Source organism: Primulina eburnea, chromosome 3 (genome assembly GCF_022965805.1).
Source record: "Primulina eburnea isolate SZY01 chromosome 3, ASM2296580v1, whole genome shotgun sequence".
Taxonomy (NCBI): Eukaryota; Viridiplantae; Streptophyta; class Magnoliopsida; order Lamiales; family Gesneriaceae; genus Primulina; species Primulina eburnea.
In genome coordinates this window covers 45239934-45312022 of record NC_133103.1, presented here as the reverse complement: position 1 = coordinate 45312022, position 72089 = coordinate 45239934, and the positions used below count along the sequence as shown (strand labels likewise).

The 72089-nt window shown below is 37.3% G+C and overlaps 2 protein-coding genes across 2 annotated transcripts; one reads left to right on the top strand and one right to left on the bottom strand.

Annotated features, from left to right (window-relative positions):
• The first annotated feature begins 61617 nt into the window (after nt 1-61617).
• LOC140827628 (branched-chain-amino-acid aminotransferase 2, chloroplastic) lies at nt 61618-67344 on the top strand. The gene is made up of 10 exons (XM_073190383.1): nt 61618-61879; nt 62586-62650; nt 63630-63807; nt 64285-64461; nt 64542-64673; nt 64773-64871; nt 65238-65354; nt 65691-65786; nt 66733-66845; nt 67117-67344. Exons 1-10 carry the CDS (start codon nt 61811-61813, stop codon nt 67229-67231), a joined length of 1161 nt encoding a protein of 386 aa, XP_073046484.1. The 5' UTR covers nt 61618-61810; the 3' UTR covers nt 67232-67344.
• A 43-nt stretch (nt 67345-67387) lies between these two features.
• Nucleotides 67388-70402, bottom strand: LOC140827630 (probable pectin methylesterase CGR3). Its single transcript, XM_073190384.1, has 6 exons — nt 70084-70402; nt 69881-69920; nt 69660-69698; nt 68817-69191; nt 68162-68217; nt 67388-67927 (listed from the first exon to the last, which is right to left on the bottom strand). The coding sequence occupies exons 1-6, from the start codon at nt 70213-70215 to the stop codon at nt 67775-67777; spliced, it is 795 nt and encodes a 264-aa protein (XP_073046485.1). The 5' UTR covers nt 70216-70402; the 3' UTR covers nt 67388-67774.
• Between the last annotated feature and the right edge of the window lie 1687 nt (nt 70403-72089).

The window sequence follows — 72089 nt, the reverse complement described above, 5'->3', positions numbered from 1 at the left end:
AATTAACAAATGAAAAAAATGATAATGATAATTACATAAATAAATTTGATACCCTTATAAATATAACCCGATCTGAATCATATCTACCTGACATGAGCTTCATATAAGTCAATCTATAAAAATAATGGGCCGGAAAATAATATGGTACAACCCAAAAGATAAGTCCAATACTATGCCCAGAGGTAGAACTACTCGCTGCTCGTTATAAGTATCTTTGACTAATATTAACGAGCACTCGAACTAAGTGGTCACCGACCTGAACTCAGATAGGCATGATGGTGAGTAAAGCCTTATCTATATGGACTCTGGAATAATTCTGCGGGGATAAGGAAAGAATCTCAAGAAATTCGGGATATGACATCCAAATTCGCAACAAATATGATGTCTTAGGAAACTTTCCCTATCAGAGTCCCCCTAATATAAAAACTTATCTGACTAGAGTCCTTGCCATACAAGGTACGTATTCTCAACTCTAAAAATGCCAGGTAGCCTCTATAACTTTATTAATTCACTCATTGCTTACACAACATAATATTTTATCTCAAACACTTAAGTTTGCTCTTAGAACTAACTTAAGTATCAGAGGGGCTACACTAGAAACACTTTTGGCGCCCTTTTACGTTTTTTTTGTCCACATATGATTCAGATCGGCCAATTCCCGATCATGAAGTTATGCTCGGATTGGTCTGCATCAACCGGCAACCAAGAGTAATTTTTTCTCAGTAGACCGAACTCTAGATATGTTAACTTTTTGTATCATCAATTGGCATCGTCTGTGTGAACTTGAACAAACATAGATAATATGGTAAGAGGAAGAGGAAGAAGTGGCAGAGGCCGTGGGATAAATCAAGAAAATTATTGTGAATCTAGTATTAAACGTGAGAAAAATATAGAGAACAAACCTCCTCCACCTCGTACTCTTTTTTATTTCACACAGCTTACCCAGTTGATCACTGCCACCGTTGAGCAAGTGTTGGCGTAGACACAAGGAAATCAGCCACTGATCCACCTCTAGAAACCTCTCCGAGTCAAAACGAAGTCATTGAAGAGATGAGGAGATTGCGGGAGGAGATGGGATGTATATGCGAGACTACATGAGGCTCTTTTCCAGCTCCACCCTGAGTTTTCACTTTCTCACCTCATGTCCTAGCATCTGAGCTCTCTCAGCACTTTAGGTTTTCGAATATCGAGCAATATAATGGGAAGGGAGATCCAGATGATTTGAGAACGGTGTTTTGTTGAATCAGTACTACGAACCTATCAAGCGTTGGTTCTTCCTCAACACCCTGGTAGGAGCAGCACCACAGTGGTTCAACACGATTGAGTCGGGAAGTATCATGACATTCCAAGACTTTAGTAGGATTTTCTTGCACAGATTTTCTAGTAGCAAGAAGCAACCGCTGAATACTTTAAGCATATTTAGCATGAGAAAACAAGAATATGAGAGTATATGTGCCTACCTTCAAAGATTCAACGTAAAGTGGTAGATAGGGATGTAATCGAGTCGAGCCGAGCCGAACTCTTGAATGTTTGAGCTTGGTTCGTTTATAATCATACCGAGCTCGAGCTTTATTTAATGAACATATGCATGGCTCACGAGCTTATTCAAGCCTTTATCGAACCCAAACAAGCTTAATAAATATGAATTATATATTTAAATTTTCATTAAATTAATTAAAAAGTGAATTATATATTTAAAGAAAAATATATTATTCTTATTAAAATTTATAAATTTATTATAATAAATAAATTTAATAGATTTTTTTATATATTTCATAAATAATATGCAAAATCAATAAATCAAATATCAAAACTATTATTTTTCATCGAAAAGATTACTTATTAACTTATCAACGAACATGTTCATGAGCTAACGAGCCGAATACTGTAATGCTTGAGTTTGGTTTGTTTATCTTAAAGAGCTTCATTAAACGATCTCAAACGAGCTTTTATCGAATCGAGCTTCGAATAGCTCACAAACAGTTTGATTCGTTTACATCCCCAGTGGTAGAGGTACCCTTTGGGACACTGGATTTCCTAATCAACACTTTTGAAATCGACCACCAGTTTTGAAATACTACTTTTAAAGTAAGAAAAATAAATTAATTGGAGTATGTACAAATGATTCCGGTTGAACAGCCCAAGAAAGCCCCGAACACTAAGGTAGGCCTGAATCAATAGCTCCATAGCTCGGCCTGATCGAGCGATCGAGCCAGCTTGCTACCCTGCTCGGGCAATCTGCTACATATACCCGTTTGAGATGAATAAATATCAGGCTCTAGAAATCTATGAATAGAAAAACCTTATTCAGAGGTCGCGAGGAAGTGATAAAAGCCTCTGAGGACCACAATTTAATAGGGTCGATGATTTCGATAAAGAATACGGTAATACAATCGATGAATTCAGACACTTTACTGAGAAAATCGAATGAGTGATCCAATGGAACTCAGGCATTAAAGGCATCCTAGCCTGGTCTATAGAAGATAATAGGCCTCCTAAATGAGCTATATAGAAGAGAGGAATAACTATAACCGGAGAAGGAGAAAACTTGAATTTGCAAGGCAGAGACCCTTGGGCCCGGCCCAAAACAATCTTAGAGCGTAAACCTGAGATCAATTTCCTCTTCGCAGTGGGAAGGGGTCATAAAATGATTTTTGGAGGACCTACTGATGAGGACTCCAACATAGCAAGGAATCCCAGTAGTCGAAAAAATGTATAACTTGGAAATCAATGATAGAAAGGTCTGGATCAAACCAATAATATTGTTGGAACTTTTCAAGTTCGTAATCTTGATTTTGATGTTAACAAAATTTTTTATTGTGTTTCTAACATATTTACTCGAGTGTGAAGTTGTTAACACAAGAAGCAACTGAAACCAAATTCTGCACCAACTGAATTTCTGGCGAGCTTCGGTTTTTTGATGATATCTCCCAGCTGGATGATTCAAATGACATTCCGCCAATTGGACTGATCATAAAACGCAATTTGGAACAAGTAGTATCTCATGTCAGTTCGGAAAATCGGATGTTATCTATGTAAAACTGATCATAACTAATCATAACTGATCGCACGAAGATAACAATCAGTTGGGTATGAGCAGTTGCGGTATTTTGGTCATATCTATCAGCTCGGTTATTGAACTGAAGCGATTCGGTATGCGTTGGAAATATAAGACGATGATCTACAAATCATCTTCAAAAGTTAAAGTCTGAATCGAAGCTTAAGATGCTGATAAATGATGATGAAGTTATTGGTTCTGCACAAACTGAAATCAGCTAGGTTGATTTCAGCACATCAACTGAACTGAACCGAACAAGTTGAACTGAACCAGACCAGCTGAAGACCAGTTGAGTCAGATCAGTTGAACTGAACCGATTGAACTGAAAGACCAGTTGAGATGACCAAAGCTGACCAGTCGAGAAAATGCCCAACAAGACGAATTTGGCCGTTGCAATTTCAGAAACAGTACAGAAACTTTTCAAACGGTCATATTCTTGTGTCTAACATATATATTATTGTTGGAGCTTATAAATACAACATATTGAAGATCAAACAAGGGCTTTTGAAGGGGATTCAAAGCATGGGCAGTTAGCATGAAGAAATTAGCTGGTTGAGAGCACAAGCCCTTGTGTAAGGATACATTTGAGATGTACACTGTAAGTGATAAATTCCTCACACACAATCACTCACACAGATACAAGAGAGTTGAACTTCAAAGTTTAGTTGAGTGAGTCTTGCACAAAGACAATAAATTTGTGTATGTAGTCTTTTCATATTAGACATTAAACAATACGCTGATTGTGAGGTGCTGCCTACAATCTTGAGTGCTAGGAGTTCAGTTAAGGCAGTAGGTAAGTCCTAGCTGAGTGGGTTTGTACAAAGTGTTGTATAAATCAAAGTCTTCTAGTGAATATCCTTCCCAAGGGGAAGAAGAGGTGACGTAGGAGCATTTGAAGTCTCTGAACATCCATAAACAAATTCATGTCTATTTGTTTATTGCATTTATTTATCATTTTCATTGTTTTAAGGATGCATTGTTGAAGCATTTTATGTGTTCTTCAAATACCAAAATATAGCATACCAAGTGTTTAATAAAATGCTTCAACTGAAATATTTTTACTCATTCAACTTGCATATATTTTAAATGGTTTACAAAATATTTAATCGGTTTCTACGAAGGATTATTTCGAGTATTTTCCGCTTGGTTTGAACACCAAACTCGATTTAATTCATCGGTGTTCAATATTTCAAGAACCGATCTATTGTAGTTCAACGATTACCCCCCAAATCAATCCCAACAAATATAATTCTGGCCAGAAGATATGCGAGGAGTGCCTGATTTACACAATGACGCTCTGGTTATCCGAGCAATGATAGCCAATTATGAAGTAGCTCGGATATTCATAGACTCTAGCAATTCAATGAATGCATTATTCAAGAAGTTCATGGATCAAATGGAGCTGGGCGAATATAAAGCAGATCCAGTGGTAAACCCATATTCAGATTCATGGGACATGTGATTAATAACTTCGGAATGATAAATCTAACCCTCTCCATGGGCGAAGGAAGTACGAGAAAGACCTTAATAGTCAATTTTATTGTGTTTGAAGCTCTCTCAAATTACAATATCATATTATGCAAACCCGACATGTCCACTTTCATGGAAAGAGCCTCAGCTCTTCGCCAAAAATTTATGTTTCTCGCGGGAAGCACTGTGGGAGAACTCAATGGTAATAAAAAAAAAAATAGCTAGGAAATGTTGTGTCGAAGAATTCCGAATAGGAAAAAAGGCAGCAAGGACCTACCTGTCAGACCAAGAGAAACCACAAGGGCATGATCATATAAATCTGATTGAGGACGATGCCCAAGTAATTACTGAAGAAGTATGAAAGAAAGTGATTATATCTGCTCCATCTGGTGAAATCTGGATAGAAAATACCATGGCTGAACCATTAAAACCTGAATACTAGAGTGCTTACGAAATATAAATATTTTTTTGCATGGTCAGCTTCTGATCTCACTGGTGTCAGATCGGAAGTTGTGGAGCATCGCTTGAATATCTTAGTCGATTCTCAACTAGTGATACAAAAGAAGAGACATTTAAACTAAAATTACTTTAAGTAAATAACACATAAATAAAAATCTTGAGTTGTCTCCCAAATAACGCCTGATTTTTTGTCGGCGGCTTGACCCTCAGAACCACTTATCAAAGAGTCGTTGTCACCCAAAGTAAGTCTCATATGATACCACATCTGGGTCTGTGTTCCATATGCCCTCAAGTATGGCTTGATATAAACTTTGTAAACTCGTCACCTCGACAAGACACGGCTTTGAATAATAGGCACGAGATAAGAGAATTAGTGTTTTCACATCTTTATTAGATAATTTTTTAAACAACTCTTCTGGCTGAGGCTCGACATCTATCACAGGTTCTAACATCACTAGATTTTTGTTTTGCTCCAAAATACTCTCACAACTTTGGTTATTTGAGTCATCATCATCATCAAACCAAACTAGATTGATCACCATTTGAGTGTTTCGCATCACTTCACATTCTTTGAGACTCTCGAAAACTGATGTTGCGAGATCTTCTTCAAACGATATTTCTTCAACCACTTTTCTCTATTGAATCTGATCCTCTATCGATTCCCCAATCAATGTTGTGTCTTCGTCCACCATAACCTCGAGTTGATCCATAATTAATTCTGATCTATCTTCATCCTTGTGGGGACCCGGACGCTAATTCATTTCTTAATCGTTTTTGGAAATAATATAATCAATTATAATAAACAGGGTCTAATTTTTTTAAAAAATATAAATGAGTAACGTAATGTAAATCACTCTGAGATACATATTAAACATAAACGTACAAGTCTTGTGCTGTCTACAATAAATCAACTAGGTTCAACTACATATCAGTGCTGAATCATAATCTACTTCTGAGCCCGGATCTCCAGGCTAATCTTGAATCTCTCATCTTCTTCATGACCCTGATCATGTCCCATCTGTTGTCATGCACATATACAAACACGGAAACAGCCGGATAACCCCAGTGAGAATTATATTCCCAGTATAAACCAAGTATACATGCATTTCATATAAACAGATATAACAGCATGAAACAGATATTCATAACATGTATCACAATCAGAAACATGAATTAATATCATATTGTAAATCATACTCTGAACATGTACCACAATCAGGAAATTGAATCGAAATCAACTAGTAAATCACACTCTATGACTCTTAAACTCGGACTCGACTCATTCCTAATCTAGGGATCCTGATCTGAATAAGAATGTAACACCCACCTACTCTTCCGATCGCGGTGGTGGTAAGTTCTCATTCACGAATTTGGCCTTCTCTCTATCGAATCTCGGCGATAGGAGTCGCTCCTCTCCTAAGCAACATCGATATGACCAAACGTCCGGTGTCTTGGCATCTCCGCCAATGACTAGGCATATCCGCCCTAGCATATCCTGCCACTGACTAGGCATATCCTGCCCAAGACTCGTCACAAACACATGCTAGACCATAAATCAATAACCTAAGCATAACAATTCATTAATTGCAAATATCAATGCAATAAAATAAAGTATGTGATTTTGGGAAACTCGAGTTAAATCAAACTCGAGTTGTGCAATCCCGAATCAACATTGATTTATACCTTTCTCTTCTCGGTCTGACGAAGTCGAAGTCTCCAATTCAAATCTGTCCATATCAATCTGGTAATGACAAAGGTCGAGGAGTATAATATCAATACACCAATCAAATCAATACTGGATATAATCAGGACACAATCAAATTATGTTTCAACGGCATAACTGTACAATCTCGAAATACCGGCAATAAAATATCAGTAAATACCGATCAACAATTCATCTGATCCAAATCTGAATAATATCAATATACCCAGCAATACAATATCAATCAGATATAAATCCCAACATCTCATAATCGATAACAACACAATTTTGATATCAAATCGGTCTAATCACAATCAAACCACTCTGAAAATTCATAACAATTTCATACGGTATCTGTTCTTTGATCCGGTTTCGATTATATGATGTCTACTATGTCAAGAACAGCATATATGAACCATATCTAATTCTGGTAGTATCATAATTTCAAATAATAACAAAACGTAACAACACTTACGTCGAGGTGAATCCTGCGTCGAAAGAAACACAGTACTAAGGTCGGATTACAAATCAGACGGACGGATTTTGCATATCCTTCAAATTCTCTTACGTACGGAACTTGGAGTTTTTTCCTTCGTTTCTTCGTTTTCTTCCTTTTTGAATGCTGGGGAAGGAATATATTATATATCTCATGCATGAAAGACTAGGTGTCTCATCCTAAAGGCAGCACGTCTCGCGCATATGCGCGTCCTCCATCGACGCATATGCGCGAGACACTAAGTCTCGGCGTGTAGCATCACGGCAACTCGCACATATGCGCGCCTCACCTCCGCGCATATGCGCGAGGTTCTCTGGACATGGCATTAAGCTTCCGCACAGCTCGCGCATATGCGCGCACACTTCTCGCACATATGCGCAAGGTCTTCTGCCACTGTCGCGCATATGCGCGGCTCCTTATCGCGCATATGCGCGAGGTGTTCTGTCCTCGCACATAATTCAAGTCATCTTCCGTCTTTCCCAGACTGATCTATTCCATCTATAATCACATCTCATTTATCCACAAATCATATCAGATTACAATAATCAAAATCTCGGGCCTTACAATCCTCGTCTTGATAATCGAACGGTTGGCCCATAAAGTCTGGGTAACTAATTTCGAGAATGTATTGATGGTTCCAACTCTGCAGTTAAGGATACAAATGCAGATGGTAGTCAAAATTTGTCGTATCACTTAACAAATATATCATCTCATCATCATCTAAGCTAAATATGGGACTACCGTTTGTCAGGGTTCTATTGATCACCCATCTTTGTGCTTTTGCACCCAAACCGTTGAAGAAAATTTGTTCCAAAAAATATTTAGAGCAATCATGATACCTAAAAATGTTTGCTAAACTATTGAATCTCTTACATGCAGAGTATAATGGTTATTGAATCTGTCACATATTGAGTATAATGGCTCTTCGTGTTGTTGGACAAAACTTGTGAATACGTTTTGATAGAACATCTCTAATTATTGCACAATAAAAATTCATGCAAAGATGTAGTAGAAAACAGGAAATCAAGCAGAAATGAAGTATAATAAATACTTAAAAAAAGTAACTAAAAAATAAGTAAAATAAAATTTTTCCAATTTCAATCCCTGGCAACGGCGCCAAAAACTTGATTAAGATTTTCTTGAACATAAATACCCAATAAAAATAAAATTAAAGATTATGCTCAAATAAATCGTAAGTGTATGAGTCAAGTTAAAATATAGTGTACGAAATACTAGTATGTTTCCCACGGAGAATGATTAGACAAATTTAACTTCAACACAATTCTTTAGTTAACTAAAACGAAAATTAGATTAATTAATAAATTAAACTGAAAGTCAAATAAAATAATTTACTTACATGATATAAATAATATAAATCAAATTATTAAACAAAAAATTGTTAGGATCTTGGTTAACCTATCCCTAAGTCTCTTATAATAATTGAATTTCAATTATTAGGTAATGTTTTTGATGAAATTCTCTAGTCTATCAATATACTCTGTCGAGCTATAATGATTTAATTAACAAAATGTAGTGACAAGCGCCATTTTGTTATTTAACAATTGCAATTGCATTAACGAATCGTGCAATCCTCTAACTTTCGACCTATTGGACTATGACTATCAATATGTATATAACCTCATATGTCTATGCAATTGTAGATCTATGAATCATATCATGTTATAAAATCTCCTATTGGTGTCAAATATAACACATAAAATATCTTCGAAATTGATCATACTTCAAAATTGCAAGAAAATCAAGAACATAATCAAGTATACTTAAACAAAATTCAATATTCAAAAAAAATTAACGACATAGATATTTGGGGATAGGATCCTCTTAAACCCAACTAAAGAAAATAGAAAAAAAAGCACTTATTAAATCTGGTTCTTCGGTTGAGTTCTCTTACTTTACTTCGTCTCCTTGCTTCCGGATCCATTCATGCTCCTCCAAGGAACAATCCTCCTAATCCACCTCTATCTCGTGTATTATAGTTACTATCAGTTATTTTTGTCAAAAAATCAACCACAAAAGGAAATAAATCGTCCCGTGTATTTTTCCATATTGCATCGCACTGGGCTGGGCTAGGCTGGGCTGAAACATCTGCCTTAGCGCTACATGCTCGCCTTCTTTGTCAAGTGCGCGCGGGTGATTTCACCAGCCCTAGCGCTCGGCCCTCACAGCTCACTCTCTTGCATGCTGGGACAGGTACAAACTGAAAGAGATCGATTTTAGGGTGTTCAAATGCGCAACGGAAGTTCAAAATTCTTTTGTAGGCAATAAAACCGAAATTTTAAGAAAAATTTGAACACCTTTGTACTATTGTGTAACATATACTAAAACACCAAAATGTCATACATAGGGTGTTTAGAAAATTTTACCTATCAATCTCTTGAGATTGATGTTGGCTCCAACCAAGTTGTAAACAACTTGGCTCTTGAAAGGATGACATTCAACAAGTTTCCCTTGAGCACACATTGCTCAAAAATTAAGCCCACCACCAACTAGCTAGAACCACTCTAATTTTGCACTAGAAAAATTAGAGCATTTTTCTTTGAGAAGTGTACTGTTTCTTCAACTATTGAAGAAGCAAAAATGGAGAGAATCTTGGCAAAAATTTCGTCCAACATGGTCCAAGGGAGAGAAGTGAGACTTTTCTTGGTTTTGCAAAAAAGTTGAGGTGTCCCAAAAGCATGTCATGCCTTGGACATGGAAAAAGTTGTCTCCCAACTCTTCACCTCCCCATGCACATTCTATTTGGGCTTATAACAATTACAAGGCCCATGGACTTTATTTAAATGTCTCAAACACATTTGAGTTCATTTAAAACTTTACTTGATTTTACTCAAGCCCACTAGTTTAATAATTATTTCTAATTGGGCTCTACAAGTTCCAATGTTGTATAATTAATCCAACACTTGAATTAATTTAATTATTTGGACTCTACTAGGTCCACTAGTGTTTAATTAATTCAACACTTGAATTAATTTAATTTAGTCCATAATAATGATTATGAAAATCACAATTTTCAAATGCATTACTTGTTTGGCCAACTTTTAATTTAGGAACACTTCCTCAAATTAAAAGTTACATTCTCTCATAGAAGTCATACTTCTATTTTTTTTCTTTACGCCTATAAACTCCTTTATAAGCCGTTCAACACATTGAACTATTTTACTTCTCAACGGGATCTAGAAAGTTAGTACTTGTGTGGCCCTCAATGGTTCATTGATACAACTAGTCGTGGGTTCACATCTCCATGTGATTCGGACTAAACATGTCCTTATATGAGCATACCCCAATTTCTCCATTCTTACTTATGAACCCCTTGATAACAAGAACGTCAGAACTCAAGTCTGATAGTACCCAACCAATCATGTTAAACGCCTAGCAGCATTGCTTACATGATTCCCTAGGTATCAAATGATAGTGCCTGCAAGAACCATTCAATTATGGTTAGCGTACAGTACGGTCCCTTCAACTCATATATCCCGATCGATTCGACAACCATTGATATATCGAGAGTTGTCAATGAATCGATACTATGCGTCATGTTGTAGTTGCATCGATGGTGTAATCTATGAAACCCCTTTCATAATTACCATCATACTCTGATCAGAGATTTCAACCTACATACACATGAGAACACATAGGATATCCACACCCGAAGGTAAGCGGTGAATCCTCGACTACAATGCATCGACTCCTATATGTTTTGATAGAACACCCAACCTTGCCACCGGATGACCCCATGAGAGTCGGTAAACAAGTCAAAGTGTAATTCTAGCACATAGAGTCTCAATATTGTCCCGGGTCATAAGGACTAATGGTGTACAACCATAAACTAGGACGTTTCCACTCGATAAGTGAGAACCACTTGGAAAGTCCTTTATGGAGGGTTGTTCAGTGCACTCTACTAGGAACACCTATCTGCATGCTCGGACATCACAATGTCCCCTACCAATGAAACATGGTACTCACATCGCAGATACTAGTCTCGAACTCGAGCGGCCTATATCCTTCTTAGCGGCGGCTGAATCGACTATGAACTGTTTAGAATATACAGTATTCCAACTATGAGTTTCATGATACTCATCATATGAGCATCTCATATTCTTTCTACTATTTGTATATTCAAGGGCTTTATCTATGCAACTAGCATGGGTATACAGATAAAGATGTGCCAAAATAATAATTTCAAATATTATTAAAATAAAGACTGTTTATACGTAGAGTTTCATTGTCAGTACAAGAAAAACGCCCAGCGACAACACCTCTACGACAACGGTTTTTTTGAAAAACCGTTGTCGTATAGTTTTTAACAACGGTTTTAATGAAAACCGTTGTCGTAGGTGAGTTTTGACAACGGTTTTCAAAAAACAGTTGTCTTTTAGGGTGTCAACGACAACGGTTTTCTAAAACCCGTTGTCTTTCAGCGTTTTTTTAGGGCAAAAGACAACGGTTTATGAACTGTTGTCTTTTGGCATGTTTTTTTAGACAATCGACAACGGTTTTTGAAAACCGTTGTCTTTTTGGGTGTCAAAGACAACGGTTTTTAGAAAACCATTGTCTTTCAGCGTTATTTTAGGGCAAAAGACAACGGTTTTACGGACTGTTGTCTTTTCGCGTGTTTTTTGGACAATCAACAACGGTTTGTGAAAACCGTTGTCGATTGATGTTTTTTTTTTGAAAAACAACAACAGTTTTTAAAAACTGTTGTCTATTAGTGTGTTTTTTTGGACAAAAGACAACGGTTTTTTTAAAAAAAAATTGCCCCATTTAGAGATGGCTTTTCTAAACCGTCGCTAAATATAGCGTTGGTTTTCATAACCCGTCGCGAATTTGAAAACCGTCGCTACACACTAGCGACGGTTTTCAAGACATTCGTCGCATGTTTAAAATTAGCGACCAATTTAGAACATCCGTCGCTCACTATAGCGACGGTTTGACGTTAATCGTTGCTACTTTTATCGATGGTTGCCACTGTCCGTCGCTAATTTGAAATTAGCGACGGTTTAACAAAATATCGCTCAAACCATCTATAAATATCTCCATTTTCATTCCATTTTCCCCCACAATACTTAAATTTTTTTTCCTCTTACACAATTTTATCACTTCACACAACACTTAAATTTTTTTCACTACTTCATAATATTTAAAATGTTTCTCTCTTACACAATTTTATCACTTTACACAACACTTAAAATTTTCTCACTATTTCATAACACATAAAATTTTTATCACTTTACACAATACTTAAAATTTTTCTCACTACTTCAAAACACATAAAATTTTTCTCACTTCTTCATAACACTTAAAATTTATCTTTATTACACGATTTTATTTCGATTGTCAGTTTCTTTTAGATTTATTAAATTATTAAACGAATTTTTTTTATTTTTCGAAACATTTTAGCGACGGAAATTATGATACAAGACCGTCGCTAATGTTTGCGACGGTTATGATATAAAGACCGTCGCTATGTTAGCGACAGTTTTCGTAACCGTCGCTAATTAGCGCCGGTTGTTCTCCCCGTCGCTAATTGGCGACGGTTTTGTATAAAATCGTCGCTAAAATTATTAGGGACGGTTTTTAAAACCGTCGCAAATTCTACCTACCACAACAGATAAAAACCGTTGTCATTGAACGGACTTTTAACAACACCCTCAGTTACAACAGTTTTAAAATGGCCTACGACAACGGATAAAATCCGTTGTCGTTTTGCGTTTTTGTAGTAGTATGTGAACCGTCGGCCAACACTTGGCTCGACGTGCACCTACTCTAACAATCTCCCACTTGCACTAGAGCCAACTACCCATATGCTTCAAACCCATCGATTCGCGATTCATCTCGAATAATGGTCCAGGTAAAGGCTTAGTTAGCGGATCAGCAACATTATCTGCGGAGCCGACTTTGTCAATCGAGACATATCCTCTTTCCACAATCTCTCAGAGGATGTGGTACTTTCTCCATACGTGTTTGGATTTCTGATGAGACCTTGGCTCCTTCGCCTGAGCAACGGCTCCCGTGTTATCACAAAACACCGGGATCAGAGCAACTCCATTAGGAATGACGCCCAACTCTTGGACGAAATTCCTTATCCAAACAGCCTCCTTTGCTGCATCCGAAGCAGCAATGTATTCGGCCTCAGTGGTGGAATCCGCAGTACTGTCTTGCTTGGAACTCTTCCAAGAGACAGCAGCACCATTGAGCATGAATACAAACCCAGAGGTTGACTTCGAGTCATCGATATCGCTTTGGAACTAGAGTCGGTATAGCCTTCCAATTTCAGTTCTCCACCCCCATAGACCAAGAACAACTTATTGGTCCTTCTCAAATACTTGAGGATGTCTTTCACAGCTTTCCAGTGTGGAAGACCAGGGTTCGATTGATATCTACTCACTACACTTAGTGCGAAAGCCACGTCAGGACGTGTAGATATCATTCCATACATGATGCTACCAATCGCAGATGCATAAGGAATGCTTATCATCGCCGCTATCTCTGCATCAGTCCTGGGAGACATAGACTTGGATATGGACACGCCATGACACATTGGTAGATGTCCGCTCTTGGACTCATCCATCGAGAACCGCTTCACGATGGTATCAATGTATGTGGACTGGGTGAGACCAAGCAATCTTTTTGATCTATCTCTATAGATCTGTATTCCCAATACAAAAGATGTTTCACTCAAGTCCTGCATCGAGAACTTACTCGCTAACCATATCTTAGTTGATTGCAACATCCCTACATCATTCCCAATGAGTAGAATGTCATCAACATAAAGCACAAGGAATGTCACAGCACTTTCACTGACCTTCTTATACACACAGGGTTCCTCAGGATTCTTAGCAAGACCAAACTCTTTGATTGTACTATCGAATCTGAGGTTCCAACTCCTAGATGCCTGCCTGCTTTAGACCATAAATAGATCTTTGAAGTTTGCATACCATATGCTCACTTCCGATAGATGTGAACCCTTCGTGTTGAGACATGTAAATGTCTTCCTTAATATCCCCATTAAGAAAGGTTGTCTTAACATCCATCTGCCATATCTCATAGTCATACCATGCAGCTATGGCTAGCAAAACCCTTATAGACTTGAACATTGCAACTGGAGAAAAGGTTTCCTCAAAGTCAACTCCTTGTCTTTGAGTATATCCTTTTGCCACCAATCGCGCTTTGAAGGTCAATACCTTCTCATCCGTCCCAAGTTTCCTCTTGTAAATTCATTTACACCCTATGGGAACAATTCCCTCAGGTGGATCCACGAGATTCCACACTTGGTTCGAATGCATGGAATTCATCTCAGATTCCATTGCTTCAAGCCACTTGGATGAATCGGCATCAGATAATGCTTTCTTGAAGGTCCTTGGATCACATCCATGGATAGGCTCATCATGGCCCTCTTCAAGAAGCAGACCATACCTCATAGGTGGTCTCGAGACTCTCTCGGATCTTCTAGGAGCTTGTATCTCCTCTCTTGGCTCTTCGGGTGTGGGTTCTATAATTGTGGGTGTCTCTCGAACCTCTTCGAGTTCTATCATCTCCCCTTTTACTATCTAATAGAAATTCCTTTTCAAAAAAGGTTGCATTCCTAGAAACAAACACCTTTGTTTCTTTGGGATGATAGAAGTAGTATCCAACCGAATTCATTGGATATCCTACAAAGTATCATAAAATGGATCGACTATCCAATTTATCTCCCACTAGCTGCTTCACATAAGCAGGACACCCCCATATTCTAAGATAAGAATACTTGAGAGGCTTACCAATCCATATCTCATATGGTGTCTTATCAACTGCCTTTGAATGAACATTGTTCAACAACAGTGCCGCTGTCTCAAGCGCATATCCCCAAAAGGATGGCGGCAACTCCGTGAACCCCCATCATAGACCGAACCATGTCCATCAAAGTCCGGTTACGACGCTCCGAAACACCATTCAACTGAGGTGTAGCGGGCGGAGTCCACTGCGAGAGAATCCCATTTTCCCTAAGATACTCTTGGAACTCGGCACTCAAGTACTCACCACCTCAATCCGATCGAAGTGACTTGATGCTTCGTCCCAACTGTTTCTCTACTTCACTTCTGAATTCTTTGAACCTTTCAAAGGCTTCAGACTTGTATTTCATCAAATACCCATACCTCGAAAAGTCATCGGTAAAGGTGATGAAGTAGGCATGTCCATGCTTAGTGGTGATGCTAAGCGGACCGCACACATCGGTATGGATCAAATCCAATAACCCTTTGGCTCGCTCCACATGGCCCTTAAATGGAATCTTGGTCATCTTTCCTTTTAGATATGATTCACAAGTCGTGAGAGCATTAATATCAAACATATCAAACATACCCACTCCCACTAGCTTGTTCATCCTTCTTAGGGAAATATGTCCTAATCGAGCATGCCATAATTATGCCGAATTTAGAGTATCTTGTTTTTGCTTGTTTGTTGTTGTTATAGCTTGGACATTGTTCAATGTAATATCTTTCAATTTTAAGTTATAGAGATCGTTTTCAAGTTCTCCAGTACCAATTAAACATTCATTCTTGTAAATGTTGCAAAAATCTTTGCTAAATAAACAAGAATATCCATTTTTATCAAGTATAGAAATGGAAATAATGTTTTTTTCACCAAATCAGGTACAAACAAAACATCTCTTAAAATCAACTTAAAATCATTGTTCACCAATAAGTAAACATTTCCCACGGCCTTGGCAGCAACTCTTGCTCCATTGCCCAACCTCAAGAAGGTCTCACCTTCCCTAAGTCTCCTACTTCTTCCCATCATCTGTAACTCATTACAGAGATGTGAGTCACAACAGGTATCCAATACCCAAGAAGTAGAGTTAATTGAAATGTTTACTTCAATATAGAACATACCGTTTCCAGTTCTATTCTGGGCAAGATATTCCCTGCAATTACGCCTCCAATGTCCAGGCTTCTTGCAGTGATGACTTATGTCAACAGTCTTGTCAGCCGTTACTGGTATGGCTGCCACAGCGGGACTCGGAGATTGCCTCTTCAAGGGCACGTTCTTCTTGGGACGTTGGAAAGAACGCTTCTTTCCCTTCACACGTGGACCAATCTTCGTACCAGATGAAGAATCCACATGAAGAACCGACTTCTCATCTTTCATAAAGTCTGCATATAACACTCGGCTTTCAAGTCATGGTCACACCATTCCTTGTAAGTCTGCAATTCCTCAGGAGTGCAGTCAGTCGGAGCCTCAACAGGGGGCGACTCAGTCAATGTATATGCTATTCTTTCCGAATTCAAGACAATTTTAGGTTTCTCAGCCAATTGAGGTAGTTAGGTCCGGTTAATACGTGTTTGTCGAGTATTGCAGATAACAGGTTGCGTATCGAAGACATTGTCAATTTGTACTGAAAAGTAAGAACAGATAAAGTTGATGACTGTTTTAAAATATTTAGTAAGATATAAAGTATGGACTTTTACTTTATAAAGGTTTACTCCCACTGTTTTGACATCTTTCACTACCTTCTAGTGAAAATGGGAAACTCCTTTCCTCAGTAGGTACGTAAGGTCCAATTAGCGAATTATGATCCCGAATAATATCCGCCAATCACAATTCCTAAAAGGTAGTTTCCAATTGCATCTCCATTCAACCCTCTACGTAAACTTTTGTCTCACGCTTGATTAGGACCCAATAATATGACGTCGTTCATCTTTACGTGTCAAACCTTACTCATCGATGTTGAACCTTAATGGACGGTCGCCATGAGTTCCCTCAATAATATGAGCCGAAATCATGGGAGTTCCACGTAATTCACATCATCATGTCAATGGATGTCACAGCTTTCCGGCACCCAGGGCCCCCCCAATAATATGAGCCGAGCCCCGAGCACATGTAGCGTTCATCATGCACTCATTTTCGATGGAAGACATGGAAATTATAAACAAATTTATAATTCTCCTTTTCGGGCTTGATATTAATTTTGAATCTTATTCAAAATGAGGGTTTTTAATTTTGAAAGGTCTCATCATTAATTTTATTTAAAATCTCGCCATGTTTGATCGTATATTTGTCGGATTCATGCAACTTTGTTATTATCATAATAATAACACACATACTCATTATTTATAACATATCATGCATATATTATAAACAGTAAACAAAACAAGGATGATCAATCGCCCCAAAACTAATGGCCCGTGTGAGCTAAACACGGGCCTAGGTCCAATCCTAAGGAAATGCATGGGATGCAAATGCAACTATTACATAAGTCTTCAATATTTACATGTCTTCGATCTTCATAATCATCAAGGCCACCATCTTCCAATCTTGATCTTCCACTATACTAATATTTACAAATAAATATCCATGGCAAATAGGGATACATCTCATGGGGGGTGGGAACGGGCCATAAACCAAGCCCACTTTATATTTGATAATTATTACAATCATTCAACAAAAAATATCCTAGCATACACCTAGCAAATTGGGCTTGGGCTTTTGATCATCCTTCATGCATAATATCACATATCATACACCATCAATTAATTATCACAATAATTAATTGATCCAAAATTATATATCTTGAGCCAATCACTAACCGCCGCGATTATAAACTAAATTAACAAAGTATACAAACACCTTTGTCTAATTTCCAATTAATTTATTTATAACTGAATTTCTTGTAAATCACCATTTACTGTAAATAATTAAAGTCCAACTTCAATTATTTATTTCATGAGAAAATATTTGCAACTTTTGTAAATTTAAACTTAAGGGCCCAAAAAATCATTTTTCACCAAAAGCATTTTGGCCCATTTAAATTTCATAAATATGTTAGCTATCCAATGGCCCAACAACTCAAGGTCCACGACACTTTGATATTTCAAAACACCTTTTGAAAACCCTAGTTGTCATCGCCGTCGCCGGATTCTGGCCAACATGCAAAAATATTTTTTTTTATTTAAAAGTTGGGGCTATTGGCTGCCCGAAATGGGCAGCAAAAAGCTGCCGAAATGTGCCCCAAAAATGGCCTTGATTTTGTTGCAAAATTACTTCTCATGCGGTTAGAAATTGACCTCAATATAATATTATGTATATGTTACAAAAACTAGTACCCTTAGCTCATGATACCACTTGAAAGAGATCGATTTTAGGGTGTTCAAATGCGTAACGGAAGTTCAAAATTCTTTTGTAGGCAATAAAACCGAAATTTTAAGAAAAATTTGAACACCTTTGTACCAGTGTGTAACATATACTAAAATACCAAAATGTCATACATAGGGTGTTTAGAAAATTTTACCTATCAATCTCTTGAGATTGATGTTGGCTCCAACCAAGTTGTACACAACTTGGCTCTTGAAAGGTTGACCTTCTACAAGCTTCTCTTGAGCACACCTTGCTCAAAAATTAAACCCACCACCAACTAGCTAGAACCACTCTAATTTTGCACTAGAAAAATTAGAGCATTTTTGTTTGAGAAGTGTACTGTTTCTTCAGCTATTGAAGAAGCAAAAATGGAGAGAATATTGGCAAAAATTTCGTCCAACATGGTCCAAGGGAGAGAAGGGAGACTTTTCTTGGTTTTGCAAAAAAGTTGAGGTGTCCCAAAAGCATGCCATGCCTTGGACATGGAAAAAGTTGTCTCCCAACTCTTCACCTCCCCATGCACATTCTATTTGAGCTTATAACAATTATAAGGCCCATGGACTTTATTTAAATGTCTCAAACACATTTGAGTCCATTTAAAACTTTATTTGATTTTACTCAAGCCCACTAGTTTAATAATTATTTCTAATTGGGCTCTACAAGGTCCAATGTTGTATAATTAATCCAACACTTGAATTATTTAATTATTTGGACTCTACTAGGTCCACTAGTGTTTAATTAATTCAACACTTGAATTAATTTAATTTAGTCCATAATAATGATTATGAAAATCACAATTTTCAAATACATTACTTGTTTGGCCAACTTTTAATTTAGGAACACTTCCTCAAATTAAAAGTTACATTCTCTCATAAAAGTCATACTTCTATTTTTTTCTTTACGCCTATAAACTCCTTTATAAGCCGTTCAACACATTGAACTATTTTACTTCTCAACGGGATCTAGAAAGCTAGTACTTGTGTGGCCCTCAATGGTTCATTGATATAACTAGTCGTGGGTTCACATCTCCATGTGATTCGGACTAAACATGTCCTTATATGAGCATACCCCAATTTCTCCATTCTTACTTATGAACCCCTTGATAACAAGAACGTCAGAACTCAAGTCTGATAGTACCCAACCAATCATGTTAAACGCCTAGCAGCATCGCTTACATGATTCCCTAGGTATCAAATGATAGTGCCTACAAGAACCATTCAATTATGGTTAGCGTACAGTACGGTCTCTTCAACTCATATATCCCGACCGATTCGACAACCATTGGTATATCGAGAGTTGTCAATGAATCGATACTATGTGTCATGTTGTAGTTGCATCGATGGTGTAATCTATGAAACCCCTTTCATAATTACCACCATATTCTGATCAGAGATTTCAACCTACATACAGATGAGAACACATAGGATATCCATACCCGAAGGTAAGCGGTGAATCCCCGACTACAATGCATCGACTCCTATATGTTTCGACAGATCACTCAACCTTGCCACCTGATGACCCCATGAGAGTCGGTAAACAAGTCAAAGTGTAATTCTATGTAATTCTAGAACATAGAGTCTCAATGTTGTCCCGGGTCATAAGGACTAATGGTGTACAACCATAAACTAGGACGTTTCCACTCGATAAGTGAGAACCACTTGGAAAGTCTTTTATGGAGGGTTGTTCAGTGCACTCTACCAGGAGAACCTATCTGCATGCTCGGACATCACATTGTCCCCTACCAATAAAACATGGTACTCACATCGCAGATACTAGTCTCGAACTCGAGCGGCTTATATCCTTCTTAGCGGCGGCTGAATCTACTAGGAACTATTTAGAATATACAGTATTCCAAATATGAGTTTCATGATATTCATCATATGAGCATCTCATATTCTTTCTACTATTCGTATATTCAAGGGCTTTATCCATGCAACTAGCATGGGTATACAGATAAAGATGTACCAAAATAATAATTTCAAATATTATTAAAATAAAGACTGTTTATACATAGAGTTTCATTGTGAACACTCGGCCAACACTTGGCTCGACGTGCACCTAATCTAACACAAACTCCCTCCCTAGCGTGCCATGCTCGCACTGTTGCCAATAATTTCCGTACCACCAAGCGAGATCGAGACCAGCCCCTTGTATAGGGTTCCAAACCTGCGCTTTTTTTAGCAAGTCCACCTACATATCAACCGAAAAATGTGAGGGGCAAACAATATGCATAAATTATTACTAAAACAAAAAATGCAGACTTGATACCCTAAATTTAAGCGATAATGAATTAAAATTAACATAATAAAATATGCAAAAACGACAGTTATCACTTACCATAAGGAAACCAAGGGATATATATTTATCCAGCTCCTGATCGGATAACTGTCGAACATTCTTAGGTCGGTATCCGAAATCAACTTTTGTATCAGGTCGAGTGCCATTGCACCTGATGAGTTGAGCAGTAGACAGTCCTTGAGACAGTATAAGGGAGTCAGAACTCAGGGTGAAGGTGAGCGGGATGGTGAGTCAACGACCTCAACACCAGGCCTCTTCTCGACGGCCTAATCCTTCTTTGAGGAGTCTTCGAGCTAATTCACATCATCAAGAGAGAGGTCTCCGACGGCCAATGCCACATTCTTTGGAGGTTCGTCGATTTTTTATTTTGGTCCTCCAAAGTCATGAGGCATGACTGAGGCACATGAAAAGAGACGTAAAAAGGTGGTTTGGTTGCCCTTTGTGAGAAGAAGGGTTACCCGCAAAAAATTGATGCTCGGTTAATAAAAAACTGACTCGGGCCTACCTTTTTTATATGTACAAACCTAACTAGAAGACCCATGGTAATCCTAATGTAAAAATATTTTTAAATAACCTCTAAGGATGAGAGGATGGAAAAGCAGTTAAGGGGAAGTTGGCTCAAACAAACATCATAATATTTACAAACGCCTAAGATTAGTTGCGGGACGGAGAACCTAAGACCCAAATCTACTTGGGTTTTGTGAAAATTGTGATAATTCAAGGATGATTTATGAGCTCGGTCACCCACTATGGGCATGGCCAGTTCAAAGATGGTGGGCATGCCGTACGTCTCCCTAAGTTCATCGACCAATGCATGATCGAGGTGAGAACTTTTCAACTTGTAGCATTTCCGCTCGACCCCCTTAATTGAGCCTCTAGAGCTCTAGCTTCCTTAAGAAGCCTCTCGTGGACACTCAAGGGCACTTGCTAGGGGACTTCTAGAGATCGAGATAATGGGGGGCATCAGAAAAAATTAGTTAACTCACTAATGGCTCGGGGATCGAGACTAGCCGTCTTATTAAGAAAATATAATGTATTACTAAGGGAGAATATAAAGGTTCCGACACTACAAGAAAAAAGGTGAAAGACAACGGTTTTTAATCGTTGTCGTACGTTAAAAACAACTGTTGTTAAAGCCACTGTTGTTAAATGGTGCGCTCGAAGACAACGGTGAAAAACCGTTGTCGTAGACATCAAAGACGACGGTGAAAAACTGTTGTCGTGGGTCTTGTAAAACCGTTGTTAAAGGCACTGTGATTAAAAGAGTGCGCTCAAAGACAACGGTGAAAAACCGTTGTCTTAGACGTCTAAAGACGACGGTGAAAAACCGTTGTCGTAGCATTGAAAAATCATTGTAAAACAAAACTTTTGCGACGGGTTTTCTAAACAATTCCGTCGCTATTAGCAACGGTTTTATTGTCCGTCGCTGAATAGCGACGGTTTTCTTATGATTTCCGTCGCTATTTTTTTCGTAAAATTAAAAAAAAAAATTACGGTAATAATTTGATAAACCTAACAAAAAGAACCAACCATATTACTAAATTAATATATTTATAACCTTTAACTGAAAATTTAAGTTTTAGGAAAATCGTAGACAAAACTTGGAGGAAAAAAAAATTAGAGAAGTGAACTAAGGAAATGAGTTTGGGGTGTGAAGAAAATAACAAAGTGCGCGGATATTTATAGACACTTATGCGACGGTATTTGACTATACCGTCGCTAATAGCGACGGGTGTCGCATAAACCGTCGCTACTTTAGATCGGCGACGGTATCACAAAACTCGTCGCTAAATTTAGCGACGAATAGGCGGTAATTGTCTGTCGCTAAATTACATCGGCGACGGTGTGTTTTAAACCGTCGCGAAATATAGCGACGAAATAAGAAAACTGGCGCTAAATATCGCGACAGGTTGTTAAAACCGTCGCTAAATTTAAATTTAGCGACGGTACTTTATAAAACTGTCGCTAAATATCAACCGATTTTTTTTAAAAAAATTAGAAACTACGACAATGTTTTTTTCAAAAACCGTTGTCTTTAACCAAATAAAACACTAAGAAACGACAAAGTTTTAAAAAACCGTTGTCGTAGTTGAAAAAACATCCGAAAGACAACGGTTGACCCTTGACAGAATCTTATATAGACAACGGTTTTTGAAAAAAAATGTTGTCGTAGCCCAAAAAAACCATCCAAAAGACAACGATTTTTAAAAACTGTTGTTGTAGTCTAAAAAAACCGCTTATAGACAACGGTTGTTAAAACCGTTGTTGTAGCAAAAAAAAATCTCTTAGACAACAGTTTTTAAAAACCGTTGTTGTAACAAAAAAAAATTGCTCATAGACAACGGTTTTTAAAAACCGTTGTCGTAGACACATCAAAGACAACGGTTTTTAAAAACCGTTCTCGTAGACACATAAAAGACAACGGTTTTTTAAAAACCGTTGTCTATAAGCGGGGTTTTTTAGGCTACGACAACGGTTTTTGTTAAAACCGTTGTTAAAAGAAAAAACACAACGGTTTTAATAAAAACTGTTGTCGTATGAATGTTGTTGATTGGAGTTTTTCTTGTAGTGCGAGTACAAAATGTGTTCTGGTCGGGAGTAAGTGGACAGTTCAGTAGCGTAACTACAAGGTGGTGAAAGCATGAAAAGGACAAGAAGGGGCCACTTATTTATGTGAGAACCGAGTAATCAAGACCGCATGATAAAAAACAATCAGATAGTGTAGATTTGTTCAGGAAACCTGTGCATCACCTCGGGAATTTGAATACACGTAAAATCATGTCGTCCATGTGGGCATCTAACGATTGAGAATAAAAGTCACACGGATCTAGGTTTTGATTCACACAGGTCTTAATCTTAACTGTCCATTACCCCAGTTTAAACAGCTCAACTAGGCACGAACAAACACAAAATACAAGTCTGGATGAAACACAAATCACTCATATTTCAATCCCAACCACACATTTCAACGGCTCGGATGCCATCTGAATCAATGTCTTTAAAAATATGCTCTTTAAATCCGGGTTGGATCCAAACACTTGGTCTAATCTTCAAGCTTCTTTTAGCCAAATAGGGAGATAATATTGACACCCCCAAAAATCTAAACCGACCCAAAGTACATCTACTCGAACTGAGGCACATATAAGTCCATATATAAAGATAATGGGCTCAAAAGTAATATATTCCAGCCCAAAAATTAAGTCCAATACTATGCTCGGAGGTGGAACTACCCTTGGTAAATTTTCTTTTGAATGATATTGAACACACAGTCGAACTCAGCGGTCGCCAACCTGAACTCAAATATATATGGCGGTGAATAGTCCTATCTATACAAAACCCTCGAGTAAATCTTCAGGATAAGGAAAGAATCCCAAGAAATTCGTGACATGACATTCAAATTGAAAAATTAGTAAATATAATATGAGTACGGGGATGTGTATGTCTATCTGTTGGTATTGTTTCATGTCAATTATAAATTAGTTTTACACTTTCTCTATTGATGATCATGTCCCTACCAGAGACAATATTACCTGTTAAGATCTGATGTCACTCTTTTACTGCCCACCTAGCCAACCAGATTAGGCGACGCAATATCAACAGCTTGACACAAGAGAACTTTCTAGGAGGTCACACATCTCTGTACTACTCTCGCGCATTCTAGCTATTATACACTTGAATAAATATCTTGCAAACACAATATTAAGATTAAATGCTTACCATTAAGACAAAAGTCATAGTTGTTAGCAAAAACGCAACTTTATTTCTTTTATACTCGTATCAGCACAGAGTGCACATATTTGGGTGTTAATGGGTCGGGTTGTTAGGCCATGAGTCTAGGGAGGTGTTGTCTTTCAGCTGGTGTTGTCTCATATGTCTTAGAAATCTGTCTAACCCTTTTCTTACAACCGACTATTTTCCTCAGCAGAGACATTATTACTTATTAAGATTTGATGTCACTCTTTTACAACTCACATATCAAATCATATCAAGTGGCGCAATGTCAACAGTTTGGTGCACGAGAACTTGCAATGAGGTCACTCATCCTAGTACTACTCTCGCTCATGCATGCTTAAACCAACATTTTCTCCAAAGACTATAGAAATATGTTTTTTGGAAGATTTGAACTCATGACCTCGCTCTGATACCAGTTGTTAGGATCAAGCGCTTACCACTAGGCCAAAACCTATAGTTGTTAGCAAGACGTAAAGTAATTTCCTTATACTTGTAGCAGCATAGTGCACCTACTCGGATGCTAATGGGTCAGACTGTTAAGCTCATGAGTCCGGGGAGGTGCGTGTCTAACTTCTGGTGCTATCTCATATCCCTTGAAGATTAGTTTTATCATTTCCCTACCGCTGGTCCTTGTCCCTAGTAGAGAATATTACTTATTAAGATCTGATGTCATTATTTTGCATCTCATCTAACCAATTAGATCAAGCGGCGCAACATCAGCAGCTTGACGCACGATAACTTTCCAGGAGGTCACCTATCTCATCACTACTCTCACTCATTAATGCATAACCCAACACACAATAAAAAGTTTTGATATCATAAAAATCAATATCATAAAAATCAAGATTGTTTATGTTTTTAGACTCAAAAATCTTGCTTTTTTGTCTCAAAATATGGATGATAACAAGAATGGTTTTAATTTAACACAATTTTCTCCTTTTGTGAGAATAAAAAAAGGTTTTTCTAACTAAAAAAACAAACCAAGCACAAAGTTTATCTTCCCTCGAGATTCAAATTCAATCTCCTCTTAAAATTATAATTATCTCCCCCCTATATTTTTGAAAATTTTGAATTAAAAAAATGAAGAAATAACCAAAAGAATGCACAATAATAACGCTAACATTGAATTTCAACTCAATTTAAATGTCATTTATGAAACATATTCAACACATAAATACATAAAATTAAGTAGTTAAGTTTCAACAAGAATACACAATTTAATCTCAAAAGTTTCAAGCAACACAAAATCATGATAAATTTACCAACCCAAATACTCATTAAACATTTAAGATATTCTCTTCTTATTCACTAAATACAATAATAATTGAAAGGAAATTGCTAAGCATGCGAACATACAAAACAATGCTAACACTAAGTAGAATATAATATGGACAACAAATTCAAGTATTTCTTGCAAAATAATATGAAATTTTTAAAACGAGTTTACTGAGTTTTATTCATGGTGTGTGAAACGTTGAGTAATCGTTTTCTCATGTCCAAATCGCAACGGAAGTTTCAAAATTTTATTTTAAAAATCAAAATATTTTGACACTTGTATGTTATAAATTAAATAAACATACATATAATGTTTAGTAATATATCTTTATTGAATAATTTTCAATTGGCTCCAACTACTTCGGTATAAACGGACGTAGATCTTGTTGTAAATCCCTACGAACTTTTTTCAAAATCCTTTCTTTGATCAATAGAAATTTAGAAGAAGTTTTGCGCACAGATTAATTAAAACAAGAGGCAGCTAAAACCCTTGAAATTATTCAAGGTGGTGGACGAAAATTTTGGAGGAGATGGGAGGTGCAATTTCGAAAATACGCAATGATATGGAGGATAGGTTTTGTGCCTCTTTACTTAATTATCAAACCATGACTTAATTTTCATAAAAGTAGATTTAAGTTCCATAATTAACGTTAATGGTCTTGATTAATTAATTGGACTAGTTCAACTAGTTTAATTAATTAATTCAAAGTTCATTAAGAACTTTAATTATTTAATATGTTGGACTTGTACTCCTACTAACCTATTAAACATATATCTCACTATTTAATTTAATATCTAATAACTCAACTTTTGAGATTTATAAATTAAATTCTCAAATTTTATAAATTCAACTCCTTAAATTTATTCTCTCCAATTTTTAAATATCATAAATTCAACTTCTTAAATTTACGATCTCATAAATTCAACTCCTTAAATTTATTTTCTCAGCGAGAATAAATGATCTAGTGCTTGTGTGAGCTTCAATGGTTCAGGATTACAACTAACCGTGGATTCACAACTCCTTGTGATTCAAGACATTTTCCTTTATTCTGGCTTGCCCTAATTCACCCATATTCTATGTACTAACCTTTGATAATGAGAATATCAGAAACTAATTTCTGATTAACTCATCGAATTATGGTAAGAGGGTCTACTAGCATCACCCCATAATCCCTAGGTATCACTAATAGTCCCTGTAAGAATAAGTCGGTTATGATTAACGTACAATACGGTCTTTTATCTCATATATCCCGATCGAATCTACAACAATTGGCTCATCAAGTGTTGCATATTATATTCGATAGTTATGTGATACAATCATGAAATATTCATAGTGACATCGCATGCACAACTAGAGAACTCCTTCCCTAATGTACATCTCACACTAACCAGAGATTTCATGCAATAAAATTTCGTTAGATCACATAGGATATCAACACATGTGGGTGAGCTGTGAATTCCCGACTACAATGCACTGGTTCCTACACGTTTCGCAATTGCACCCCCTCGCCACTTTGTGACCCTCGCGGTGTCGGTGAACGAGTCAAAGCACAATCCTAGCATGTAGAGCCTCAGTGTTGTTTCGGGTCGTAAGGACAAATCGTGTACAATCACAATCACATACTTTTCTTCTCTATGAATGATAACCACTTGGAAAATCCGAGGGATGGTTGTTCGTACAATCACTGTATGATTACTCATCTGCATGATTGGACATCTCTATGCCCTTACCATGAAACAAGTGCACAACATGACATATGATAGTCTCAAGCTCAAGCGGCCTTTATCCTTGTTTTTAGGTGGCTGAATCGACTATGAACAAATTCAGAATATACAGTGTTTATAACAAATGAGTTTCAAGATCAAATTATGATTCATTTGTATTAAAGTATAATCAAAGACTATCTATGCTGATTGCATGTGTATACCGATAAAGTAAAATAAAATCACAAAAATTAAATTGTATTAAAATAAAGATTGTTTATTACATTTGAGTCAATAAATTCCATAACCAACTGTTGTTTCGCTGGACATGTAGTATCCCGATGCCTAAATTGAGTAATTATTGGATTAATTATATTCTGCGAGTTCGGAAGGAACGAACCAGGATCGGACCGTCCGAAGAGGTTCGGATCGTCCGAAGTGGGTTCGGATGGACCGTTCGGTTCGGTGTCAGACCGAGTCTTGTCAACAGTAGACCGTGTCAGGGTTCGGATCGTCCGAAGAGGTTCGGATCGTCCGAAGACAGGTGGCTGGACACGTGGAAGACATGCAGAGTTCGGAACGTCCGAAGTGGATCGGATCGTCCGAAGTGCACAGGATCGGATCTTCCGAAGTGGATCGGATCGTCCGATCGTCGTCTATAAATAGAGGCGCGAGACTTCACTTTTCAATTACCAATTCCGAGAGTTCCAGAGCGTTTTAGTCGTTTCTGATGGGTTTCTAGCTTTTCCCGAGGTTCGGGCACTAGCAGGGAGCTACTGGCTTTGTAGCGGAGCTGTGCTCTAGTTGGGAGCTAGCGGCATCAGTGGGCTGACTACGGACGCAGGTATGGTTCTAGGTTCCCTTGAGATTTGGAAGTATCTATTAGTCTAGTTAAGGCTTTTAGATGTGGTTTAGTGATATGGTATCACTTGGATTGTAGGCTTGATTCTAGGGCTGATTACTAGGATCTACTGGTTTGAGGTACGGAAGTACTATCCGAGATATCCTGGTTGAGTATGCTTTACTATGTGTTGCATGTTTATGTGTTGCATTATTATCTGACATATGATGCATGGTTTATTATGCGGCATTTGCATAATCATGTTGGGCCTGTTTATCTTTTGAGATAGCCTGTTCAGAGGGTGCTCAGCCCTCGGTTGTTGTGGATGGTTGGACCCCGTTGGCCGACGGTGGTCAGGATACCGGTATATCCACAGGTTTATGGTATGGGAGCCACCTCCTGGTGCGACGGCGCAGAGTGCTACATACCTTGACGTCATTTGCCTGAGCAGTTTTTCGTTATACCCAGACCCTGGTATCCAGTACATTTTGCATACATGCATGTCATAGTCTTGTATACTCATTCTTTCGGTACTGAGCGTTTTATGCTCACGTCCTCGGTTTATCTCTGTTTTGGACACCCTATTCGATGGGGCAGGTCTCAGGTTGGACGGTCCAGGAGGGAGAGGACAGGGAGCTAGCAGGGGTTGACCTGTAGTTGCTGGTATTTTATTCTTGGGATTTAGTTTGATTTGGTTGTTTTAGTATTCGTACTTACTGATTCGATCGGGCTGTATATGTTGTTTTTCCGCTGTTTATCTGATTCAGTTTTATTAAGTTAATTGCATGCTTAAGTTCTGATTAGTAGGTGATTCTGGAACGGGTCACTACATTTATGGTATCAGAGCATGCATTAAGATTTTGGGATTTAGAACTGTTCTTTTGGGTCTAATCTCTGGTGACTTTTTGTAGAGATGTCTGGTTTTGACGACGATGCTAGTAGTCATGGCAGCGTGGGACGCTGGGGAGACCGCGACGATCGGGAGCGACGTCGAGAGCATCGGGAACGTCGTCCACACCGACGAGATGAGCCTCGGAGTTTCAGTATGCATAGGTTCTTGCAGATGGGGCCGAAACCTCTTTCGGGCGGCGAGACTCCGGATGTTGCGGAGAACTGGCTTGAGAGGATGGAGAGCTGTTTCAAGTCTTTCCAGTGCTCGGCGGAGCAGCAGATGGATACCCTTGATTTCTTGCTGGAGGGCGGTGCACGTAAGTGGTGGAGGTCTACCTCTGCACCGATAGTTCAGCGACAGGGCCGAGTTCTTTGGGCCGATTTTCGAGCTGCTTTCATGCTGCTTTACTTTCCGCCAGCTCTTCTGCAGACCAAGGCGATTGAGTTGATCAATCTGAAGCAGGGGAGTTTGTCTGTTGATGAGTATCAGCAGAAGTTCTTTGAGTTGCTCCCATATGTTCCGCACGTCAGTGACAATGCGGTGGCCAAGTATAATCATTTTCTTCAGGGCCTCAATCAGGAGATTTATGATCGGGTCGTGGTCTGTGATGATCCGACGTCGTATGAGGGCCTTGTGAACCGTTGTCGCCAGGCAGAGGGCAGTTTGCTGAGGGGTCGAGCCATGCAGTCTGCTCGTCCTACTAGTTCTTTGGGTCCCCGTGCCCAATCATTTAAGAAGGCTGGATCTACTTCTTCTTCCTCTGGATCTGGAGGAGTTCACCATTTTGGGAAGAAGAAGGGCCCGTGTCAGCATTGCGGGAAGGACCATCCGACAGAGCGTTGTCGCAGAGTTGCGGGTGCTTGTTTCAGGTGCGGTGAGATGGGCCACATGAAGAGAGATTGTCCACAGATGGGTGGAGGATCAGGATCTGGTTCTCAGGCTTCAGTTCATCAGAGGCCACAGCAGGGACAGTCTACTCAGGGCTCTAACCTCCGACCGCGTACTCAAGGGCAGGTCTTTGCTCTTAACCAGGATCAGGCTGCTGAGGAGAACGAGAGAGTTATTGCAGGTATTTGTAATTTATGTGGATTACCTGCTTACGTTCTCATTGATACTGGTGCATCGCATTCATTTATATCTGCGAGGTTTGCTAAGCGTCATGCTTTACCTTTCACTTCTTTGGACATTGTGGTATCTGTTTCCACACCGATGGGTCATTCGGTGTTAGCTAAACGTCTAGTGATGGGTTGTCCTCTAGAGATTGAGGGTAATATCTTAACTGCTAATTTGATGATTCTTGCGATGGAGGATTTTGATTGCATTCTGGGAATAGATGTGCTGACTGTGTATAGAGCTACTGTGGACTGTTACCAGAAGTTCGTGCAGTTTCGTCCAGTGGAGGGCGACAGTTGGTTTTTCTATGGAGAGGGAGCGCGATCCCCGATGCCTGTGGTTTCTGCTCTGAAAGCCTGTCGTGCCTTAGAGTCGGGCGGAGAAGGCTACCTTATCTATGCTATTGATTCGTCCGCAGACAGTGTCGGGGTCAGTGACATTCCAGTGGTTTGCGATTTTCCGGATGTTTTTCCCGAGGAGATTCCTGGTTTTCCTCCAGTTCGGGAAGTGGATTTCAGCATTGATTTAGTGCCAGGCACGGCACCAATCTCCAGAGCTCCTTATCGTTTAGCTCCATCAGAGATGCAAGAATTGAAACAGCAGTTGCAGGATCTTCTTGACAAGGGGTATATTCGACCCAGTGTGTCCCCGTGGGGAGCACCAGTTCTTTTTGTCAAAAAGAAGGATGGTTCTATGCGGCTCTGCATAGATTATCGGCAGTTGAATCGTGCTACGATAAAGAATAAGTATCCGTTGCCACGGATTGATGATTTATTTGATCAACTGCAAGGTACCTCTGTGTATTCCAAGATCGATTTAAGGTCTGGTTATCATCAACTTCGAGTTCATCAGGGAGATATATCAAAGACTGCATTCAGGACCCGGTATGGGCATTATGAGTTTCTGGTTATGCCTTTTGGGGTGACGAATGCACCAGCAGTTTTTATGGATCTGATGAATCGGGTATTTCGAGACTTCTTGGATAAATTTGTTGTGGTGTTCATAGATGATATCTTAATCTATTCGCGTGATCAGCGAGAACACGTACAACACTTGAGAATTATTTTACAGATACTTCGCGAGAATCAGCTTTATGCGAAGTTGAGTAAATGCGAGTTTTGGATTGACAGGGTTGTATTCCTTGGTCATGTTATTTCTAGCGAGGGAGTTTCAGTTGACCCGAGCAAGGTGGAGGCGGTATTGAACTGGTCGCGTCCGACGACAGTAGCCGAGATCCGCAGTTTTCTGGGATTGGCTGGGTATTATCGCCGCTTCATTGTCAACTTCTCTCAGATTGCTAAGCCACTTACTCAGCTCACTCGGAAAGATGTTTCATTTGAGTGGACATCAGAGTGCGAAGAGAGTTTCTTGGAGCTTCGCAGACGGTTGACATCTGCGCCTGTTTTGGCCTTACCGGCTGGATCTGGTGGTTTTAGTGTTTACACCGACGCCTCTTTGCAGGGTCTAGGGTGTGTTTTGATGCAGAATGAGCATGTGATTGCTTATGCGTCGAGGCAGTTGAAGCCTCATGAGGAGAACTATCCTGTTCATGATCTGGAATTAGCAGCGATCGTTTTTGCTTTGAAAATCTGGCGCCATTATCTGTATGGTGAGCGATTTGAGATTTTCACCGATCATAAGAGTTTGAAGTATCTGTTCACTCAGGCAGAGTTGAACATGCGTCAGCGTCGCTGGATGGATCTACTCAAGGATTATGATTGTGAGATCAAGTATCATCCAGGATCTGCGAATCTCACGGCTGATGCTCTTAGTCGCAAGGTGAGATTGTCTGCTCTTCAGACTTGTGCTGTATCTGGGATTATTCAGGATTTCTGTTCGATGGGATTCAATTATAAGCATCGGAAGGGATCAGAGAGTATCCGTGTGGCTACTATTTTGTCTGAACCAGTGTTGTACTCTCGGATTAGAGATGCTCAGATGTCTGATTCTAAGGTTCAGAAATTAGCTCGGTTGGCTGATGGAGATAATACTTCTGGTTTCCACTATCAGTCTCAGGGTCTTTTGTGCTTATCTGGTCGTGTTGTTGTACCGGAGGATGACACTTTGAGGGAGGAGATTTTGTCCCAGGCTCATCGTAGCAAGTTGAGTGTTCATCCGGGGAGCAACAAGATGTATAAAGATTTAAGGACTCGATTTTGGTGGAAAGGTATGAAACGCAATGTTTATCAGTATGTCTCCAAGTGCCTGGTCTGTCAGCAGGTAAAGGCAGAGTATCGACGACCTGGAGGTTTGTTGCAGAATCTTCCTATTCCGGAGTGGAAGTGGGAGCATATCACGATGGACTTCGTGACTCACTTGCCTATGTCTGTGGGGAATAGAGATGCTATCTGGGTTGTAGTAGATCGGCTTACCAAGTCTGCCCATTTTCTTCCGTATAACAGAGATTTCACTTTCGATCGGATGGCACGGTTGTACATTCAGGAGATTGTACGGTTTCATGGTGTGCCTGTGAGTATCGTTAGTGACAGAGATCCTCGATTTACGTCTAGATTTTGGGGTAGCTTTCAGCAAGCTTTGGGCACTACTTTGAGTTTGAGTACTGCGTATCACCCAGAGACTGACGGACAGTCAGAGAGGACTATTCGTACGCTTGAGGATATGTTGAGGTCTTGTGTGATGGATTTCGGGCCAGCTTGGCAGGATCATTTGCCACTGATAGAGTTTGCATACAACAACAGCTTTCATAGGAGTATTGGTATGTCTCCGTTTGAAGCGTTGTATGGTCGACGTTGTCGTACTCCTCTGTTCTGGGAGGAAGTCGGAGAACGACAGGTCGAGGGTCCAGAATTGATTCAGCAGGCCAAGGATAAAGTTCTTGTGATCAAGCAGCGGATTAAGACTGCTCAGGATCGACAAGCGAGTTATGCGAACACCAAGCGCAGGCCTCTTCATTTTGATGCAGGCGAGAAAGTGTTTCTCAAGGTATCACCTTTTCGGAGGATTCTGAGATTTGGACTCAAGGGTAAGCTATCTCCGAGATTCATTGGTCCTTTTGAGATCTTGGAATGTGTGGGAGATTTGGCCTACAGATTAGCCTTGCCACCGTATCTGTCTAGTGTTCACAATGTGTTTCATGTGTCCTTGTTGAGACGATACGTAGCGGATGAGTCCCATGTTTTGCATCCGACAGAAGTTCAGTTGAATCCGGATTTGTCTTTTGTAGAAAGACCGGTTTCGATCTTAGACCGGAAGGATAAGGTACTGCGGAATAAGACTATTCCTCTTGTCTTAGTGCAGTGGCAGCGCCGAGGTACTGAAGAAGCTACTTGGGAACTAGAGAGTCGCATGCGGTCAGAGCATCCTGAGTTGTTCTAGTTGTAGCATTTTCAGTTATGATTGTAATTTCAGTTGGGCTTTCAATTTGTAATTCATTCTTGAGATGAATGTATTGATTGTTCAGAATTGTTATTCTTCAGACTCGATTTCGCGGACGAAATCCTTTTTAGAGGGGGAGAATGTAGTATCCCGATGCCTAAATTGAGTAATTATTGGATTAATTATATTCTGCGAGTTCGGAAGGAACGAACCAGGATCGGACCGTCCGAAGAGGTTCGGATCGTCCGAAGTGGGTTCGGATGGACCGTTCGGTTCGGTGTCAGACCGAGTCTTGTCAACAGTAGACCGTGTCAGGGTTCGGATCGTCCGAAGAGGTTCGGATCGTCCGAAGACAGGTGGCTGGACACGTGGAAGACATGCAGAGTTCGGAACGTCCGAAGTGGATCGGATCGTCCGAAGTGCACAGGATCGGATCTTCCGAAGTGGATCGGATCGTCCGATCGTCGTCTATAAATAGAGGCGCGAGACTTCACTTTTCAATTACCAATTCCGAGAGTTCCAGAGCGTTTTAGTCGTTTCTGATGGGTTTCTAGCTTTTCCCGAGGTTCGGGCACTAGCAGGGAGCTACTGGCTTTGTAGCGGAGCTGTGCTCTAGTTGGGAGCTAGCGGCATCAGTGGGCTGACTACGGACGCAGGTATGGTTCTAGGTTCCCTTGAGATTTGGAAGTATCTATTAGTCTAGTTAAGGCTTTTAGATGTGGTTTAGTGATATGGTATCACTTGGATTGTAGGCTTGATTCTAGGGCTGATTACTAGGATCTACTGGTTTGAGGTACGGAAGTACTATCCGAGATATCCTGGTTGAGTATGCTTTACTATGTGTTGCATGTTTATGTGTTGCATTATTATCTGACATATGATGCATGGTTTATTATGCGGCATTTGCATAATCATGTTGGGCCTGTTTATCTTTTGAGATAGCCTGTTCAGAGGGTGCTCAGCCCTCGGTTGTTGTGGATGGTTGGACCCCGTTGGCCGACGGTGGTCAGGATACCGGTATATCCACAGGTTTATGGTATGGGAGCCACCTCCTGGTGCGACGGCGCAGAGTGCTACATACCTTGACGTCATTTGCCTGAGCAGTTTTTCGTTATACCCAGACCCTGGTATCCAGTACATTTTGCATACATGCATGTCATAGTCTTGTATACTCATTCTTTCGGTACTGAGCGTTTTATGCTCACGTCCTCGGTTTATCTCTGTTTTGGACACCCTATTCGATGGGGCAGGTCTCAGGTTGGACGGTCCAGGAGGGAGAGGACAGGGAGCTAGCAGGGGTTGACCTGTAGTTGCTGGTATTTTATTCTTGGGATTTAGTTTGATTTGGTTGTTTTAGTATTCGTACTTACTGATTCGATCGGGCTGTATATGTTGTTTTTCCGCTGTTTATCTGATTCAGTTTTATTAAGTTAATTGCATGCTTAAGTTCTGATTAGTAGGTGATTCTGGAACGGGTCACTACAGGACAGCTACCCAAATTTGCATTCATTTTCCTCTTCGAATGATGAGGATCACATCCTTGAGCCTCGTGACAAAAACATCAACTTTGTCCATACTCCATACCATGTTTTCTTCTGCAGCACACACGGTCTGACTTTAACAAATAAACTGATTTTCCTCGTACATGACCAGGCTACAAATTTTATACCTCTTGGATTCTCTACAAACCTTGTATGTAATTCAAAAAGTGGTTCGTCATTTGGATAGTCGAGCAAGGAGTGATGTTATTTTTCAAAAAGTTGCTACAAATAGCAAGAATTTCTCAAATATGCTTACTGTTAGAAAATATCTCCAAAGGATATTTTAAAATAAAATCAGTTTCAAACTCTCTTTCAAGAACAACCCTTTTGATATCATATTTTAGGAACAAAAATATGTTTAAAGGAGGCTGAATAAATAATTTAAACTGTTTATTCACTTCCTGTAAACATATTTCAATGCTAAAAATTATAACTGAAAATATGATATATATATATATATATATATATATATATATATATATATATATATATATATATATGCAAAAAATTATCAAGAAAACAAAATACTTGTTAAGATGTCATGATAATTTGATAATAATGTTTAAAATAATTATACCAATTATTTGGTCTTATTTTTTTCTGTTTAAACTTAAAAGAATAATTTTAATTCATACTGTAATTGAAACTGTTAAAACTGGAATCAGAACCGTATCCAAGTAGTTTTATTTTGAATTTGTGTTTAATTAAAACTGGAAACATCGATTCTAGATACCATGGTTGGACTTATCGACACAAAGTATCTAATTGTAATAGTATAATAATGTTTTTTCTAACATATTGCTTGGTAGCTGGGTGTGGTCCCGTGAAGTATGTTGATTGTCCGACAAAATTTTTTTAAAAAAAAATTATCTACTTTATTTGCTTCATTTAAATTTCACTTATGTCAAAAAATTATTCATATATTATTTAGTATATAAGATAATATTACAATATTCTTAGGTAATTATAGGAATGCATATTGCTACTTCAAAATATGTTAATGAAATAAACAATCAATCAAACTCATTAGGTGAAGCTTGCAATAAATATTCGAAATTAGACAAATGAAGGACATTATTCTATAAGTAGAAAACATGGAAATAATAAAAAAAATTTGGTAAAATATTAAAACTCATAAATTTTTCTTACCTACTATTAATTAAGCAATTGATAAACAATTGTATATTTTAAAAATAACCCACATATTCAAACAAAATAACATGATCCAACAACAAAAAAGACAATAGAGCAAAAAAAAAAAGATTTAAAATGAAGATTATGATCAAGATATATCATTGGAAAAAAGAGATACAAACGATTGATATTAAAAAAGTTAAATCCATTCCAAAAAAATGAAGGTTGTTAGGCTCATGAGCCCGGGAAGGTGCGTGCCTATATGTTGGTGATATCTCATATCCTTTATATATCAATCTTACCATTTTTCTACCACTGAACATATCTCGAACGAAGACAATATTGCATATTAAGATTTATTTTCACTCTTTTACAGCATACCTAGCCATCCAGATCAAGTAGCGTAACGACATCAGCATCTTGACACATTAGAACTAAGCAGGAGGTCACTCACCTCAATGTTGTTCACACTCATGTATGCTTAACTCAACACAAGATATTAATGTAATATTAGTAACTCATTTTAAACTTAACTTCTCAACAATACCCACTTTCTTTTCCTCATATCCACAGTCCATGTCTTTTTTCCTCCAACTATTCCCATTTTCTCTGCATTATCTCACTCTATTGTTCAATAACCATAGCACGTTTTACATTATGTTCTCGTTTCTAAACAAATACGTAAACAGCAAGTCGAGGCAATAATTTTCCTTTCTCCGCAAGAAAAAATTGCCCGTATAAAGTTTTATATGTTGTAGGCAATCGTCCCCAAAATACAATTACTTCAAGTCGAAACTTTGCAGCACTACAAAATCTCGAGATCAGCGAACAAAAATATGCAGTAGCTTTCAAATATAAATCGAAAGTAGGTGCAGCAATATGGCATGAAGAGTAGCGTAAATTGCAAGAAGATTTAGAAAATGTTGAGAGGAATTATTTATAAATGATCATCGGGTGTGTAGAAGAGACACATTTTTTCAGAATGGATGTGTAGAAGAGTCACAACTCTCTGCGAGGAGTCAAGGAACACAATGGTGCAAAAGACAGCCTTGAGTAGATGCATTTGTTTCCAAGAGTCACAAATACTGATTGGAGCTTTCAGAAACAGCGCAGTGCATGCAGCCGCGCGACAACACGCGTGGTCGTGCGTATCGTTCTGTCCACGCACAACAAGGCACGTGCACCCGCACGAGAAGCCGCGCGCCTTGTTCTGTTTGATGGGCTTTGAACCTAGCAGGAAGCAAGCATTAGCACGGGATGTGGCGCACCCGCGTGCCTAGCTTTTCCTGAATGCATCATCTTGCGCGCACTGTAGCACGTTCCTGGCGCGAGTGCTACTGACCAAATAAATTTGATCCAAAAAGATTAATATTGGTGAAAGACCGCACCGCACCAGGCTGCACGTGTGTCTGTTTCATCGAGAAACAGCCTATTAGCTTCTTCCCCCGTCTAAAAACTTTTGGTACCCCTTAGGGCTCAAAACCTTAGCTCAACTTGGAGTTTATTAGGGAGAATTGACTTAGTTTTTTTCTCAATGTGGGACAACTCACAATCCCTTTTTTCATTCACCACTCCTTACTCTTTCTCTTCTTTTCTCTTCTTCATTTATCCAATAATCCCCCACATAAATGAAATTAATACATATATGCAAATTTACTTGAAAGCTCTTATGAATTATTATTGCATTAGGATAGGTAGTTTTTGACTTTGAACATTTCTTAGTAATATACTATAGGATTTACTAGTTGAGTAGTGACATGATGTCTTGAACTAGTCAACTGTTTATGTAAATCAAGTCAATAGTATTTACACAATAGTAATTCTAACATATTCTTGTTCTCATGTTGTGTCCATTTCGGGCCTGAACCATATATTAGATTCATAAGTGTTTTTAATTGAAGTGGTCATTACTTCTTACTTATATAGGTGATCTCCTGACTAGAGTATCCTTCCATACCCTACCTCTTAGGTATAGGAATCATTAAAAGAAAACTTAACCTCACAATGTGTTGCAGGTCTTTTCTACTTGGATTTTGTAGGAATGAGCATTTACTAATTCTTAGTACTCAAACTAATATTTATAACTTAGTTCTCCCATTGAACCAGAGTCATGGGATCTCCAATTCACAAGGTTGGATTACCGCTAAAAATATTTTATTTTGTGGGTTTTCAGCCCATTCCTCTTAACAGTTTGTACATTTGATATCTATTTATTCCTTTAGTAAATGGATCTGCTAGGCTTTCCTTTGATTTCACATATTCAACAGAAATAACCCTTTTCGAGATCAATTGTCTTATGGTATTATGTCTTCGTCGAATGTGTCGAGACTTACCATTGTACATACTGATATGTGCTCTTCCTATCGGCGATTGACTATCACAATGAATGTTAATGGAAGGCACTGGCTTATTCCAGCAAGGAATATCTTCTAGGAAGTTTCTCAGCCATTCGGCTTCTTCCCCAACTTTTTCTAAGGCAATGAACTTGGATTCCATAGGGGATCGAGCTATACATGTTTGCTTAGAAGATTTTCATGACACCGCTCCTCCACCTATTGTGAATACATATTCACTAGTGGACTTGGAGTCTTTTGTGTGAGATATCTAATTAGAATCACAGTATCCTTCTAAAACTACAGGATATTTTGTATATATCAAATCAAAGTTCAATGTATATTTTAAATATTCAAGCATTATTGTTAAGGCTTTCCAATTATCCTTATTTGGATTACTTGAGAACCTAATTAACTTGTTTACTGTATATGCAAGATCTGGACGAGTACAGTTAGTCAAGAACATTAGGCTACCTATTATCCTTGCATATTCAAGTTGTGAGATGGGTTCTCCTCGATTCTTTGCTAAATAAACGCCTAAATCTATGGTGTTCTAGCAGGACGACTGTTTAAGGTACTGAATCTTTCAAGCACCTTTTCAATATAGTGAGTTTGTGATAAAATAATTACATCAGGTATTCTAGAGATTTTAATCCCTAATATAATATCACATATCCCCAATTCTTTCATATCAAAATATTTTTTCAACATTTCCTTGGTATTTATAATCAACTCATGATTACTTCCTATAATCAACATGTTGTTTACATAAATCAGACAATAACATAAGCTTTTGAATTACCTTTAATATAAACGCATCTATCACATTTATTGATTTGAAACCATTTGAATTCATTGTAATGTCAAATTTTTTATGACATTGCTTAGGTGCTTGTTTAAGTCTGTATAGTGACTTGACAAGTTTACACACCTTCTTTTCTTGTCCAGGTACAACAAACACCTCGGGTTGTTCCATGTATATTTTCTCTTCCCGTTCTCCATTCAAGAAGGTTGTCTTTACATCCATTTGGTGAATCTTAAGGCTATGCAATGCAGCGATAGCTATGAGAACACGAATGGATGTAACTCTTGTAACAGGAGAGTATATGTCAAAGAAGTCGTATCCTTCCTTTTGTTTGAACCATTTAGCTACCAATCAGGCTTTGTATTTAGTTATAGATCCATCTTCTTTGTATTTCTTTTTAAGGATCCACTTGCATCCTAAAGGTTTACAGCCCGGAGGGAGATCTGTCAACTCCCAAGTATGATGCATGATGGAATCTATTTCAACATTTATTGCTTTTTTCCAGAAAGGAGCTTCTGGATTGGATAGAGTTTTTTGAATAGTTTTTGGTTCATCATCTAACATGTAAGTCAGAAATTCAGGAGAAAAATACTTTTCAACTCTTATTCTCTTACCACGTCTTGGTTCTTCATTTATTTCTATGGAATCAACAAAAGATTAATAAGATCGTTTGTTAAAACCTTCTTTTATTTCCTTACAAGGAAAGTTGGTTTCAAAAATATTACATTAATTGATTCCATAATTGTTCCTTCATTAATATCAGGAATTGCTGAATTATGCACCAAAACCTTATGTGCACTACTAATATATGCATATCCAATAAAAATGCAATCAACTGTTTTGGGTCCAATTTCAACTTGTTTTGGCTTAGGTATTTCTAATTTAGCCAAACACACCCACACTTTTAGGTATTTGTAGGATGGTTTGTGACCCTTCCACAATTCATATGGAGTTTCATCTTTTCTTTTGTGTGGTATTTTATTAAGAATGTGGTTTGCAGATAATATTGCTTCCCCCCACAGGTTTTGAGGTAAGCCAAAATTTATTAACAACGCGTTCATCATCTTCTTAAGAGTACGATTTTTATGTTCTGCAACTCCATTGGATTGAGGTGAGTATGGTGCTATAGTTTGATAAATTATGCCAGAGTTAGTGCACAATTCTTCAAATGGGGCGACATACTCTCCACCTCTATCACTTCGAATCATTTTGATTTTTGTACTCAATTGATTCTCAACCTCATTCTTATAATTTTTGAAAGCTTCTATAGCTTCATCTTTACTTTTCAATAGATAGACGTAACATAATCTTATGCAATCATCAATGAATGTTATGAAATACCTTTTCCATCCCGAGTTTGTGCAAGTTTTAAATCACATACGTTAGAGTGAATTAATTCAAGTGGTTTAGTATTTCTTATCACAGAATGGAATGGAGTTTTGGCCATCTTTGTTTCAACATAAATCTCACACTTATCTCGTCACACTTATCTCGTGGATTTCTTTTAAATGCAGGTAACACATTTAAATTTGCAAGTCTTTGTAAGGTGTTGAAGTTAACATGTCTAAACTTTCATGCCATAAATTAGAACTTTCGAACAAGTAAACAAAATCTTTAACTTTATTCTTCGCCTCGTGGCGGGTAACATTCATTACATTCATCTTAAAGAGACCATTATCTTGGTACAAATACACCATTTTTAGTTATAACAAACTTGTCCGATTCAAACACAAGTTTAAAGTCTGCCTTACTCAACAAGGATCCAGAAACTAAGTTCTTCCGAATTTTTGGCACATGCAGCACATTCCCCAATGATATCTCTTTCCCAGACGTCATCTTCAATACCACTTTGCCAATTCCTACAACCTCAGATGTCGTAGAGTTTCCCATAAACAATTTCCTATCACTTACAGAAGTGTAGGATGAAACATTTCTTTATCATCACAAATGTGGCTAGTAGACCCAGTATCTACCCACCATTCCCTTGGATTATCCACCAGATTAGTTTCAAATACAACTGCTGATAGATCAAGTTCTGATAGGTCTATGGGTACATGCCTTTATTCGATGACGTTGGCTTGCTTTAGTTTCTGATGTTTGTTGTCTTTCCTTGGAAGACGACAGTCCTTGGCCATATGATTCGGTTTGCCACAGTTGTAGCAAGTTCTTTTGAACTTCTTGGCATGCCCTCGTTTCTTCTCATTTTAAGGGCGCTTTCTCTTGTGACTTGTGCTTGATTCTGTCAGATTGGCTTTGGCCTTGACCTCCATCGTCCTTTTGTGTGTTCTGGCTTCAGAAGTTCGGCTATCTTCATCAATTCGAAGCCTCACAGTCAGATCTTCAAGTTTCAACTCCTTATGCTTGTGCTTAAGGCAGTTCTTGAAGTCTTTCCACATGGGTGGCAATTTCTCAATTATGTTCGCCACTTGAAATGGTTCATTGATATACATCCCTTCTTCCAATAAGAGTCATGAATTATAATTTGAATTTGTTGTACCTGGCTTATTACAGATTTTGTATCCACCATTTTGAAGTCCATAAATTTGCCAACAATGAACTTCTTAATGCATGCGTCCTTTGTTTTGTTTTTATTTTCCAAAGTCCCAAAGTTCCTTGGCAGTGTTAACAGAACATTAGACATTGTATAATGTGTCATCGAGTCCATTGAGTATGTTAGTTTCTGAAGAAGAATTCACTGTGATTCCAAGCATCAAGTGCAGATCTTCAGTGAGTGTCAGTGTCGTCTGCAGCAATGACAGGAGGATCCTCCGTTAGGAATCGAGACAGTCTTAGTGTGGTGAGGTAGAAAAACTGTACGTGCGTGTGTGTTTCACCGAGACACAGCCTATTAGCGTCTTCCCCTTGTCCAAACCCTTAGCTCAACTTGGAGCTTATTAGGGAGACTTAACTTGGCTTTTTTCTCAACGTGGGACAACTCACAATCCCTTTTTCATTCACGACTCCTTACTCTTTCTCTTCTTTTCTCTTCTTAATTCATTTATCCAACACATTAACCATACAATCTCTTGCGAAATTTCAGATTCTCTTTATACCTTATTGAATCTAAATATCTCAAGTGAAGTATACCGATATTCGATCATATCAATTAAAAATTAAGAAAATTATCTAGGAAAAAACACAAAAATGAAAGCAGAAAAAAGAAAAAAGAAGAATGAGACGGTTGTTTAAGACAAAAATGAAAGAGCATATTTCGATACGTCCTTTAGCATATTGCATGCTTACGTGCTTGAAATTTCGGGAAAAATATCAAAGATGAATTATTATTTTATTAATTTCTGCATGCGAGATAAATGAGAACAATTTGTGTTTATCAATTTTTAAATTTTAAAATTTTGTGCATAATTATTTACACTTTTCCATAATTTTTTTAAAAAAATAATAGGTAACAAGTAATTTTTTCCTTTAATTTTTTTGTTTATCTCTTGTAGTGGAGCAAAAATACAGTGGAAAAATTCGAGTGGATCACGTAAATGCTTCGGCCAATCAGAATAGCAGCTTGAAATTTGGGGTTCTTTTTGCTTTTTTCATTTTTCATTTTAGCTTTAGTTTGGAATATGCCATTTAAAAATTAGTTTTAATGAAATGCCTGCATAATTTCTATTTTTTTCCTTATTAATTTTAAAAATATTTTTTAAATTAATTTTCAAAATCAGCCCTCTCATTATTAACTAGTTAATTGATCACACAAACAACATAAAATTATATTTTTTAAAAAAAAAAACTTAATAGACATAAGTAGTTATAATATCTTAAAATTTTTTGTATTATAAATCTAAGTTTAAATAATTTTTAGAGGCGAGTCAACATTTTGAAATAAGTGTAAAAAAAATCATTCATTATCCATATAAAATCTTGATCTTAATATCTATAAAAGTATAGGATCTACTGTGATACTTATTTCATCTTATATGAATAAAAATGAGAGTTTATAATTATTTATAATTTTTTTATAATAGACCATATAGCAACTTGAGTTAACCTTTTTCTGTTAAGAGAACAAATACAAGTAGTTGTTACACGTCTGAAGTCGTGTTTGTGTGGCCTGGAACCAAGAGGTGAAATCGACTTGTATCAGAGACAGTCATTAGTAAGATTACTGGGAAAAAAGTTATATGTGGTGAAGCGCTGTATCAAACCATAGTGAGCACGTCGCGCTCAAAATGAACTATTTTTATTAAAATAATTTATAATTGGTTAAAATGAACTATTTTCATAATCGATGATAGATATAAAATAGTTGCTATATGAGCTTATTATGAAAATTGAGTTTGGGAAAACCTGATGACATTTGAAAGGCCTTTGGATAATTTTATTAGAAAAATTATCGTCTCAACGTAACCTATCAAATAACCAAAAAAAAACAAAATTAGAAGCATACAACAAAGATTAGAGAAATTGATTTTAAAAAATAAATTACAAAAACTATTCCATCAAATTAATTAAAACATTCCTTTAAATAAAACAAAAATAATTCTTTAAAAACTATTGGATTGGAAGTTGCTGCAATTCCATAAACAGCATTCGATTAGTACAAAAAATTTCAGTATGTAAATAAAGGAAGTCCTGCCTTCAAAAACAATTAACTGCAACACCAACGGGCCATGAGGAGGTAGTGGCCCAGAAGATCTCGGAAATGAAAGGCCCATTTGCATTCAATTATAGAAAGCCCAAACTCCAGTCCAAGTTTCGACCCCAGCCACTGTAACTGGACCTTAACTAGACTGCGTTTTAACTTTCTTTTTCTTTTTTAATCGAGAAATACTCATTTTGGTACAGTTGACTTTGGTCATTTGGGGTTTTAATCCTGCAAATTACCAAAATTAAGGTCAACATCCTATACATTTGCTTATTTTGCTATTTTTGTTTGATTTGTGCCGAACTGAATAATTTGGCTGGAAAATGATGACTACGCGGCGAAGATTAATGACGTGGATAATAAATACTGGTATTTTGTCTATGTGTCGATTCTTGTCCACCTCGGATGTCAAATCAACATTAAAAACATATAAAAACTCGTGTGATACTGTTTCACGAGTCAATTTTGTAATAAAGATATTCTATTTGGGTCACCTATGAAAAGTATTCATTTTCATGCCAAAAATATTACTTTTTATTATAAATATGGACATGGTTGACTCGTCTCACAAATAAAGATGTTTAATGATGCTTCGGTAGATTAGGTGAGCTTGGAGTGGGCAATCTACCGAGCACAGATGTGTACTTTTCTTGTGAAAATTTTGACCAGATGAGATGAGTATGACATGATCTGATGGGATGAGCTCGGGTGGTCAAGCCTGATGGATGAGCCCGGGTGGTCTGGACTGCCTTGGTGGGATGACCTCGGGTGTTATGTCCTGGTCTCTACCCGGGTGATCTGGCTTGGTCTCTCGGGTGGTATGGCCTGCCTTGATGGGATGACCCTGGATGGTCTGTCCTGGTCTACCCTGGTTTCTCGGGTGGTATGACCTATCCTGGTCTGCCGGGGTGGTATGGCTTGGTCTTCCGGATGATATGGCCTGTCCTGGTCTGTCCGGGTGATCTGACCTGGTCTCTCGGGTGCTCTGGCATAACTTGGTGGGATGACTCCGGGCAGACAATCTGCACACACTCAACAAGATAATGTAAGTGAGGCGCCGGAAGGATTTCTGGCTTAGGCATTCCGACGCTCAAGTCGGTACAAGGTTAACCAAGTAGAGATAATTTATTGAATAGAGTAGATTGTCATGTCTCTCAAATGAGCATACCTAAGTATTTATAGGGGAGAAGATAACCTCTATTACAGTGCATGTATACTGTTCTTATTAGACATATGGTCATACCCTGTCTTCTGATGACTGCATATGCTCTGTCCTCTAACGACTGCCCATATCATGTCTTTTGTCAGTAGGCATGATGAACCATACTGGTGGACCCAAACTGGTGATTAATTGACCTGAACCCTGGTCGGGAGTGAGGACATTGGTCGGACGAGAAGATCCAATCCAGGTTAGAGGACCCAGGTCGGGCGAGAGTATCATGTCCGAGCTAGAGGACCCTGGTCCGGCAAAAGTACCATGTCCGAGCTAGAGTACCCTGATCGGACGAGAGGAGCCTATCTGAGCAGTACCCTGGTCGAGGTAGAGGACCCTGGTTGGGAGAGAAGACCTTGTCCGGGCTGGAAGACTCTGTCTAAATTTTACTCATTCTCTACTCTTTGGAACAAATTGGAATTTAGTTCGGTTAAGTTTTTTTATTTTTGTTCGAGTCCAAGAATGACCCTAATCTTTTTCAGGATAACAATATTCATAAAATACATATTAAAAAAAACAAAAACTCAATATGCCATATATCAAAAAGTAAAAAAAAAAAATTAAAAAAATGGACCCCAAAACACCAAACTGCTTCCACCGTCCAAAAACAGAAAATGGGTCGAATCGTCATTTCTACTTCGATTTCCTTCGAAAAGTTTGGTGTTTTTTAAAAATAAATAGATGTCGAATAATAAAGTAAATGGATATTTTATTTAAAAATTTATGAAAATACATAGACATCGAATCATAAAGTAAATTAATATTTTATTTAAAAATTTATGAAAAATACATAGATTTCGAATCATAAAGTAAATAAAAATTTTATATAAAAATTTATTTATAATTTTAAAATTTTATGCTTATTAGAACTTAAATATCTATTCATTTGTACTTACATTTATGCTGTTACATCATACATGCATTTTCTATTGTTTGATTTAAAATAAGTAAAAGTTACAAACTAATTTTCCTGCTTAAATTACCCTAAACGGGGTTCTAATGGGAAGAAATAACGGAGATCTAAGACTTTTTGTTTTCTTCTGGAACTACAATTTTAGTAGTTTTTTGGTAAATAGTTGCGCCACTTGGCTAGAAAGTGGCTTGCAGTGCTCCCGTGTCCTTTGGTGAATCGTTGAATATGGTGCCGAGACGATGTTTCTAGTTTAATATATGAGTATGTTTCTTGTGAGACGGTCTCACGAATCTTTATTTGTGAGATAGATCTGAAAAAATAGAGAGTGAACGAAAAGCTCAAGTCTTAGTGTTGTAAAACTGAATAAAGAGTACAAAGATAATATGTTTATATACCTAGGGTAAACACAAAAATAATAAAATGACATATCTATTTTGAGAGCTAACAATAATATATTCTAACAGAGTCAACCCTATCGATATTTACAATAAAAAGTAATACTTTTAGCATAAAAAGTAAGACTTTTTCATGGATGATACAAATAAAAAAATCTGTATCACAAAATAAGACCGGTGAGACCGTCTCACACAAATTTTTGTTTTAAATTATGAACATAAATATAGTTAAAGAGATGAGCCAAAAATCAAAACCGATATATCTACTGTGACCACCTATGTGTTCATTAATAAAGTGTTACTCATCTATTAGATGTATAATTTCGATATATTTCATCATATACGATAAATGAATATCATCTCGTTAATAGACACGACCATTGATATATATTTATTTATATGTACGAAAACCAAACAAAAAGTGCATTGGACGATGATCCTGGAATTAAGACATGACATATTCGTTTATAAAAATCATTACCATACGGAGAGTGAATACAAAGAGTCGTTCTCTATCGAAATTCTTGTGTTACAGTTGCTGTCTGATGTGGAGTATTTAGCTTGTAGAGCGCACTTGACGTGCACAACCATTTCATTCCTATCCCTACAAAATAAATTATTATTATTTTTTTAGGATGAGTAAGATGGATATATGATGGGAAATTAAATACATTTTGAAATAGAAAATATATATATATATATATATATATATATATATATATATATTAAAAAATTAATGTAGACAGTTTATTACTATATATTAATTACATGATTTACCAGTTTTGCGGCATTTCAAAAATATGCTAGCATGTTATATCACATCACGTAATTTATTCAAATTAGTTTGTCGGCTCATGCATTGTATGTTTGTATTATCTTGTTGTATGTTTGTATCGTACTTTTATAATTAATTTGATTTATATCCAAATAAAAGTAATATAATAATTGTAAAAAAGTAATGAAGAGATATACTTTGATTTGAAATGATTACATTTAAATGAAATCATGGTATGATTGTAAAAATTAATGACTGATTAAATGGTAATTTGAAATGATGAAATAAGAAAAGGGAAAAAAAAACCATGAAATTTTTTGTCGTTATTATAAATATTCTTGATAATATAGTACAATATAATAAAATAAAAAAGGAAAAAATTTCATAACATATATTTATTTTATAATTCAAATAAATGAAAACAAAAAAAAAAAAAAACATTGGGGATCGGATTAGAGTTTCGAGGGGAAGTTAATAAATTCTAAAATAATTTTTGAAACTTTGTGATGTTATTAATAGTTTTTAGGTTGTTAAGAAAAATAGTCTTGAATGAATAGTTTTGATAGATTACAAAAAAAATCAAGTGTAGAAATAGTTTGAGTTGACTAGTGATAAAATATATATAAGACAGTTAACAAGAAAAGATTTGAAACTAATATGCCAGAATATAAAATGCATAATGAAATGAGACAAATGTTTTATGGGTGTTCGGATATAACACTCCAATGTCATTCCTTCTTCTACATACGAAGGTTTTCACTAAAATACTTTGGTTTTATAACGTCTTGTCACAACCCTCAGTTAGGACTTATAACTGTCTAAATTGAAACTTTTAGTTATCGCTTCACAAGATCTTAATATTTAAAACACCCGATTCATCAGAAAACAATACAAATAACCCAACAATCATATTGACATCTTGAGTTTGTAATATAGCAGGAATTAATCCTTGAAAATTTGATGTACTCTAAAAGGCGTTTGCTATGTGAGCAGCTTGAGTTATGAAAGCTTAAGAATGCTAGAAAATATTAGAAGTATGCAAGCTTGAGAAAATAATTAATCAGCTCAGTAGTTTCTTCTCTTTGAAGTCTTCATATATATAGTGGAAAAGTTTCAATGATCAGATTTACTTTTCAATGATCATCTGTACTTGTTCTCAGCAATATGACCTTGTCATTATCATTATAGTACAATGTAATTAATACCAATTAATGTTCATTTACATTTTTCGTTTTATGCTCTAGTAGCCTCTAAAAATTTGATTGACTTAGGAAATTTTTGGAAACATTCTGTCATTTGGAGTTGATAGGATATTATAACATCATACTTTATCAAAAAAGGCTTGGCTTGTAGTATCTTTGAATTTACTCAAATCTGACCGTTTGCATTACGGTTGGAGTTAAACAGTTTGAACATGTGTAATGCATATAGAACTTTGATTCGGCCATATTGAAAAATGATCTATTGTAATTAGAGTACATAAGTAATGTGGCCTTGGCTTCCTTGCGTAAACGGCTTGAACTCTTAATATTTATTTAAACAGATTAAAAAATCCAGCTTTCTGAAACCTGAATTTACAATTAAAGAGAAACTGGATCTTGAAATAGATATTGTTTATTTGTCAATCACCAAAACTTAGGGCACTAGAAATATTCTAACAATTAATCTCTTTTTGGTGAAGACAAAACCAAACTGCAAGTTTATAGAAAAGTTACAATAAAACAGTTCAAACGAGATATAATGACAAATAATGACTTTCAATGAGTAAATGAAATGTCATTTTGTTGGAAACTTAATTTCGGTGGTTTGACAAACTAAGATTAATTTATTGGACTAACTGATCACGAAATCACAGTTGCCTAACTGAAGATTACCAGTCGAACTGAATCTTACATAGTCAACTGACTGATCAGTTGATATATTCAGTTGAGATCTTACATCGTCTTCATATCAGCTGATCACTCAGCTGTACACGCCATTAGTTGAAAAGGACATTCAACCGACAATAGTACAAAGCAGACTGCAACTCGTAGTGGAACACAACATTTCAGAGTTACAGTGTACAACTGTCAGAAGAATACTGACTTGGCAATCAACGGATATAAAGATTCAAATATTATTTAATGTTACCATTCAAGAGAAGCCTATAAATAAGTGAGGAAAGCAGTTGAGAAACAACACTTGAACAACTAAGCGATCATTCTATTCTCAAGCTTGCCGTTACCCTGCTAAATTTATAGATCTCACTCAAGAATCAAAAGATCACTCTTATTCGATTTATCTGTAGCATTTGAGGCTACTTTTTGAGCTTACTAGCACAAATCGTTGTATAATTTATTTGATTTTGACTAGATCAGTTATACTAAGTCCAGTTGAGAACTGTGAGAAAGTTAGCAAAGTAAGAGTTTCAGATTTGGCAGTGTTAAGTCCAAGCTGAAGTGAGTCTATACAAGTTTTTGTATTGATCAAAGTCTTTTAGTGCATATCATATCTTTGTGATAGAAGGGCTAACGTAGGAGTTATTGAATCTCCGAACATCCATAAATCTTCGTGTTACTCTTTCAGTTATTTATTCTATCTTTCAGTCAGTTTATTTTCGCAACTGTATTCAGTTAAACTGATTGTTATAGACTGACAAGATTCCGCAATTTTTGAAAAATAACTTGGATAATGTGATAACAAAGCCAGAAGGTTGATCAACATACACCTCATCATTAAGTAGACCGTTATGAATTGTTGACTTAACAACCATTTGATATACTTTAAAGTCCATAAAAGCAATAAATGCAAGAAATATGCTAATGAGCTCAAGTTTAGCTATAAGAGCAAATGATTCATCAAAATTTATGTCTTCTTCATGTCTATAACATTGAGCTACTAGTGTATCTTTGTTTCTTAATAATTTCATCCATTTTATTTCTAAAACCCATCTAGCATATATCTAGTTTGAATCCCCTAAGGCCTCATCAATCTTCTTAGGTTCAAGTTGAGACGTAAAAGCAGCATGGATGAACTCGTCTTTCATTTGCTTTCTAGTTCTAAGAGGAGCGGTCAAGTTATTGATGATCAACTCGAGTGAATGATTCTTATTCCATCGGATATTTGGTCAAAATGGATTTAATCTGGATTTTGGATTGTTGTATCTTCATTATTTTCACTATCAACCTTTTTGGATGTATTTTTACTGGTGAATGTTTATTGGTTCATTTCTTTCAACAACTTGATTCCGAGCAGTTTCTTCATTGTTGGTTGGACTTTCTTTCGAGGATGATTCCAGTTGTTCTTCTTAAATCTATCACATGATCACTGCTAGAATCAATTTTAGTATAATCTAATATGTTGCTTAAATCGTGTATATAGCTATTATTATTATCTTGACAAATTGAGGATCATAAAATACCACATGCACTGTTCAAATTTTTCAATGATTAGAGTTCTTTAATTATAAACTTTATATGCTTTATTAATGGAAGAATAGCCTAAAAATACACCAGCATCAGATTTAGCATCAAAGCAGTTAAATGAGTTTTTTCATTATTGTGAAAGAAATACATACAACATAATACGTGAAAATATAAAATATCGGGTTGTTTGACATTCAGATCTCCTAGGAGGTCTTCCCATTTTTCTTGTTATTCATTGATATGTTCTAAGAATAGCATCTAGTGTTGACAAATCAGGTCCAAAATCTTTGAGAGATATCATTTCTAGTTATCACGGTTCGAGCCGCTTCTTTGAGTTATGTTTCTTCCCTCAGAAACACTATTTTATTGAGGTAAACTTGCAGTTGAAAAATTATACTTAATGTCATTGTTTTCAAGATAGGTTGAAAGAAGTCTGTTAATAAAATTAGTGCCCATGTCACTCCTTATCCTATCTACCATTGTAGTTCTCTCATTTTGTAATCTCTTTAAGAGCATGATATTCTGGGTAGCGCTGCATCTTTAAAACTCAAGAAGATCACCATGTGAATCGTGAAAAGTCATCAAGAATCACCAAGGTGCATTTCTTTCCCCCTAAACTAATTACATGGATTGGACCAAATAATTCCATATGTAAAAGTTCCAGACATCGAGCGGTTGAGTTACTTCCTTTGTTTTTGAATGTTGATTTGACATGTTTACCTAACTAACATACAAAACAAACCTTATCTTTTATAAAATCAATGTTAGGTAACCTTGAGACCACTTTTTTCTTGTTAATACTGGTAATAGATTTAAAATTTAAATGATTGAGTTGTTTATACCATAACCAATTTTTAATACCATGTAAAGCAACAAACACACGTGGGGGCAGTAAGATTATAATAATTCCATATAACTTTATATGTGTTTTTTTCTCGCAGTTTGATTAGCTATAACATCACAATTTGCATATTTAACTGTATATGTGTGTTTATGAAACTCAAATATGTAACAACTGTCAAAAATTTGTCTAATGTTAATCTGATTATAACAAAGATTTTCAAATGATAATACATTTTTAATGATTATCTTGTCATGGATAATCTTACTCTTATAGTTATCACCAAATGCGATTCTTGGTTTTTTTGGCCAATAATCTCGGACAACAACTTGTTATCACAAGTCATGTGTCTATTCAGAAATTAGGTAGATTTTTTAGAAATCTTCTTCTTTAGTTCCAGTGATCATTGAAAATATGATTTTGGTACCCAAATCCAGTTGGGTCCTAAAAGGAGTAATTTTTTCGGGACCAAAACTTGTATTAACCTAATAGTCTTACTAGTGTGTGTGTCCAAAAGAGTGCGATTATGTACTGAACCAGGTGATGTTGTGTAGTATCCCGATGCCTAATTTGAGTTAATTATTGGATTAATTATATTTCGGTGGGATCGGAAGGACCGAACATGGTTCGGATCGTCCGATCAGGGTTCGGATCGTCCGATCAGGATTCGGATCGTCCGAGACAGGTGGATGGAACCGTGGAAGACATGCAGGATTCGGATCGTCCGATCAGGGTTCGGATCGTCCGAGCCAGGTGGCTGGACACGTAGAAGACATGCAGGGTTCGGATCGTCCGAAGTGTACCGGATCGGAGCTTCCGAAGTGGATCGGATCGTCCGAACGTTGGCTATAAATAGAGGCGCGAGGCTTCACTTCTTACTCGCCAAGTCCGAGCGTTCCAGAGCATTTTAGTCGTTTCCGATTGGTTTCTAGTCTTTTCCCGAGGTTCAGGCACTAGCGGGGAGCTACTGGTTTTGTAGCGGAGATGTGCTCTAGTTGGGAGATAGCGACATCAGTGGGCTGCGGACGCAGGCTTGATTCTAGGGCGGATTGTTAGGATCTGCTGGTTTGAGGTACGAAAGTACTATCCGAGATATCCTGGTCGAGTATACATTCTTATATGTGTTGCATGATTATTTGGTGCATTGATATATGTCATATGATGCATGCTATTATGTCACGTTTATTACTGCATGTTACATTTCATCTTGAGCCGTATCTCTTTCGAGATAGCCTTTATTGTTGAGCTGTATCTCTTTCGAGATAAGCTATATCTTGTGGGGCCGCTCAGCCCTGTCTTGTGGACGCATGGACACCGAGAGTACACAGTGGCCGACGGGTCCGGAGGGCTTCGGTGATCCGGGACATTTTAGGTCCATGTCTGATCTTGTAGTGGATGCAGTGACCCAGAGGAGTACCGCGCGGCACTATCCACTTGGCGCCTCTAGACTGAGCATATTGAGATCTTTTGTGACTCCTGTTTCTTGACTACCCTGGTATCATATCATAGCATGTGCATTTCATATAGGCTTGTATACTCATGCTTTTGTACTGGGCGTTCTTATCGCTCACGTCCTCGGTTTTGTTTATCTTGGACACCCCATTCCCACGGGGCAGGCCTCAGGTTGGATGGCTCAGGAGGAGGATGTTGAGGACGTGGAGTAACCGGTTGGTTTAGATCTTCAGTACCATTTGATTCGATATGGTTGTACCACATACTTTCATTTTAATTTGAGTTGTTCTGGATTTTCGATTGGGTTGTATAACTTTCATTTGTTGACCTTTTCCGCCATTATCTCTGATTGTTATTAATTAAGTTAATTGCATGCTTAGTTCTTGATTAGTAGGTAATTCTGGAACGGGTCACTACATTTTTGGTATCAGAGCATGCATATGATTTTGGGATATAGATTCTGTTTTGGGATTTTCGTTGACCATTTTACCATTTTCCCCATTCTATCTTGTAGCGATGGCTGACCACTTTGGTGATGAGAGTAGTCAGGGGAGTGTAGGTCGTTGGGGTGACCAGGATGATCGTAGGCGTCATCGTGAACATCGTCATCGTCGGGATGGCCCTAGGCGTTTTGAGATGCACCGTTTCATTCAGATGGGGCCTAAGCCTTTAGTCGGTGGTGAGACTCCCGATGATGCTGAGGATTGGTTAGAGCGCATGGAGAGTTGTTTCCGTGCATTCCAGTGCACCGAAGAGCAGCAGATGGAGACCCTTAGTTTTCTTCTCGAGGGCCGTGCGCGTAAGTGGTGGCGATCGACTTCTGCGCCGATAGTCCAGTCTCAGGGTAGGGTGACTTGGGCCGATTTCCGTGCAGCTTTCATGCAGCTATACTTTCCTCCAGCCCTTCGTCAGGCAAAGACGATTGAACTTCTGAATCTTAAGCAGGGTAGTATGTCTGTTGATGAATATCAGCAGAAGTTCTTCGAGTTGTTACCCTTTGCTCCTCATATTAGTGGCAGTTCTGAGGCCAAGTATGACCATTTCCTTCAGGGTCTTAACCAGGAGATCTTTGATCGAGTCACTGTCTGCGATAATCCTACTTCTTATGATGGGTTAGTGAACCGGTGTCGCCAGGCAGAGATCAGTCTCCAGCGTGGTAGGTCTATTCTTTCTTCTAGACCTCCGAGTACTTTGAGCCCTCGATCTCAGTCTTTCAAGAAATCTGGTTCTTCTTCTTCTGGATCTGGATCACGGTCTAGCGGTGTTTTTCGCTTTGGTAAGAAGAAGGTTTCTTGTGTGCATTGTGGGAAGAACCATCCATCGGAGCAGTGCCGATCAGCCGCGGGAGCTTGTTTTCAGTGTGGAGAGATGGGTCATCTTAAGAAGAATTGTCCTCAGTTGCGAGGTGGAGCAGGATCTGGTTCCGGATCTCAGACGACTGTTCAGCAGAGGATGCAGGGTCAGGCAATGGGTAGTTCAAATCTTCGACCTCGTGCCCAAGGTCAGGTATTTGCGCTGAACCAGGATCAGGCTGCAGATGAGACAGGGAGAGTTATAGCAGGTACTTTTTGTTTATGCGGTATTCATGCTTTTGTTCTTATTGATACCAGAGCATCACATTCATTCATTTCTGCACGATTTGTTAAGCGTCATAAGTTACCGTATGTTTCTCTAGACGTCATTCTTTCCGTTTCTACTCCGATGGGTCATTCGGTGTTAGCAAAGCGTCTAGTGATGGGTTGTCCCTTAGATTTTGAGGGTAACGAATTGACTGCAAATCTTATGATCCTAGAGATGGAAGATTTTGATTGTATTTTGGGTATAGATCTATTGACTACCTACCGAGCTACTGTGGATTGTTACCAGAAGCTTGTTCAGTTTCGTACGACTGAGAGCTCTAGTTGGTTTTTCTATGGTGAGGGAGCGCGACCTCCGATGCCAGTGGTATCTGCTCTGAAAGCCTGTCGTGCTTTAGAGTCGGGCGGGGAAGGCTACCTCATCTATGCGATTGATTCGTCCACAGGTAGTGTTGGTATAGATGATATTCCAGTGGTTTGTGAGTTTCCTGATGTTTTTCCAGATGAGATTCCTGGTTTTCCTCCGATTAGAGAGGTGGAATTTGGCATCGAGTTAATGCCAGGGACTACACCGATTTCTCGTGCCCCCTATCGTCTTGCTCCATCAGAGATGAGAGAATTGAAGCAGCAATTGCAGGATCTTCTTGATAAAGGTTATATTTGCCCGAGTGTTTCACCTTGGGGAGCTCCAGTCTTGTTTGTCAAGAAAAAGGATGGATCGATGCGATTGTGTATTGATTATCGCCAGCTGAATCGTGTGACGATAAAAAACAAGTATCCATTACCTCGTATTGATGACTTGTTCGATCAGCTTCAGGGTACCTCTGTTTACTCCAAGATTGACTTGCGATCGGGTTATCATCAGATGAGAGTCAGAGATGATGATATTTCCAAGACTGCATTTCGTACTCGATATGGGCATTACGAATTTCTAGTTATGCCATTCGGATTGACAAATGCGCCAGCGGTGTTCATGGATCTAATGAACCGTGTCTTTCGGGATTTTCTAGATCAGTTTGTTGTGGTTTTCATCGACGATATCTTGATTTATTCTCACAGTGTGGAAGAGCATATCCATCACTTGAGGATTGTGTTGCAGATTCTTCGCGAGAAGCAATTGTATGCTAAGCTGAGTAAGTCCGAGTTCTGGATTAATCGTGTAGTATTCCTTGGTCATGTGATTTCCAAGGAAGGAGTTTCTGTGGATCCTAGCAAGATTGAGGCAGTGCTGAATTGGTCACGTCCGACGACAGTGGCCGAGATTCGTAGTTTTCTAGGTCTGGCAGGGTATTATCGTCGCTTCATCGTGAATTTCTCTCAGATAGCTAGACCATTGACGCAACTTACTCGGAAGGATGTTCCATTTGAGTGGTCATCTGAGTGCGAAGATAGTTTCAGAGAGTTTCGTCGACTTCTGACTTCTGCACCTGTTTTGGCGTTACCGTCAGGATCTGATGGTTTCAGTGTTTACACCGATGCCTCTTTTCAAGGCTTAGGGTGTGTGTTGACGCAGAATGGTCATGTGATCGCTTATGCTTCCAGACAGTTAAAATCTCACGAGGAGAAGTACCCTATTCATGATCTAGAATTAGCTGCTATTGTGTTTGCGCTAAAGATCTGGCGTCATTATTTGTACGGTGTTCAGTTTGAAATCTTTACTGATCATAAAAGTCTGAAGTATCTATTCACTCAGGCTGAGTTGAACATGAGACAACGTCGTTGGATGGATCTACTTAAAGATTATGACTGTGTGATCAAGTACCATCCAGGTTCTGCGAATCTCACAGCCGATGCTCTTAGTCGCAAGGTGAGAGCCTCTGCACTTCAGACCAGTGCTATGTCTAGTACTGTCCAGGATTGTTGTTCGTTGGGGTTTAAGTTCAAACATCGGAAAGGTATGGAGAGCATTCGTGTTGCTACCATTTTATCTGAGCCAACTTTGTTCACTCGGATTCGAGATGCTCAGATGTCTGATCTCAAGACTCAGAGATTAGCTCGGTTGGTTGGTGGAGATAGTAATTTCCATTATCAGTCTAATGGTCTTCTGTGTTTGTCTAATCGGGTTGTAGTACCAGAGGATGATACTTTGAGGGAAGAGATCTTGTCTCAGGCTCATCGAAGCAAGCTGAGTATTCATCCGGGAAGCAACAAGATGTATAAAGATTTGAGGACACGATTTTGGTGGAAAGGGATGAAGCGCAGCATTTATCAGTTTGTCTCCAAGTGTCTAGTTTGTCAGCAGGTTAAGGCAGAGCACCGTCGACCGGGAGGATTATTGTTGAACTTACCTATTCCTGAATGGAAGTGGGAGCATATCGCGATGGACTTCATTACTCACTTGCCATTGTCTTCGAGGAACAGTGATGCTATTTGGGTAGTGGTGGATCGACTCACCAAGTCTGCTCATTTTCTGCCATATAACCGTGATTTCACTTTCGATCGTATGGCTCGATTGTATATTCAAGAGATTTTACGTTTGCATGGAGTGCCAGTCAGTATTGTTAGTGACAGAGATCCTCGTTTTACCTCACGATTTTGGGGTAGTTTCCAGTCAGCATTGGGTACTTCACTAAGTTTGAGTACGGCTTATCATCCAGAGACCGACGGTCAAACAGAAAGGACTATCCGTACACTTGAGGATATGTTGCGAGCTTGTGTTATGGATTTCGGAACCGCTTGGCAGGATCATTTGCCTTTGTTTGAGTTCGCGTACAACAACAGCTATCATCGTAGTATTGGTATGGCACCATTTGAGGCGTTGTATGGGCGACGTTGTCGTACTCCATTATTCTGGGATGAAGTTGGGGAACGACATGTTGAGGGACCGGAGTTAGTCCAGCAGGCTATTGATAAGGTTGCAGTAATCAAGAAGCGGATTAAGATTGCTCAGGATCGACAGGCTAGTTATGCGAACACCAAGCGTCGACCTCTTCATTTTCAGCCAGGTGAGAAAGTGTTTCTCCGAGTTTCGCCTTTTCGCAGGATTTTGAGATTTGGTCTCAAGGGTAAGCTGTCTCCGAGATTTATTGGTCCATTTGAAATATTGGAGAGCGTGGGAGATTTGGCTTACAGACTTGCATTGCCGCCGTACCTATCAAGTATTCATGATGTGTTCCACGTATCTTTGTTGAGACGATATGTAGCAGATGAGTCTCACATCTTACATCCTTCTGAAGTTCAACTTGATTCGGATTTGTCTTACGTGGAACGACCAGTTCGGATTCTAGATCGCAAAGACAAGGTGTTGCGGAATAAGATCATTCCTCTTGTCTTAGTGCAGTGGCAGCGCCGAGGTACTGAAGAAGCCACTTGGGAACTAGAGAGTCGTTTGCGGTCAGAGCATCCAGAGTTGTTCTAGTTGTAGTATTTTCAGTTATGATTGTAATTTCAGTTGTACTTTCGGTTGTACTTCATTCTTAAGTTGAATGTATTGTTGTTCAGAATTGTCATTCTTCAGACACGATTTCGCGGACGAAATCCTTTTTAGGGGGGGAGAATGTAGTATCCCGATGCCTAATTTGAGTTAATTATTGGATTAATTATATTTCGGTGGGATCGGAAGGACCGAACATGGTTCGGATCGTCCGATCAGGGTTCGGATCGTCCGATCAGGATTCGGATCGTCCGAGACAGGTGGATGGAACCGTGGAAGACATGCAGGATTCGGATCGTCCGATCAGGGTTCGGATCGTCCGAGCCAGGTGGCTGGACACGTAGAAGACATGCAGGGTTCGGATCGTCCGAAGTGTACCGGATCGGAGCTTCCGAAGTGGATCGGATCGTCCGAACGTTGGCTATAAATAGAGGCGCGAGGCTTCACTTCTTACTCGCCAAGTCCGAGCGTTCCAGAGCATTTTAGTCGTTTCCGATTGGTTTCTAGTCTTTTCCCGAGGTTCAGGCACTAGCGGGGAGCTACTGGTTTTGTAGCGGAGATGTGCTCTAGTTGGGAGATAGCGACATCAGTGGGCTGCGGACGCAGGCTTGATTCTAGGGCGGATTGTTAGGATCTGCTGGTTTGAGGTACGAAAGTACTATCCGAGATATCCTGGTCGAGTATACATTCTTATATGTGTTGCATGATTATTTGGTGCATTGATATATGTCATATGATGCATGCTATTATGTCACGTTTATTACTGCATGTTACATTTCATCTTGAGCCGTATCTCTTTCGAGATAGCCTTTATTGTTGAGCTGTATCTCTTTCGAGATAAGCTATATCTTGTGGGGCTGCTCAGCCCTGTCTTGTGGACGCATGGACACCGAGAGTACACAGTGGCCGACGGGTCCGGAGGGCTTCGGTGATCCGGGACATTTTAGGTCCACGTCTGATCTTGTAGTGGATGCAGTGACCCAGAGGAGTACCGCGCGGCACTATCCACTTGGCGCCTCTAGACTAAGCATATTGAGATCTTTTGTGACTCCTGTTTTTGACTACCCTGGTATCATATCATAGCATGTGTATTTCATATAGGCTTGTATACTCATGCTTTTGTACTGGGCGTTCTTATCGCTCACGTCCTCGGTTTTGTTTATCTTGGACACCCCATTCCCACGGGGCAGGCCTCAGGTTGGATGGCTCAGGAGGAGGATGTTGAGGACGTGGAGTAACCGGTTGGTTTAGATCTTCAGTACCATTTGATTCGATATGGTTGTACCGCATACTTTCATTTTAATTTGAGTTGTTCTGGATTTTTGATTGGGTTGTATAACTTTCATTTGTTGACCTTTTCCGCCATTATCTCTGATTGTTATTAATTAAGTTAATTGCATGCTTAGTTCTTGATTAGTAGGTGATTCTGGAACGGGTCACTACATGTTGTGTGTTGTGTTCTCTTTCTCACAAAATGATGTTTGGGTCATTCATTCTTCTCATCTATTTTATATCTCTTTTGAACCGACCTGCAATTATAGTAAAAATTAGATTTTCCCTTCAGAGAGTAATGTCAGGTTGGACTTAGTTTTTTGCAAGACCATATCGAGCTGTTGTAACCAGATTGACTTTGTCTAATTTTTAACCATGTCTGATTGGACCTAGAACCCTCCGGTTCAACATAATCTAAACCACAATGCTTGCCCCTGTTCTCAAGATTTACATTCTGGTTAACTTGAACCTCCGTGATGATCATATTCTTATACCGTGCTAGATCGAACAAAATTTATCATCTTGGGGTTGCCTTTGTGTAGACACAATTGGGTATTTACTTCAAAAGAGTTACATTCATTGTTGCCAAACCCTAGCCCAATTATATCACCGACTTATTTTTGTAACTCGTGCATCTTCTCAATTGAGGTAGAAGACTTGTTTCAAGAATTTACTAGAAGTGTCAACCATTTATTTCAATTAATATTTGCTTGGAACACTCTTCACATGTCATCATTTTCAGCCGCTAGCAGATTGATTTTTTTTTCAAACTGTCGAATTCCTTTCGCTGCGAACAACTAGAGTTGTTTGACTTATTTGTTAGTTTTTTCTTTCTACCTTAGCTTCATCAATTAATTGCGATAGTCTTTTAAAGTCATCCACCATATCATGCAGTGCTGTGAAAAGATCATCTCGTATGAATTCATCAGAGTGAAATTAAATATCATGTCATTGGCCATTTCCAACTAAATATTCGAAGGCTTCCGCTTAACATATGCCATGAGACGCTGGACTTTCTCATCATCACTTTAACATTAGGAAATCTCTTAACTAAATTGATCTGAGTCAGCATATTTGCTCTTGCTTTCCTCAGCAACTAATTCTTTTATATCCTTCTTTTTCGTGTAGGATCTTCTGTCATCTTTACCACGTCTCTTTTTGAAAGACTTCTTATCATCTTTCATTGGCTTGTTACAATATGCAATAAAATGGCCTTACTTTCCACAATTAAAGCAAACTTTATTTTCATCATATCGGTCTTTTTTTTACGATAAAAATTGAATTTAGACTGATTTTTCTTAGTAAATTTGCCAACAAATAAGGACATAACATCATTGCTTATTTGGTCAGTAGATTTTCTAATGGAAGTTTCTTCGTTAGCGGTTGGAATTGGGGTTGTGGCAGTTAGAACTTTTCTTTGTGAAGTTGATAGCTTTTCTTCTTCCGGAGTATCAGCTCAAACTCATAAACTTTAAGATCAACAAACAAGTTCTGCAGATCAATTTTATTGAGATCCTTGGACTCGCTTATAGCCACAGTCTTTACATCTTATTCTTTGGGCAATGCTGTCATAACATTTAAATAAATTTAGCGGTAGAGTATTCTTTACCAAGAGATAATCTTTCAATAACAATACTACTAAATCGTTTATCAAACTTCTTAAGGGTCTCAACGGGATTCATTTCCGCATTATCGAATTTCTGGATTGCAATGGTTAGCTTGTTCTCTTTAGTCTGATCGTTGCTCTTGCAGAGCTGGGTCAGATTTTATACTTTGAATTCACTCAGATTTGATCGCATGCGGTAAGTTTGGAGTTACACGTTTTGAATATGTGTACTACATATAGAACTTTAATTCGGTCAGATTATGATCTCTTGTAGATAGAGTTAAGAAGTACTAGGGCTTGACTTCCTTGCGTGGACGACTTGAACTCTTGATACAGTCTGAACGACTTTTAAAAAACTTGAATTTACAATTAAAGAGCTGTTGGATCCTACAACAGTTCGATGTTGTTTATTTATCAATCACCAAAACTTAAGGTGCTATATATATTATAACAAAAACTATGAAAACACAAATCAAGTATTCATTATTATAATATCGATCGTTTGTCGTTTCACCAAAAATTATAGTCAGATGATAATGATATAACTCAAATCTTTTAAGTCTTATAGCAACTCAAACACCACGTTTCAATTCTTATAATCAGAGTGGAGAAATTTTCAACCAACAACTGTAACAAAAAAACATCATAAAAACAAAAAACTTGACAATTTTCCGTTAAATTCAGTTATATTTGTAAGCTTTGGCGAAAATTCAATCCTCTAATTTAAAATTTCTTGCTTTTTTTTTCCTCTCCTTAATTTGGCCTTATCAAACAAGTGGTGCCACGTCAATTAGACATAATAATTTATTTCCACAATATAATATCGTTTTTCCCCATATAAATAAATCACGCAGATTGCCTCGTCTGAATTCATTCATCAGACTTCTCCTCTACCATCTCATATATACATACATACATACATACACACTCAGCCTCTCTAGCTACCCAAATTTTGAATACTCAACAAAATTTTCACGGCTTATATATAAATCTGTGATTCTTGCTCCTTCTCGTTTTCTTTTATTTTTAGAAAACTAAATTTGGGCCAGAGAAAAATAAGATTTGTGGGACAAATGATGCAGAGGATTGCGTGTTTCCAGAGGTTTCCTCGGTTGCATGTCGCAGAAATTTATGGAACAAAGGTATGTTTTCTTTTTTTAAAAAAAAATTAATGGTAAATTTGTGTGAAATCACGACAAAAAAATGTCATTCTACCTTATTAATTTATCCTCAAACTCACCCGGAAATTGTTCACTTGCATGTGTTTAATTTGGAGAAAAAGAAAAAGGTTTTTTATTTAGTCGGTCGAATACTTTTGCCACTTGGAATATTATTTTTTTGTTTATTTTTTTTAAATAAATATATTAATTGTAGTGGAAAAAAGTTAAAGATTATTTGTTTCCACACGTAACTCCAGCTCTCTAAAAAAAAGTCGTTTTTGTGAAACGGTTTTACGAATTTTTATCGATAAAACGAGTCAATTTTACCAATATTCACGAGTCAATTTTACTCGTCTCACAAAATATGACCCGTGAATCGTCTCACACAAATTTTTGCCAAAAAATAATGATCATGAAATAAATTTCTGATGTTGATAAGTTTGAGAAAAAATTCCACTGATGAATTTTTTTAGAATACAAAATGTCGCGTCAATTGATAAAAGGAAGAGATTTCGGATTCATGAAATCTAATAATCGGATTTCAAATTCATACGTAAATATGATAATTTAAATATTAGATTTTAAAAATTCTATCATCTTATCATTCGAATCTTATTAATGAAATCGAAATCTAAAATTAAATAATAAAATTATTTAATAACATAAATATTTATTTATCCTGGTGTAGATTGGAGCTGGCTATTTCACAACGCAGGCTGCGTCCGTTGCATCACAATTATGTGAACCATGCAGGTTGGATTTTTTTTAATTTATTTATTTATTTATATATATGTGGATTTTTTAAAATAATTGGAAATAATTATTTTAAAAACTTGTAGAATGAATATATTAGGTATTTTATATACGTGGCAAAATATATGAAGTTTCGTGACAACTCCACGTGTGGTGGTGTACATATGTCTATGTTGTAAGAATAATTAATTTTTCTGTCTTTTTAATATAATAATAATTTAAAGTTTAAAGATATAAAACTATCCCACGTCATTATTCTGAGTAGCTTTTCTATCTGTATTTATAGTTGTATTTATTTATTATATATATATTTTTAATCTCGAGAAGTTTGTTAAAATATGAATATTTATCGGGTGAAAATTTAAATCTATTTATATTTATATATCAAGCATGCGAACGGGAAATTGACCTTCAATCCTCAGCCGTCGATTTTTTTTTTGTGTTTAGTCATTGGGTACTTTTTTAGTACCACATTTCCACATGAAGTGTACTACATTTCCACATGAAGTGTACGCATGCGAATGTGGCGGAGCCACATGAAATTATACCTGGGCTCCAATTTTTTTTTAAAAAAATTATATGTAAATTTTGTATAATTTTGGAATAATATGATATTAGCCCAGGTAGATCAATTTAAAATATTAAAAGATTCTAGAGTTTAAAATTCTAGTCTGACAGAGCCATATTTCTGGTTCCGACCACAAATCCAAATAATAAAAATAAGTATGATTGCATGGAATAAGTGAATTGATTAAATTTTATTTTTAGTTTTTCCTCAAATACCAATCACTTTTGTAATAAGTATAGGAATGATATTTGATGAGACTTGGGGATTTTTTGAATGCATGATTGATTGTATGGTTATTTCCATTTGTTACATTGAAATTGATGAGTTGGAAAAAGGAATAATTGGAAATTTGCTATTCTAATGGTACCCGAGCCACTACTTTTAAATTTTATACTTTTGGTAACGATGCAGCCCAAATCACGAAGAAGTTGTCGATATCGACTGGGAGAGTCTAGGGTTCGGATTAATGCAGACGGACTACATGTACAAGATGAAGTGCGGGAAAGATGAGCAATTCAAGCAAGGCCGGCTGAGCCGCTATGGGAACATCGAATTGAGCCCGTCCGCCGGAGTCTTGAACTATGGCCAGGTCCCCATTTTTATTCACATGACTATGAGATTAATGTCTTTATTTAATTTCTTATGTTTCTAAAATATAAATGATATTCGGCATGTATCATCATTCATCATAAGATGTTTCCTATGAGCTTGCAACTCAAATTTGAATGTCTGTCGATTTTGAACTTGATCATCACGAAGGAGATGCCTCATTTTGTATTTCATCAGTTCCAAAAACAAGCATTAGTCGAATTTCGAATGAGTCACCAACTCGTTTCCTTAATATTTTGAACTTGATAATTATCATTAGCGCCATCTTTGAATGAGACAGCACCTGGAATGTGTATACTTTCAAGTTATCTGTTGCTCTAGTCTATTAATCATCCGATAATTTATTAAGATATCGAATCTTAAAACCAATGTTCATACCCACCTGAATCTTTAGAGACATGCTAGCTAGCTTATAAAGGATTAGAAGTAGCTATTTAGTTGTGAAAATTTGCAACAGGGGCTGTTCGAAGGAACAAAAGCCTACAGAAGAGAAGATGGAGGAATCTTTCTGTTCCGTCCAGAGGAGAATGCGATCCGCATGCAGATTGGCGCAGAAAGAATGTGCATGCCTTCCCCTTCGATCCACCAATTCGTTGATGCCGTTAAACAAACTGCTCTTTCCAACAGGCGATGGGTGATTACTCTCGTTTCTTCTGCTTTTGTTTGCCATGGAGCTTTCTTCAACTTTCATTTTCTTTTCTTGAATTGGAGCAGATTCCTCCGGCGGGAAAAGGGTCCTTGTACATTAGGCCTCTGCTCATTGGAAGTGGAGCTGTGCTTGGTTTGGCACCATCTTCTGAGTACACTTTTCTTGTGTATGCTTCCCCTGTTGGGAACTATTTTAAGGTTGCTTTAAGTTTTTCTTTTTTTTACTCTGTGTCATTGAAAAATGTCTATGAAATGCATTGATTTGATGTATTTTCTTGTTTTTGGTTGGTGTTTCAGGAAGGTACGGCACCCTTGAAATTGTATGTTGAAGATGAGTTCCATCGAGCAATGCATGGTGGAGCTGGAGGCGTTAAAACCATTACCAATTATGCTCCGGTAAAATCGTATTTTCTTCCATGTATTTGATAGAGGTCTTCCATTGAGTTGCACTCCAAATTTAAGAAAATGGACAAATATGGTCTGCAATTGTTCTACAATTTCACCCGTATCATCGGATAGTCGTTTCTCAGATTCGTTTTTAGTTATATATCACTTAAGAAAGAAAATAGAACATAAAGTAATGAAAAGAGGTAGTGTGCTTGGAGGTTAAATATTGTACTCTTCGAGTTCGATGTTTCTCTGCAATCGTTTTATACTTTAGAATTCAGCCTTCCATTCTTCCCAATACATTGAATTAAGGAATTTTCTGCATTTTTTCTGAGTTGTCCATGCGTATGACCATGATGTCTTCGGAGCTTGTAGGTTTTGAGAGCTATTCGTAGAGCAAGAGACAGAGGGTTCTCCGATGTCTTATACCTCAATTCAGTGAATAAGAGAAACATTGAAGAGGTCTCTTCCTGCAACGTGTTCATGGTGAAGGTATTAATCTCATACAAATATAACTTAGGTTGTTGAGTGAATAAACCTTTTCATGTCGTCACCGCAAACTACCATGGTTCAGTTATTTTCACATGAACTGACGCTATTCAACGAGTCTCATTATAGTCGAATAATTGCGATCGCTCAAAATGTTTACCTTCGGCTTAATAGTTTCAACAATTTATCTTTGCTACAACATTTCTGTTTTTATATTATAATAAGCTTCTGCTGTTTGCAGTTCATTCCTTTTCAGAAGAAATACAAAAAAACATGTAAAGAATGAAGCACATATAATGTATTTACATTTACATGATGAGATTCTAATCACTTGCACAGGACAATATTCTTTCCACCCCAGCAACCAATGGAACTATTCTTGAAGGTGTGACGCGCAAAAGCATCATGGATATTGCATCTGATCTCGGTTACCAGGTAATATTGGCTTAAACCAGTTCAGTCTCCAAGAAATCAGAAAGTTCAAGATGCAATAGCCTGAGTTCTTACCTCCTATTTCTGAGCACATATGCAAATCTTAAAAACAACTAAGAAATAAGCTGGGTCGATAAGGTGTTGACGTGTGTTGTGAAAAATCTTTTGATTTTGGATATTACATTCAGACAAGTAATGAGGCTGAAACTTCTGAAAAAAATACAAACAATCAATATAGAGGCTTGAAGGTGATGTGATCTATTGCACCATATATTTTCCTAGAACAAAATAATCCCCCATAACTCTTCCGTTGAACCCTAAATCTCTAATGGTAAACTACACATAGTTTGTGGATGAACCCTTAGGACCGTGGGCACGATATAGATTGCCTAAATCTAGACCTTTAAGCAGATTGCTTTTGTCATGTCAACTAGTCATTTTACACAGTTTGGAAAAGGTTGCCAATGTTTGTGGTAAGTGTTTCTATTGAGACTTCATTTCATTCATATAACACAATTGAAGCTTAATCGTTGATTTGTGGACAAATATCTCTTCAGCTGATCATTCCGTTGGATCTGAAGAGATCCTTTTGCTTGAACAGTTCCTTGTTCCCGAAGCTCTGGTTTAGATTTCTCTATTGCTCTATGACATCTTAAAGTAATGCAGAATCGATATCTTTGTTATTTCAGTGTTTGCTCTTGTTTTCTGGAACAAAAGCCCAAGTTTTGACTAATAAAATTAACATATTTTTCATCATCAAATTTAACATTTTGGATCTGACAAGTAACTTGTGATGTTTAAAAATTGCATTGGAGTATCACCAAAAGTTCCTTGGAAAAATCCATACACCGGTATCACGTGCATGTCATGATAGAAGGGAATTTGCCTTTCCATCTGCATGTTTTGAATATACTACACCTTGTGTTAAATACATTTTGTGTTGGGCCAGGTTGAGGAACGTCCCATTCCAATTGAAGAGTTGCTCGACGCCGATGAAGTATTCTGCACAGGGACGGCAGTTGGTGTTGCTCCGGTAGGAAGTATCGCTTACAAGGGTAACATGTAAGGATTCATAGACCTCTAACAACTGTTAGAATTCAACTTAAACCAGTAATGTTAATGAAGCCACTGCTCTTCTGTTGAATGCTAATTTCACATGAACATTAGATTTGAACTGCACTTGATTCATTCAGTACATTCAAGATTAGTTCAGTACAGGATCCTCACAGAGTATCATGTTTGCTAACTTGTGAACAGCCCACATAAGAGCAAATGTGGTATACCTTTTATGTATCCATTCTCGTTAAACCGATACGCAATTGTTTTTTCTTAGGAGGGAATACAAGGTGAATGATCAACTTGCGTGCCAGAAACTGTATTCAAGACTTGTTGGGATCCAGAAAGGCATTGTTGAAGACAAAAGAGGATGGGTGGTGGAAATTGATTGAGTTCTGTTTTCATTTAAAAAAGAAATTTGGTTTACTATTTTTGGCCCTTTCTTGAACTGTAAACTTGTGAATGTTGGTCTGGAATTGAATGATTTTTAGAGTTTGCAAAACAACCATTATGATAATTGATTCTGTAATAAAATCCATCAAATTTCTCAATTAAGGAAACCAACTGTCACGTCTACAACAAAAGAAATGAAATTTTCTGTATGATTCTCATGTAAACTTCTACCAAAAACATGTATGATCCCCAACAAATTGAAATTTGTGAGAACAACAATATCCAAACTGGTGACTTAAATTGAACTCCAGCTAACAAAATCAAGGGGTGCGATATTATTTTGCAATAATCCTATGTTTGGATCGAATAATATGAATACGGGCACGAAGTGAAAGGCACTATTTCTGAGATCTTTCCATCTTTTCCTTGAAACAGCTTTAAGATTCAAATTCTTCTTATCTAATCATATCATTAACTGGATACTAGTTATCCTTCGAGGTCCAAGAATCACTGGAAGATATTCGACTTGATTACTTCGAATGTCAACTGTACGAGTTAAGATGGAAAATTTGACAGCTAGGAGTATAAGATCTCTTTGCGGCAGCTTGCTCGAACTTCTTGACGATAGCTGCATTCTCCTCTAAGCTTGTTTGAACAAAATATCGCATCCACCAAGTCAAACTCCTGAATTTAGCCTACATGCAAGTTCATTAGTTTCAAAAGAGTAGATAAGCTCTTGCCTAAATTACCAAAAATGAGGGGTGCTTTAAATTTATCATAGATTTTCCCTTCTTCTATAATACACCAGACCACACCACAAAAATAAAATGTTATTAACTATTCTGATTGCAAATTTAATCTAGTGATAGGACCTCTTGCAAAAAAATGATCAGGAAAGAGGTAAATACGGTGCAAGATAGTACACTTACTGATCGTCCATTTTTGGCTTTATCAGCAACTTTCACTTTGCGGTGATGAGGATATCCTATAAAATTATAATAAAAGAAATATTAATATAGATGTAAAGGATGCCTATGAAATACAATTCTTGAAAAGATTTAGCATGAAAATACAGGCTGTGAGCATTCTATGATCGAGAATATAAGTGAGTTAAACAGAAGACTAGGAGGCATGGAAGCTTGGTTAGATTTGCAATAATCTAAGTGATATTGATTTTTTATAGCCTCAAACGCCTTTTAACTCTTGAACATACGCAAGATGGTACTGTAAAGGAAAGAAATCTGTTAAATCAGCATTACCTCAGCCCACTTCTTTATGTGAAATCATCACTAAATCAATAAGCTACCTTTATACTTAAACTGGATTCATAGATTCTAAATCTCGAGTCCTTATTATCACCAATTAATATTCCGATGTGCATATCTTTCTCTAAATTCATGTCTACAAGGAGAAACTGCAATGACTTTGCCCCGTAAATTAATGGATTTTATGTCATCGCTGTCCGGTAAGGTTTGCTCAAGGAAAAGAAGCTCTAAAAACACAAGGGAATAAAAACCAGAGCCTAGTAAAGAGGCAACACAATTTCTCTTACCTCTAGTAAAGAGGCAGCATAATTTCTCTTACCTGTGAAAATGACAAGGCCGTCTCCTGCTATCCTTGCTAATTCAGGAAGAGTCCTGTTGAGATACCTTGGAGACAAGTAATCCAACGCATCCGAGACAATAACCAGAGAAAATGATTTTTTCCTATAGGGAAGAGGGAACTTGATGTCAGCCACACGGACAAAGCCTTTGTGCACCAAACTCTTGCAAGTACGGTCAGCATCCTCTATATCATAAGGTTCCACACCCCAAGCTTCAGTATCTTTTTCTCTTAACAATCTTGAAACCACAGAACAACTGTCAGGGCCAACATGCAACACCCTGTGCATGCTGTCTCCATATGCTGTTTTCAAAATCGGAATTGTTTGTTGAACTTCTGAAGTACATGAGAAATCACCTGCATAAGAAACATAATCAATTAACCTTCGATGATACGCTATATTCCAACAAACACCTTTTATTCTATCCGTACGTGCCATTTACAAAGGCAATTGGCCAACAGATAAGAATGTTTGCGGCCAACTTTGCTAGAGCAGCAGGGTGGCAGTGGCAGGCATGTTATATTTCATATTTAACTAAAACGCAATATGATTGACCAATGATATTTCACCAAATATTTGAGAATCAAGATTAGTAATGAAGGCACTAGGAAAAAAATTGACTGGTAAAAATTTGAAAAAATTTAGCTCAGTTGATACTCTTGCCAAATAAAACTGACTGTAACGTTTCAAAGGAAGACAAAATGCTAAGCATGTCTGAATCAAAATCATGCTGCACAAAGGAAGATAGAGTCTTGGTTCCGAGATAACGAAACTAATCAAGGAGAGTATAGGGAAAGCCGTAGCAAACCAACAGCTATAATTACCTTCTACCCGAGTGAGGATTTTACTGGCTCCAGAAGTACCTATCAGGAAAACCATGAAACATCGGTCATATCGTTACATGGCTATGCATGAATTTAATACATAATATGAAACAACAAAAACAGAAAATTCATTAATGAACCAAATCAATCACTCGATCCATAAAATCAACAGCTCAAATAAAAATCATCCAAAAATGAAAGGAAAATAATAATCATCGAACCTTGACCGCGATAGAAATAACGTATGAGAAGGAATCCTCCCTGAAATTCGCAGATTAAAATCCACAATCAGAATCTATACATGCACCCAAGATTTGCAGATTCTACTCAGAATTTGCATATTCTAATCAATAACATATCATAAATATCTAAACAACAAAAAGAAAACAAATCATTAGCAACAGAGGAAACAAGATTATGATACCAGAATAAGAGCTAGCAGTAAACATGGGTGAGAACGAGATCTTGAGCGAAGGGAAGACGCAAATGGAGGTGCCACACTTTCAGATACACGTCGAGACGGATTTACTGGCCTTCTCGCCATTGCCACGGCCATTTTTCACGAAAATTCAGCTGATTTACGGCTTATTTTTCACTGAAACGGAAAAAAAAAAAAAAACAGAATCGTATGTATGTTTAATCTTGATGTATTCAGAAACGGAATCGATTCAAAATAAGAACGAGAAGCGATTGATTTTGAGAAATAATCGAGAGGAAATGTGAGGGGAAAGAGTGGGTTTTGGTGATGCATGCCCAAATTGCATGTTGAGATTTTGGATTTTATGTCAAAATAATTTATTTTGTAACATTTTATAAAATTGTTTTAATTTTTAAATTAAAATATCTTGTTAATATATTTGGATAAAATAAATCTTTAAAATTTTCGAATAAAATCAGTAACAAACCTAAATTATTGATATTATAATTTTTTTATGGAAGATATTTAACATATTTGTAAATTCAATAAATAAACTCTTAAATAAGAAATATTTTTACAAAATTGTTTCCAAATTTTCTAAATTTCGATAATGTCATTGTTATTGTATTTAATGTATTATTTTATTGACAAAAACTTATGTAAGACGGTTTCACAAGTCGTATTTTATGAGACAGATTCTTATTTCGGTCATCCATGAAAAAATATCACTTTTTATTGTGAATATCGGTAGGATTGACCCGTATCACAAATAAAAATTCGTGAATCCGTCTCACAAGAGACGTATTCTATTTTATAAGGTCATCTTCAACCCATAAATCTATTTTGGTGCAATTTCTACACCAAAATAGTGCAGTTTTTGCAACAAATATAACATTCATCTCCAACACATTTACTTCAAATCTTACACTAAAAAATATATTCCTAGAATATTCCATTTGTTTACAATTTATTTATAAATTTAACAATATAATTATAATTAATATTAATATTAGTTATTAAATGTATAATTTTTAAATTTAGTGATATAATTATAATTACATTTTAAAATTATTGATGATTTAGTTTGTTTATCATTTATTATATTTGCATTTAAATTATCTGATTTCAAATTTGTATTTTTATTTTAACTGTGTACTTGAATCTTTAAATATTATTCAATAAATTTGTGTGTTAGATGTTTAATTATAAAATTATTTAAAAATATATTTATAAATTTATATAATTAGATATTTTAATTTTTATTATTAAATATCTAATTATTATAATAATAAAAAAATATTATTTAAATATATCTAATAATAGTGCACCTCCCATTGGAGCTTCTCCCCTTGACGCTGGGTTGGAGATGCCCTAAGTTTATTCATTTTAGTTACATACATCACTAGTCATAACTATTTCACTGATTAAAATATTAAATAACTAAAATATTTTAAGTGAAAACTTATAAACTAAATGAAATATTTTACTTAGTTTTCTAGATTAGGATATCACTCCAAAAAGATTGTTGTAACATTGTCTTCACTCAAAACGAGTTTCAAGTACCTTTCAATATTCAATTATGTAACATATACATTAATCCAACGACAACTCTTTTATAAATTGCCTTTTTTGCTGCGTCGATTATCAACGAGAATATAAATATTAGATTATAAACTCAAAATATATTCATCTTAATAGACTTGTCTGTCATGTGTTATTATCCCATAAGTTTATAAATAACTTTTTATTATTTTTAATATTCGCTGTGATATATTTGTAATATATCGTGTAAATATTATTAAACTAAAAACTTTAATTGAAAACTTGCAGATTATGTAAAATATTTTTACTTAATTTTCTATTTGTAATGAGGCTTGAAATCAAAGAGGAATCTGATACGTGGCATTGTTTTACCAAACTTTTCCTTAGTGGCTTTCGCACACATGGAGATTATTGGTTTCCAGCCTATATACCATCTTCAACTCAAATTGAGCTAAGAAAAGGAGAAATTT

Bases quoted from the DNA above. Each gene is read 5' to 3' on its own strand.
- LOC140827630 (XM_073190384.1), bottom strand. From the start codon at position 70,215: ATGGCCGTGGCAATGGCGAGAAGGCCAGTAAATCCGTCTCGACGTGTA. The intron at 69,921-70,083 runs GTATCATAATCT...TGCGAATTTCAG, and splicing joins TACTGCTAGCTCTTATTCTG to GGAGGATTCCTTCTCATACG. The intron at 69,699-69,880 runs GTTCGATGATTA...TTTTCCTGATAG, and splicing joins TTATTTCTATCGCGGTCAAG to GTACTTCTGGAGCCAGTAAA.
- LOC140827628 (XM_073190383.1), top strand. From the start codon at position 61,811: ATGATGCAGAGGATTGCGTGTTTCCAGAGGTTTCCTCGGTTGCATGTC. The intron at 62,651-63,629 runs GTTGGATTTTTT...GTAACGATGCAG, and splicing joins CAATTATGTGAACCATGCAG to CCCAAATCACGAAGAAGTTG. The intron at 63,808-64,284 runs GTCCCCATTTTT...AATTTGCAACAG, and splicing joins GAGTCTTGAACTATGGCCAG to GGGCTGTTCGAAGGAACAAA.